Raw genomic sequence first — 60,948 nt, 5'->3', positions numbered from 1 at the left:
CACAACAGAGGATCATCTGGCCCAAAGAGAGGCTGAGAAGCGCTACTGTGGCATCAAAGCTCTGTGGGTGGTTGATTCAGCACAGGCAGGGCAGGCTTCTCTGAAGAACGGAGAACAGAGGATTGTGTTGAGATGGGAACCGAGTGTGGGGGTCAGCCATGCCTGCCCCAGGCAAAGCATCCAGACAACGGGAGTGTGGAGCGAAACTGTGTGAACGAAGTCCTAGAAGTATACCATGCCAGAAGTATACCTGGCATGCTAGGGCAGCCGCAGGGCAGCTGGGAGGGGGCTTAGAAAGACAGAGCATCTGCAGGTAAGGCGCTGAAAGCCCCTGGGCCCTGGGAAAGGACAAGGCTTCTCCTCCAGGTGCTCTGCAAACTGTGGGACAGTTCTGAAGGGGGAAGTGAAATGGGTGCCTGGGGTCTTGTCGCACAGTCTGGGCCCATGTAGCACACAGCCCTCGAGGGCAGGAGGGCAGACGGGACCACTCCAGAAAGCGGCTGCAACAGCTCCAGCGAGATTAGAAGGGGCAGCAGAAAGCCACCATCCTACTCACAAGGAATCTGAGGTTTGCAGGGTGTAGAGACTCCCATAGGCCCCCAAGGATTTAAACCAGAATCATCCAAAGCCTTCCAATTCATCTCAAATGTTACACAAAGGAGTTCACTATCTGAATGGATTTGTTGTGATTTGAGGACACCAAGAGCTTCCAAAATTGTAACCCAGTCATGCCCAACCCTTGACTAAAATTCAGTAGATGGGGGACTTGGGTGGCTCAGTGGTTGTGCATCTGCCTTCAGCTCAGGTTGTGATCCGGGGGTCTTGGGATCGAGTCCCAAATCAGGGTCCCTGCAGGAAGCCTGCCTCTCCCTCTGCCTATGTCTCTGCCTCGCTCTGTCTCTCTCATAAATAAATTAATAAAATCTTTACAAAAAATAAAATACAATAAGATGAAGTAAAATAAAATTCACCCGTAACATGCAGACCCACCATTATAGCTTTTTAGAATTTATGAGATCTAATTCAGGAGCACAGAAAGGTCCATGAAGAAGCCCCAAGTATCTCAAAACCACCTTTCTCACCTGGGGAGGAAAGGAATGCAGAGCAGTGTCTATGTGCTTTTGTCTACTTTCCATTGTTTCTTTTTTTTTTTTTGCCATTGTTTCTATAAAAGGGTAAGTTGACAAATAATCAAGTCAGTGATTTAATCTAGTTTGAGCAAAGCTTTAATCCCAAGATGTTGAAAATAGTAAAAATAAGTTCTAAAAAATTGTGAATATTCCTCATGTATCCATAATTGCTTTTCATTTTTAAATACCTTGGAATTTAATATGTTAGAGTTTTGCTTGAGCCAGATTATTCTTTTCAAAGATTTTGTTTTTATTTTTAAGTAATTTCTATACCTGGTATGGGGCTTGAACTCACCAACCGGAGATCAGGGATCTCAAGCTCCACCAACTGAGCCAGCCAGGAGTCCCTGAGCTAGATTAAATCACTGATTTGATACCAGCCTACCATCTCTCCACGATTTTTTAAAAATATTTTATTTATTAAAAAAAGAGATTTTATTTATTTATTCATGAGAGACACACAAGAGAGAGGCAGAGACATAAGCAGAGGGAGAAGCAGGTTCCATGCAGGGAGCCCGATGAGGGACTCAATCACAGGACTCCAGGATCAGGCCCTGAGCCAAAGACAGACGCCCAGACATCCCTCTCCACAACTTCTTGACTTGATATTTCTGCCTTCGGCATTTAGGAAAAGCATGCCCTGCGAAATTGGTAAGATGTCGTATTTTTCTCTACTTGCATGCAACCCTTGGTTTTCTAAATGCCTATTTCTTATACTTTGCCCGCCAGCTCATTTTAAATAAAATCTTAACCCAAAGTGCTTAAAACTTGCCACTCTACATTCCCCAACTCCTTTAAACACTTTAGGTATATGATAAATAATTCACCAGACCAGGAAAACCAATATTGTTTCCAAGTAGACTTATTTAATAAATGACTCTTTCTCTTAATGGAATTTCAATGGGAAATGTAAGCCGCGTGACCCTCTAAAATGGTTTATTCCATGGCCTTAAACCAATCCTTGGGCTGATGAGGTAACAACAGGAAGTATGGACTTTCTCTAGCTTTATATAAACAGAGACGTTACAGCTCAAGGCAGTTGGAAGAGGCTGGAGGCAGGAAGAGACGAATGAGGTTGGTTACAGGTGGGGAGGTTGGTTACAGGTGGGAACATCTAAGGGTGCTTGAAACCTGGGATAGATGGAGGTTGCTACCAGGAAGATTTGGGTCTATATTCCCTAGGCATTAGCTCTGAGGCCTTGTGAAAGCAAGGGATCTTCTTATACCCCATTATTAACTTTGATCCATTGTGGTGTGATTTCATTCGTGGTATGTGTGGTTTGTACTTTGAACTAGTATTAAACCAGGATTTTTCAACCGCAGATGATATCTTTGGCCAGATAGGGTTTTGTTTTGTTTTGTTTTGTTTTGTTTTGTTTTGTTTTGTGTAGGGGAGGGGGCTTGGAAGGCTGTCCTGTGCATTGTAGGATATTTAGCGGCATCCTCCTCCACCCTCGGGTTATGACAACCAAAAGTGTCTCCAGACATTGCCTAATATCCCGAAGTTTGAGAAGAGTAGGGACAAAAGTCACCCTTGGTTGAGAACCATAGCCCTGAATGTTAGTTCCTCCATCTGGTAAAGATGTGCATGTCCTTGGCACCCTCTTATTTTATCCTCAATGTAAGAGGTAGGTTTTATGGTCCTCCATAAAGAAGGATTATGGTCTCCCAAGAGCTGATTGACTTGCCTAACAGCTGATTAAACCTAAACCATGGGATTAAAACACTGCTGAAGGAGGCTTCCTCAATCATCTGAAATAGTACAACAAAAGTCGACTCTTAGGGATTTTAGGCAAATGTATTAGCTTTACATTTTTTCTGGCATGTGGTTCTCTTGATTTCTAAACTTGCTGTACTGTTGCTTAAAAGCACATAGCTGGTTTTTTGCTATCCGTGAGTATAATCAAACCTTGAATTAAAGACCTCAACCGACTAGCCCAGCCAGAATAAGAGCCCCTTTCTCTAGGGGCTCTCACTGGTGTGCTGAGGCACCCCAGTCTTCCATCCCTTCCTCAGGTTGACCCCTGACCTCTCACTAGAAGGAAAATGTGGGTTGCATTCTTTCTGTAACTGTTCTTGGGATAAAATGGGTATCTAGAGTATCAGGGTGGTTCTTGCCTTTGGACTGGACGGTAGGTTGAAAACCTCCTAAAAGCTCTTCTTAAAATCTTGTTTCTTTGAAAATTTTGAAAAGCATTGGATTTTAAATCAGTTTTCTGGGATGAGATTAAGTATGTAACCCCTAGAGACTGAGACAAGATTAATGGATTACCAGGGGCTGAGGGTGGGGTGGGCGGGGAAGGGGCAGTGCCTGCTCATGGGGACAAGGTTTCTTTTGGGATGGGATGAGTAAGTTCTGGAGCTGGACAGTGGGAAATGGTTGCACAGCATTGCAAATGTAGTAGTGCCACAAAGTTGTGCACTTTAAAAGAGTTAAGTGGTGAATTTTATGTGTATTTTACCACTGTAACAAATTATCTCTTAATCCTGTTAGGATCCTTTAAAGTCCTCCTTTTCCTGGAACAAAGCTGTATCCTGGGCTCAACAAGGAAATGTGTTGGGGAACAATCTTAGATTAATATTTCCAATGTTGCTACACCACATGAAATTCTCCGGTTGTAAATATTTTTCTGTTAATTCTGCAGAGTTTTTAACTAAGGCAGTTTTGCCTTGTATCTTGTCCTGATGGGAAGTTTTATAAAGACCAAGATCATTAAATTTGAATTTAGGAGCTTCACACTTAGTTTATAGTAAAGAATTATGTTGTCCCAACTTACAGATGAGAAAACTGAGCCCACTTCTGTGCATTTAGTGCTCAGAATCAAGGGGACCATTCAGACATTTAAACCACCTTTTAGGGATGCCTGGATGGCTTAGCAGTTGGGTGTGATCCTGGAGACCTGGAATCGGGTCCCACATTGGGCTCCCTGCATGGAGCCTGCTTCTCCCTCTGCCTCTCTCTGTGTCTCTCATGAAGAAATAAAATTTAAAAATAAAAAAATAAACCACCTTTTAATATAAAGGTGAACATTGGAAAAATAATAGGGTTACTTTCCACAATATTAAATACAGGACAGGTTGGGGATGGTGTCTAGTATTTGGGTGAGGAGTTTGGAAGGGAGAGGGTGGTAAGAAGTTAAACTAAGCTGGTTCATTCTTTCCCCCCCCCCCCCCAGATTTCTGAAAAAACAGGGTCTGTTGCTAAGGAAAACCAGAGTAAATCCGTTTAGGTAGGTCTTAGTTAGGCACCAGCTTCTGGAGAGTTTGCAGAGTCAAACTGGAAAATTCTGCAGTAAATATGTCTACAGACCAGGCATTTTCAGAGGGTCAGGGTCATGAGAAATCCCCAGGCAACCCTAGGTCAGAGCAAGACTGCAACTCTGAGATGTGGCATGTGAGCTTCAGAGCGTTCACCAGCTCGGAGAAGTCAGACCCCGTGGAGGAACTGAGGAGGCTCTGTGAGCTCTGCTACCTGTGGCTGAGGCCAGATATCCACACCAAGGAGCAGATTCTGGACACGCTAGTGATGGAGCAGTTTATGATCTCCATGCCACAGGAGCTTCAGGCCCTAGTCAAGGAAAGTGGTGTGCGGAGCTGCAAAGACCTGCAGGACCTGCTGAGAAGCAATCAGACCCCCAAGAAATGGGTGAGCAGGCCCTTCCTGATGGGAACAGAGCTGGTATGGGGGCTGCACAGTGCCCTTGGACGGGAAAGTTCATGAGGGGGTTGTTCTGGGTCAGTGGTTTTCATGTGGGAGATGGTTTGCCCTGCAGGAGACGCTTGGCAATGTCTAGAGACATTTCTGGCTGTCACAATGGGGAGGAGAGGGGAGGTTCTTGACATCTGGGAGGTTTCACAAGTCTAGGCACTTTACCATCATTCATCTTGCCCTACCTTTTGTGGGGACAGTTGTGTAAGGGACAGTCCAGAGATTCCAGGAGAAAGGAGCCTAAAACCACTCCATAACATTACATTTATAATTCTTGATATCACCAGAGACCCTCTTAAAAGTGGTCCTATTTGAGTAAAGTAGCTACAGGTTACAGAGAGGTATGATGAACATGTTGCCATGGTAATGAGAGTCCTGGGATGATGCTGAGGAAAGGAATAGGATTGTAGGCTTTCAACTCAATCCGGGTCTCAAATCAACTGGTGATACTGGAATGGACCATCCCTTGCTTGGACGCCTTCCTGGGCATCATAATGTTTAGTAACATCCTCGATGTCAATGGTAACCTTCCTGAGTTGTGAAAGTCAATAACAAAACAAAAGGAAATCTCTGGTTGCCAAATGTCCCTCCAATAGGGTCCAAATAGCTTGCAGGTAAGAATAACCAAGTAAGACCTTACGTGGGGGCATTTTCTTCCATCATGGCAGCTGGAGTGTGGCTGTGTGCTTTGTAGAAAAAGCAAAGGTCTGAAGGATCTAGGAAGGGATGGGACCTGGTTAGCACTGGTCATGGAGATTTAGGAGATGGGTAAGATAAAGAAGTAATTTTGTAAGGGGACAGGAGGGAACTAGTTCCAAAGTCAATCCTCCTTTCCCTGAGCACTCTTGGTAAGGTGATGAAATTCTCTGGGGTTAAGTGGAGAATGGGAGTTATAAGCTTCAACAACACTGCGGAAAAATAGCTACAGGAACTATAAAATGTTATTCTGGAATGATAAAGGAATTCTTAAGATCAGCTGAGTGAGATGTAAGTCAAACATCTGAATTCTCACATGAGCAGGGTTTTGGATTTTTCACCACACCATACCTCACATGCCTAGGTCAGGGGTGGTTAGGATGACAGTTTGAGGGCTGAGTATTAGTTGGGGTGGTGGGAAAAATGGGGAGGTATTGAGGCTGATTAGATAATGTGGGTAGGCCAATAGATGTCCAACACAAAGGGGTGGGGAAAGTACGTCTTCACCGCCTAGGGTGCATTTGACAATGTTTGGAGACATTATTGGTTGTCACAACTTGGGAGGTTGCCATTTTACACAAGTAATTCCAACAAAATCTAAGTGTTTAGTAGGTTCATACAGGGAATGTCAGAGCTTCATTCTGGTTTCAGTGAGGCTGATCTTGTTTAATTTTTTAAGATCTTGGGATCCCTGGGTGGCGCAGCGGTTTGGTGCCTGCCTTTGGCCCAGGGCGCGATCCTGGAGACCCGGGATCGAATCCCACGTCGGGCTCCCGGTGCATGGAGCCTGCTTCTCCCTCTGCCTGTGTCTCTGCCTCTCTCTCTCTCACTGTGTGCCTATCATAAATAAATAAAAATTTAAAAAAAATTTTTTTAAGATCTTGTTTATTTTAGAGAAGAGAGGGAGCATGTGCAAGTGAGTGAGTGGGGGAGGGGCAGAGGAGAGAATCTCAAGCAGACTCCTCACTAAGCAAGAGCCCAGTGGATGCCTAAATCCCACAAACCTGAGATCATGACCTGAGCCAAAGTTAAGAGTTGGTCGCTTAACTGATTAAGCCACCCAAGCACCCCTTATCTTGTTTGGTTCTTGCCCTCACAGACCATAGTCACCTTACAAGGACAGGAATTTCTTGTGCAAAATTCAGATGCTCAGATGGCTGAAGCTGAGGCCAGTGACAGTGACACAGACCTTGTGACAGATTTGTCCAAGAAGCCCCAATCCTCTGTAAGTGAGATACATCCAGAGGACAGCCAGAAAGTCAGAGAGCTGCAGACTCTGCCTGGAATCAGTGAACTTTCAAGACAGCAGGTGAGTGATTTTTGATTGTCAGAAAGGAGGTATGGTTGGAGGATGGAATTGACATCTAGTGGGTAGAAACCAGGGAAGCTGATAATCATCCCACAATACACAGGACAGCCCCACAACAAGGAATCCATCATCCAACCAAAATATCAGTAGTAATGGGTAGGGACACCTGGACCTTGAGCCACCTTGCTTGCAGAGTTGGGCAGGGGAAGCTGGATAACTTGAGGAGGTACACTTAGATAATTAAGTATAAACACTGCCATGTGTGGATGTTATTTAAAGGTGAGGTGGGTACTGACTGACAGGGAGTCACGAGTGGCCCAAGGGAAGTCTGGGCACATATGCAGCACAGCATTATTGAGAAAATTAATGTCCTAGATTTAGGAGATGGGTAAGATAAAGAAGAGACAAGAGCTTTCCACATCCCAAATTAGACACGTTGGTAACTACACTTGGCTGTCTGTCCATTATCAGGGACAGAACGTTCTCCTGCCCGAGACCATTCCTGGAAAAGGTGTACTGGAGGGTCTGAGACCCAAGGAGAACTTGGAGAAGAATCTGGAAGATCTGGAAGAGACAATACTGAAATCCCAAGAGCCTCAGCTTCTGAAGGGTCATGGTGAGCATGGGAACTGGGGATTCAGAGGAGCTAGTGACTCTTTGTATGCTGGGTCAGGGGAGGGGGTTGGGAATCAAGCATTGACATCTCTTAGGGGGAGGGGGCTCTGAAAGACCAAGCCTTCTCCATCACTGACTTTCCACAGTGTCCTATATACGATCCTATCCCAGGTTTGTTGGATGATGGGAAGTTCTCAGCCCACAGCAGTGTTTGGTTCAGTGGTATCATTGAAAATACTCTTAAAAAAAAAAAGAAAAGAAAAGAAAATACTCTTCATTAAGTGTTGTGTGTTAACCCTTCCTTCAACAGATTCCATGAGGGCAGAGGATGAGAAGAATCTCCAGGAAGGAATCTGTGTTACAAATATGGATGCTGACATACCTTCCACCCACATTTCAGAGAGAGTAATTTCTACTCAGAGTAGGAAAAGAAGAGATTCTCAGAAAAGTCCAAGAAATCCCAAAAGAAGAAAACAGAAGAAAACCTCCGTTCCCCAAAATGTGTCTCAAGAAGGGACCACATATTTGGACAAAGGAGAATCCTCGGGACAACCAGCATCAAACTCAGTTCATCCTGTGGTGGAAAAAGCCACAGAATCAACGCCAACTGCATGCAGCATATGTAAGAAAAGATTTCGTTATAAATCTCAGTTTTACATTCACTGGAGGACACACACAGGAGAGAGGCCTTTTAAATGTGATATCTGTTCTGGGGGTTTCATGCAGCCTTCAGACCTCCGAGTCCACCAGCGAATCCACACAGGTGAGAAGCCATACTCTTGTGACCTCTGCCTCAAGACGTTCACTCATGACTCCACCCTGCGGAGTCACAGGAGAGTCCACACTAAGGAGAGGCCTTACCCATGTGAAGACTGTGGGAAAGCTTTTAGCCACAAAGGAAACCTCAACGTTCACCGACGTACCCACTCCGGAATAAAACCCTATATGTGCCAGGAGTGCAACTGTGCCTTTCGTCAGCTGGGAACTTTTAAACGCCACCAAAAAACACATGCAAAAGTGAATTCCTGATTGATGATTCCGCTATCAGGTCCAAGTCCCTTCTGCCCCAAGAAGGAAGTTAATAATGGTGATTCATCAGACTTTGTAAAAATGACATGTGGACATCTTGAGCACTTATAGGGTTTCTGGAACACAATAAATGATCCCATAAATGTTACTGAGGATCTTGGAATGATAATATCTTCCCTAGTGACTTTCATTTTCGGTTTAATTATGTTCCATTGTGTCCTTAGGCTTTTTGGTTTATGTTGCTATTCTTCTAATGAAGACAAGCCTTATTTTTCAATATCTCCTTATAAAACTGTGGCTGCTGATTGTCTTCCTATAATCCATTATTTCCTTGTAAAATAGGATCCAGGGGCACCTAGGTGGCTCAGTCTGTTAGGCATCTGCCTTCAGGCCAGTCATAATCTTGGGGTCCTGGAACTGAGTCCTGCATCAGGCTCCCTGATTAGTGGGGAATCTGCTTCTCCCTCTCCCTCTGCCCCTCCCCCTGCTTGTACTCGCTCTCTTTCAAATAAATTATTTTTTTAAAAGTTCCCAAGTGATACGCATGCTTCCACTCTTGGGAAATTTTGAAAAACAAGTTTAGCTCACCATTGGTTCCAGGAACCTTCAAAGCTCTAAGTCTGTCACTCCCCACAGGGGACAGTCTATTTACAAAAGTCCTGTTTTTTGTTTGTTCCATTTTTGGTTTTGGTTTTAAAGATTTGTGATGGTGGTTTCCTCAAGGTGAAGAGGCTGAGAAAAAAAAAAGAGGCTGAGAGATGTGTTCTCAGGAGAGCATCTACATAGATGTGTGTTATTGTCAATATTCTATTTCTTGGAGATGATAGGGGTTCCTGAATACTTTTTTTTTTTTTTACAAAAGTAAAATAAGTATATAATTAAAGAGAAACCGGGGCACCTGGGTGGCTCATCCCAGTAAACACTATTATAACAGCATTATATCCCAGATTATTAATCTGGAGAACCCATTCCTACTGGGGATGGGTCTGTTGAGCTGTCCCTAGTGTGAAAGTCAAAACTGCTGGGTGAGGACCAATGAGACATTTAGAATCTAAGCAGAGGTATGGCCAGATTTGCTGAAAATAATGTAGAAGCCAGTGGGAGGTGTTTGCTACAACTTTGTGGAAAAGAATTATGGGGTGTTTGGCTGTCTTGGTAGGTGGAACATGAGGCTCTTGATCTCAGGATCATGACCTCAAGCCCCATGCTGGACATAGAAATTACTTAAAAATAAAATCTTAAAAAAAGAGGAATTCGAATCATGAAGTTGATGTGCATGTCTGTGCATGTGCTTTTCTCTTTATTCAACAACAAATACATTTTGTGTACACTGCATGGGCTGGATTTAGTGTTAACTGCTGGAGATACAATGATGAGCTAAATTCACATATTTCCTATCATTTAGTTACTTTGGTTATCTTCAACATGGCCTACATAGATTTTCAGATCTACCCATATGTTAAAATTCCTGATGAGCCATTTCTTCAAATTGCTAAAATACCAACTTTATCTTCATTTTAAACTATCATGGGAAGATGTTATCTCAGAATTTGGAAAATGCTAATTATCTCAGAATAACACCTGACAGTTTTTAACCCGTGACTACCAGATCTCTAAAAAGTGTCTGACAAGGATGCCTGGGTGGCTCAGCAATTAAACGTCTGCCTTCAGCTCAGGGCCTGATCCCAGGGTTGGAGACTGAGTCCTCCATCGGGCTCCCTGTGAGGAGCCTGCTTCTCTACCTCTCTGTGTGTCTCTCAGGAATAAATAGATAAAATCTTCCAAAAAAAGTGTCTGATGGTCATTTAGTTTCCCATTCTATTGTACATATATGATGTAACATCCATATCTTAAAAAAATTAAGGGGACGCCTGGGTGGCTCAGTGGTTGAGCATCTGCCTTTGGCTCAGGGCATGATCCCCAGGGTCCTGGGATCGAGTTCCACATTGGGCTCCCTGCGAGGAACCTGCTTCTCCCTCTGCCTGTGTCTCTGCCTTTCTGTGTGTCTCTTATGAATAAATAATAAAATCTTTTTTTTAAAATTAAGGCTTCATATCTAAGATTAATTCAGTTACTTGAAGGATGTGTCAGAATCAATCGGATATAAATTATCAGTCACCAATCCTTCGCCCTGCTTCCAAGTAAGAAAAAATTAAATGTTCACAAAGATACCAGGTACTACTTAAAAAAATCCTTTACTCTTAAGACCATAATCATCAAACCTCATGTCAACAAGAAAGGTAGCAATATGTTTTAAAAAGCAATTTTTAAAATTTTAATTCCAGGGGCACGTGGGTAGCTCAGTGGTTGAGCATCTGTCTGCCTTTGACTCAGGTCGTGATTCTGGAGTCCTGGGATTGAGTCCCACATCGGGCTCCCCTCAGGGATCCTGCTTCTCCCTCTGCCTATGTCTCTGCTTCTTTCTGTGTCTCTCATGAATAAATAAAGTATTTGGGAAAAAAATGTCCGAAGAACATAGCTCCCTCAGAAAAGTTGCAATATCTCGGGTAGGAATGGCAGCATGGTGCTTTCATGTCCATAGGATCATAGGAGAACTCATGAGAGAATCCTGGGCACCAAATTAGTCCCAGAACTAACAGGAATATTCCAGAAAGATTTCTCAGTGGCAATCTATGTCCACCAGTGGACGCAATAAGGTTGCCTCCACCCAATGGTGCATTGGCAAGACACAAACTGGGTGGAGGTTTATGACACTGAGTAAGGCAAAATTTTTAAATGTTGGAAGGTTAGCAAAGTGAGATGGTGTGATGAGAGATTATCTCCTGTCACTGACATTAAAGAAAACAAGATTTCTTCCTCAAGGGGGTCCCAGGTCTGAGAAGAGGATCCCGATTTTTATTCACTCCTTTTTTTTTTTAAGTTTTTATTTTATTTTTATTTATTTATGATAGTCACACAGAGAGAGAGAGAGGCAGAGACACACACAGGCAGAGGGAGAAGCAGGCCCCATGCACCGGCAGCCGACGTGGGATTTGATCCCAGGTCTCCAGGACCGCGCCCTGGGCCAACGGCAGGCGCTAAACCGCTGCGCCACCCAGGGATCCTCTGTTCACTCCTTATAACAGGCAGCAGCACCAACAGCCACCAAGAGGATGGCTCCGTTGTGACATATTTGTATGGCATGAACAGAACATAAGGCAGCATCCCTTTGCTGGTCCCGGTTTTCCATAGAGCAAAGTGACTTAAGTCCAAGCTGGTAGCACCTTTACCAAACACGTCTTGGTTATTGTTATTTTGAACGTTTTAAATCGATTTTAGGGTCAATTTGTATATTAATTATGGCAATGCCCAGGAGATGGCAGCAAAGACCGTCTAACAGGTGCTCATTCATTTCTCTACAATATTTAAAATAACCAGGGCTTCAACAAAGAAATGTTTTTCTGATTACCAACAAATGAATATCTCTTTAAAAAAATTTTTTTTCAAAAAAAAATAATTTTTTCTGCTGTTAGTGTGGAGCTAAATATGACCCCTCATCTGGTAGTTCACATAATCCTGAGCTTTTTTCCCTTACTAGAATTGTATACTAGATTTCATCCTGATGATGGAGGGAGGGAGATGGGCTAAATGGGGGATGGGCATTGAGGATGGGCACTTGTGATGAGCCCTGGGTATTAAACATAAGTGATAAATCACTAAATTCTACTTCTAAAACCAATATTACACTATGAGCTATCTAGAATTTAAATAAAAATTTTGGGGGAAAATTTCATCATGAAATATTTTGTTATACAAGTTGTTTTTATTAACCCCAACGTATTACAGTGATAAAATTGTGATTACTAATAATGATCTTCTAATTAGATTATAACTTGTTTTACTTATTTATGCGATTTTATCAGACTGAAATTATCGTTATTCTCCATATTTTTAATTGCAACACATTCTAGGATAAACTGCTAAGCTATTTTCTCATCTCTCCTAATGTCAGAAAAAAAAAATTGTAAGACTTTATTTATTTCACAGAATGAGAGAGAGAGCAAACGCAGAGGGAAAGGTAGGCAGAGGGAGAGAGGGAAGCCAGCATTCCGCTGAGCAGGGAGTCCAATGTGGGGCTCCATCCCAGGACCCCAGGATCATGAACCCAGCGGAAGGCAGATGCTCAACAGAGTGAGCCACCAGGCACCACTCAGAAAGAATTTCTTAAAGGTTCAGAGACAACAGATGATAAAGAGGAAAAATGAAAAAAAAATATTTATCTTGATCATATTCAAGTGTTCAATAAAATAGGTGGAAAAAAAATGGGTGGAATGCTATAGAGGAAAAGATTCTGAGCTTACTAATTTTGGCCAAAGATAGCAGGGATACAACACTGAGAGGCAGGAATGTTCCCAGACCATCTTCTACCTCCATGTTAATTATTCCACACACACACACACAAACAAAACCAAACAAAAAAACTAACAGAAAAATGAAATTTTGGTTCAAACGAATGTATATTTTTTTCAAAAAATTTTATTGTAGTAAAACACAACATAAAATTGACCATCTTAACCACGTTTCAGGGTCCAGTTCAGTAGCATTCTAAGTACACTCACATTGTTATGCAACCATCCTCCAGAATTATTCTCATCTTGCAAACCAGAAATTCTGTATCCGTTAGACAACAGCTTTACAGTTTGGCTCACATCACTGAGCAGAACATCCTCAGCGTTCATCTGTGTTGGGCCATGAGGCTGAAAAATATTACATTGTATAGATAACCCACATTTTTTTTTTAATTCCTTTGTCCACAGATGGTCACGTGGGTTGTTTCTACTTTCCCGCCGCTAGGAATAACACTTGTTATAAATATGGTGGTACTGACAGCCCAGCTTAGAGGTTTAGGGCGGCCTTCAGCCCAGGGCATGATCCTGGAGTCCCGGGATCGAGTCCCACGTCCGGCTCCCTGCATGGAGCCTGCTTCTCCCTCTGCCTGTGTCTCTGCCTCTCATTCTCTCTGTGTGTCTCTATGAATAAATAAATAAAATCTTTAAATAAATAAATAAATAAATAAATAAATAAATAAATAAATAAATAAATAAAATCTTAAAGATAAAATACAAATGAAAAATCCATTATAAAAAAATAAAATAAAAATAAATATGGGGCCCTTTCACGAAGATGGCGCCGAAGGCGAAGAAGGAAGCCCCTGCTCCTCCCAAAGCCGAAGCCAAAGCAAATGGGCTTTGAAAGCTAAGAAAGCGGTGCTGAAAGGCGTGCACAGTCACAAAAAAAAAAAAGAAGATCCGCACGTCACCTACATTCCGACGACCCAAGACCCTGCTTCTCCGAAGGCAGCCCAAATATCCTTGAAAGAGCGCCCCCAGGAGAAACAAGCTTGATCACTATGCCATCATCAAGTTCCCCTTAACTACTGAGTCAGCCATGAAGAAAATAGAAGACAACAACACACTTGTGTTCATTGTGGATGTCAAGGTCAATAAGCACCAGATCAAACAGGCTGTGAAGCTCTATGACATTGATGTGGCCAAGGTCAACACCTTGATCAGGCCTGATGGAGAGAAGAAAGCATATGTTCGACTGGCTCCTGACTATGATGCTTTGGATGTTGCCAACAAAATTGGGATCATCTAAACTGAGTCCAGCCGGCTATAAATCTAAGTATAAATTTTTTCACCATAAAAATAAATAAATAAATAAATAAATAAATAGGTACAAATATCTGTTTGAGTCCCTGCTTTCAATTCTTTTTTTTTTTTTTTTTAAGATTTTATTTATTTATTCATGAGAGACAGAGAGAGAGAGAGAGGCAGAGACAGGGGCAGAGGGAGAAACAGGCTCCATGCTGGGAGCCTGACATGGGACTCGATCTGGTGTCTCCAGGATCATGCCCTGGGCTAAAGGCAGCACTAAACCACTGAGCCACCCGGGCTGCCCCCGGCTTTCAATTCTTTAAGGTACATACCTGAAGCAAAATTACTGGATTGTATGTAATCTTTTCCATATCGTTCAATGTTATGTTCCTTGCGCACTGACAGGGCACCAGGGTTCTAAATTTAACCTTTTGGTCAATACCTGTTATTTTCTGTTTTGTTTGGGTTCTTAAAATTTTTTTCTAGTGATGGTGTGAGGTGGTATCTTGCTGTGGTGATGGATTACACTTCCCTAATGATTCGTGACACTGAACATCTTTTCATGTGCTTACTAGCTATTTTTATCTTCTTTGGAGAAAAGTCTGTTGAGGTCCTTTGTCCAGGGTATTCTTTTTTTTAAGATTTAAAAAAAATTATTTATTCATGAGAATAAATACAGAGACATAGGCAGAGGAAGAAGGAGAAGCAGAGGGAACAGATGCGGGACTGGATCCCAGGACACCAAGATCACGACCCAAGCCAAAGGCAGACTCTCAGCCACTGAGCCACCCAGGTGCCCTTCCTTGCCCAGTTTGTAATTTGGTTATCAGGTCTTTTGTCATTTAGTGTTGAAATTTTTATATATTCTGGATATCAAGCCCCTTATCAAATATATGATTTGCAAATATTTTGTCCCATCCCATAGCTTGCCTTTTCATGCTGTTAATGGTGTCTTTTTGATACAAAAAAAAAAAGAAAAAAAAGGTGACTTTTAAAAAATATATTTGGGGGGCCAGGTGCCTGGGTGGCTCCATTGGTTAAGCATCTGACTCTTGATTTCAGCTCAGGTCATGACCTCAGGGTTGTGGGATCCAGCCCCACATAAGGCTCCTTGCTCAGCGAGAAGTATGCTTGTCCCTCTCCCCCTACCCCTCCTCTGCTTGTGCTCTCATTCTCTCTCAAATAAATCACCAAAATCTATTTATTTATTTATTTATTTATTTATTTATTTATTTATTTATTGCAGGGGACTGGGTGGCTAAGTTGGTGAAGCATCGAACTCTTGATTTGGGCTAGGTAATGATCTTGAGGTTGTGAGATCAGCTGCACGCAGAGCATGCATAAGATTCTCTCTCCCTCTTCCTCCCCCCAACCTCTAATATCTACGTGTGTGTGTATGTGTGTGTATGTGTGTGTGTATTTACAATTTTATTTAGGTATAATTGAGTTATGAAAACAGGGCTACGGTGGGGAGGGAATAGCAGGGGTAATGGGCAGGGAGATTTGAGCTTCTTCTGCGTTTTTAAAGCTGCTGCCTTTGGAAACAGCAAAGATATTTTTCTTTTGTTTAAAAGCTTTTGATGACTATTTAACTAGTGAAAAAAATACACAAACATGTACGTAAATGTGAGTGTGATCAAGATCACCTCAGGAAACTGGGGTGGGAAACAGGGAAGGGAAGCTGACCAGAGGGAGAGATCACTGTGACCTCTGGCCTCAGAGAATCAGAAACTCCAGCCAGCAGCCCGGTCAGCAGCAAACACAAACGGAGCAAAACAAAAACAGCCTCAGCATTCACAGGTGCGAACTGCCTAACTGCAGCCCGAGGTAATTCTCTTTGCTATTTCAAAGTTTTAATCCCGCGATGAGTTCAAATTTATTTATTCCCAACGCTCTCTTGCCTGTGGCCCAAGAGGTTTTCCCTTTGGCATCTCAACACTGCTCTCCTATCCCTAAAAAGATTTTAAAAAAAGAAGAAGAAGCTGTTTTCCTGCCAGCCTCTGGATGCGTTGAATGAGCCATCGTAATTACACAGCTGCCCCAAAGGTGAAGAACTCAGCTTCCTCTACTTTCAGGGTCCCCATGAGGGTTGTTAAGGCGATTTTAATGAGTCCCAGGGCGTGAGGCTCACTTTCTGCCAGTTGTGGTGCTAAATTGGCATCAGAAAGTACATTCTGAAGGTCTGGAAAACATTGTCAATTGCTAGCCTCCAGGGTGGCCTGTTTTCTTTCAAATGCTTATTTAAAAAACAATGATCATTGTTAGCTTCTGATTATGAAAATAATAAATATATGTTTATTGAAATATTTGAAAAAGGAGTAATGAAGAATAAGCCACCCATAATCCCACCATGTAGAAGCAAACTTTTTTTTTTTTTTTTTAAGATTTTATTTATTTATTCATGATAGAGAGAGAGAAACAGAGACAAAGGCAGAGGGAGAAGCAGGCTCCATGCTGGGAGCCCGACACGGGACTCGATCCCAGGACTCCAGGATTGTGCCCTGGGCCAAAGGCAGGCACTAAACCGCTGAGCCACCCAGGGATCCCCTAGACAAGCGGTTTTAATATTTAGAGTGTCCTCCCGATATTTTTTTCCTATGTGTTTGTGTGTATGTATAACGGGCGTGTTTATAGATACATACATACATCATACATAAATATATGTGTGCACATGTCTGCATGGAGATATATAGATATAAATGCACGATGCAAATATGAGCAGGTGTCCCGATGGCTCATCTGTAGCAGATGGTAGAGGAAAGCAAACTGGCTGCTTTGGGGTTCCTCCCAAAGGAGACACAAGATGAGCAATGGGTATGGGGGGAAGTTAAGTGCTCATTGTTAGGGGTCAGTAGGTCTGCGGGGTGTCCAGGGAGAGGCTTGGGGTCTGAAGGATACCTATGTGTAGGGCATGCACACCAGACTCGGCCCTCATCTCTGGAGGCATTAATGGGCCCAAATAACCAAGAATGTGGTGGGATCGCCTGGTACTGGGGTCAGGGACCAGAGCAGAATAAAGGGAGGAGAAGCGGGGACCAGGGAAACTGAGGTGGTGGCCCAAGTCATGACAGATGACCTGCATGGAGACCGCGGCAGAGTTCTGAGGGATATTGAGACCTGACAACTCCTGGAAGCAAGTGACTCCCTGGGGGCATTGGAGATGAACCCAAGGGCTGATCTCCATGTTCCCAGAAGTTGTGAGGAGGACAGGGAACACTTGTTTCTGGGACATGGGCTGCAGTCCCTTCTGTACCGACAGCTCACTGCTATGCACAAACTAGACGCCCACTGTCCTCACCTGATGGGCAAGCGGGCTGCCTTTGCCTTCTGCCCCTGTCCCTCCCTTACTGACAGCCTGATCTTCCTGGACACAGGCCCCGGAGACCCTGCAAGCCTCTGGCAGGCTTCCAGAGCTTTGCCCCCATCTGCCCCTTGGTGCCTTCCCTAGGGTGTGACAGGTTCCCCGTTGGGCCACCTAACTAGCCTTCAATACATACAAGCACCTGCCTACCATGTTCTAGACCCGTGTGGACACTGGGGAGACTGGTAGAAATCAGAGAGTGCCTACCTGTGAAGACCTCACCGTTGGTTGAATGGAAGTGACAGACAGACCAACACATGTGCTTTGGTTTTCAAAGACGGTCATGGCACTCTCTCCCACCTCGTGTGTTCTAAACTAGCCAGTTCCTGGTGGAGAAGTGGATCTGATTTCCCTCTTCTTGTGTCTGGCAGGGAGGTGATTTGCTTGCATCCAACACAACGTGGCAGCTAGGATAATACATCCTCTTCCTAACTTGAACTGAAGGGCTGAGCTGACCTCAGGACAACAGAACAAATGTGAGGAGGTCCCAACCAGCCCATTCCACATGGACATGCCCTAAGATGGCATGGAGAGAGAGGTGGTGGCCAGCCCCAGCTGTTCCAGCCACTGTGTGAAAGACCATGAGCCAGAACCATGAGGGGGGTCCTCCCCATACTCCTGATCCTCAGAAACCACAACAGATACTCAACTATTGTTGTTTTGAGTCACTGAGTTTTGGGGGTGACATGTTACTTGGTAATAGGTAACTGGAGCAACATCAGATCTCCCCACCCCGTACTTTTTTAAAGATTTTATTATTTATTTATTTATTTATTTATTTATTTATTTATTTATTTATTCATGAGCGACACAAAGAGAGAGGCAGAGACACAAGCAGAAGTGGGCTCCCTGCAGGGAGCCCAATGCGGGACTCAATCCCAGGACTCTGGGATCACAACCTGAGCCAAAGGCAGATGCTCAACCACTGAGCCACCCATGTGCCCCTCCACCCTGCACTTCTGTCTCTGCCCTCTCCCTCCTGCTTCGTTCTCAGATAGTTCCCCTGGGGTCTTCATCCTCACAGTTCAGCTAACATTCTCTTTCAGATCTGGTGTCTGGTTATCACAGGCCTCTCCTCCATCCATCTTCAGATTTACCCTCTGCACTTCCTGTCTGTGAGAAGAACGTGTGAAATTCATGAGGACATATACATTCAAACTTTTAGTGCCTGAAAATTCACATGTTCGGGGCCTAAGAACATTTTTATAAGGATTTTCTTTTTTGGGATTTGGGTGTGTCAAGCAGTTGCTCTGAAACTAGAGTGCAGGTTCGAATCCTACCTCTTCCACCGACTGGTTTGGTGACTTTGGGTCACAAAATATCATAAATAAATATGAATATTAATAAATATTTAAAATGATATCTTAGGGCTTTTTAACATATTTAAGAATCCTGTGTCCTCCTACCTACTGTGGAGGTGCACATGTGTGTTGGTTGTTCAAGGAGAACATTCTGTGAACCACATTCAGTGAAGGTACTCCATTTGATTGAGATCATTGTTCATCTGGAAGAAAGTTTTGTTTTTTTTTTTAAGATTTTATTTATTTATTCACAAGAGACACACAGAGAGAGGAAGAGACACATGCAGAGGGAGAAGCAGGCTCCCTATGGGGAGTCTGATGCAGGACTCAATCCCAGGACCCCGGGATCATGACCTGATCTAAAGGCAGATGCTCAATCACTGAGCCACCCAGGTGCCCCTGGAAGAAAGTTTTTAAATTAAGGCCTCAAAAACTCATGGACTGTTTTAAAATTCAGTCATTTCTGTCAGCAGTGAAGCAAACAAATAAGTAAACAAAAATAAATCTTTAGAACATTTTCTACTAGCCTTTGGCTCTTGATTTAGTTCATTTTTGGTTTGCAGAAGCAAGCAATACCATAAGGAATTTTGCCCCTTCTAATTTGCCGAGGGCAATTTTTTCTAAAATGCATCATTTGGACATAGCGTCCTGCAGAAGAGACACCAGAGGCTAATGAAAAAGTGTGGGTTTCCAGGTCTTGCCTGTGCTTTAAATTCTTTCCACTCTTTTCTGCCTCTGAGGCTTTGCACAAGCTGTATCCAAGAGAGTCCTGCCCCCGATCATCACCCATTCAGACCTAAACCCGAGGCACCACATTGGTGAGGTCTTCTAGGACAATCCCAGGCTAAAGCATTATCCCAACACCCTCACTCTCTGCCACATGACCCTATTTTATTTACCTTCTTGCAACAATGACAGCAGCTGAAGTCTTCCTACATTAGAATATAAACTCTTCAGAGCTAAACATGGTGCATTCTCAACACTGGACTACTTGGTACAAACAGGATACCTTACTTACATGGTTCTGTCTTCAGGTTCACAACAACTCACAGGACAGATAGTCTGACAAGACTGAGAGGCAGCTTAGGGTCATGGTTTAGAGCAGGGCCATCCAAAATGGTAGTCACTAACATATGAAGTTATTTAAATTAAACGAGTTAAAATGAAAGCAAAGTAAAAGCACATTTTTCTTCTTGCATTGGCCGTCATTTCAGGTGTTAGAGTGTGCAATACATATTCAAATGCTCTGTTTCAAAACCCAGTCCTGCCAATTACCAGTATGTGATTTTGTGTTGAACTTTCACTTTCTGGGTCTTAGTTTACTCATCTTAAAACGGGGCTCATATGGTTTCTATTTTGTAGGGTTGTAGGAGTTACTAGATGCCAAGGCATTTAGAAGGGCATTGTGTTTATAGCCAGTGCTCTATAAAGTATTAGCTATTCTTGTCATGTCTCCATTTCTACTTCTCCAAAAATCAAGGACCAAAAAGGAGAAATAATTTTTCCAACTTCACAGAGCCAGGAGGTGGAGGAGATGACGTTTGATTCCATAGTCTGGCTCATTCCCATTTCATGTTGTAAGTCCCTTCTGGGCAAATCTCTTAAACTCATTGTCCTCTCACATGTTCAGTGGGGTAAAAGAGACTCCACTAGACCCTCCATCCGGGTCAGCTGTGCAAAAACTGAGCAGAGAACCAGCCAGAGCCCAGGAAGTGGACTGTCATTCCAGGGCCTAATCTTTGGCTTGCGATTCTTTGGAGGTTGGGAGAAGGAAGCCAGACCGCCCTGGTGAGATAACCGTGAATGTGGCCAAGCAGGTCACACCAGCTCAGGCTGCGACCACCTGTGTGGGTGCTGCTCCGTGGGAGTGATGGCCTCTGTGCTGGGGACACGATGTTCATCTCTCCCACTGTGATCAAGCCCTGGGATGGCTCCAGGAACTACATGGAAGGATTGGACTGGTTTTTCATTAATTTCTCTGCAGAGAGCTGGGAGGGGCGGGTGGTCCCGGGGCTGGTTTAATTTTTAAATTGGGTTAGTTTTAATATGAGCTGTTACTGTGCTTGTACTTCTTCTTATAATACAGGAGTATATTTGATTGTTATTTTGAGAAGCCTTTAATGTATTTTTCCATGTTTAAAATGTTTTTTAGTTGGGATAAAATTTACCTAACAAAAAGTCAATTATTCTTTTTAAGATATAATTTATTTATTAGAGAGAGAGAGAACATGAGTGGAGGGAGAGGCAGAAGGAGAAGCAGACTCCCCACTGAGCAAGGAGCCTGACATGGGACTCTATCCCAGGACCCTGAGATCTTGAGCCAAACTGTAAAGTCAATTATTTTAAGTATACAATACAGTGACATTTAGCACATTCACAATGTGCTAAAATTTCATCATCCCAAAGGAGATCCCATTATCATTAAGAACTTATGCCCCACCCCTGGTGATGACCACCATATTTTCTGTCCCTGGATTTACCCATTCCAGATGTTTATATGAATGGAGTCATAGAATGTGTGGTCTCCTATGCTGGCTGCTTTCACTGAGCATGATGTTTTCAAGGTGTATTCATGTTGTATATGTGTTGGTACTCCATTACCTTCATAGTTAAATAACATCCCAGGATTTGGACAGACCATATTTGCTTATCCATTCATCCATTAGTGGACATTTGGGTTGGTTCTACTCTTTGGTGATGGCAAACAATCCTGCTCTGAATATTTGTATGTGCTATGGACCAAGTGTACCCTCCCCAAATTCATGCATTGAAATCCTAATCCTCAGTGGAATGGCATTAGGAGGTTAGGACTTTGGGAGATGATTAGGTCATGAGGGCAGAGCCCTCATGTATGGAATCGGTGCATTCATAAGAAGAGACAGGAAGGCTCTGCTCCCTGCCAGGTGAGGACATAATAAGGCAGCCATCTGCAAGCAAAAAAGGGGCCCTCCCCAAATTGCTGTCACCTCCATCTCTGACACATAGTTTCTTCTATTATTATTTTTTTAAGATTTTATTTATTTATTCATGAGAGACACACAGAGAGAGGTAGAGACACAGGCAGAGAGAGCCCAAAATGCAGGACTAGATCCTAGGAACCCAGGATCATGACCTGAGCCAAAGGCAGATGCTCAACCACTGAGCCATCCAGGCTTCCCAAGTTTCCCCTATTATTAATATCTTACATTAATTTGGCACATTTGTTACAATTGATGATTGAATAGCAATACTTTACGATTAACTAAACTCTATGGTTACGTTAAGGTTCAGTCCTTGTACAGTTCCATGGATTTTGACAAATGTGTCATGTATCCACCACTACAGTATATTACTGAATAGTTTCACTGCCTTAAAACCCCCTCTGTCCCATCTATTTATAATATGCTTTATTTTTATGATGAAAAAAATTTAAAGCTTTGCTTATAACACCTTATGGTTAATGAATATTTGAAGTCTTGGAGAAATGTTCAGTATACATTGTGCATAAAGAATAAAGCACTTTAGGGATCCCTGGGTGGCGCAGCGGTTTGGCGCCTGCCTTTGGCCCAGGGCGCGATCCTGGAGACCCGGGATCAAATCCCACGTCGGGCTCCCGGTGCATGGAGCCTGCTTCTCCCTCTGCCTATGTCTCTGCCTCTCTCTCTCTCTGTGTGTGACTATCATAAATAAATAAAAAATTAAAAAAAAAAAAAAGAATAAAGCACTTTAAATTCTGTACCCATGAAATGATCACTTAAGATATGCATGTATCGGGCAAATGGGTGGCTCAGTTGGGTGTCAGACTCTTGGTTTCAGCCCAAGTTATGATCTTGGGGTCGTGAGATCCAGCCCCCATTGGGCTCTGTGTCCAGCACAGGGTCTGCTTGGGATTCTCTCTCTCTTTGCCTCTCCTTCTGCCCCTCCCCTGGTTCACATGCTCTCTCTAAAATAAATAAATTCTTTTAAAAAATGCATGCATGAGATATCACATATCATGTATTAAGTGTATGTATAATCATATGTACATATATTTATTCTTGATATACATATATATAGAGTATCTGCACTGTTCCATGTGCTTTATAGATATATATACCCAACTGATCTTTTCAACAACTGATGAGGTTGAAAATACCATTATCCCCATTTTACAGATGAAGAAGCTGAGGCACGAGGTGGTTGAGTAACTTTTTCAGGGCACAGAACCAGTCAGTGTTAGGGACACATAAATGCACAAGAAAGTGAAAATATTTATCTCCAAGCAGAAATATGACAGGTGTTTTTATTTGCTTTGTTGTTTTCAGAACTTACAATTTGCCCAGGATGCAGTAGACAAACTGGTAGAATCCAATTGTGAATATTTTAGGTTTTGTGGGTCAGATGATCGCTATCACAGCTACTCAGCTCTCCTGTTGGAGCAGAAAGCTCCTGCAGCACTACAAAAACCAATGGGCTGCGTTCCAATAAAATGTTCTTTGTAGACGCTAGAATTCCACTTGCCATGAAATATTCTTTTGTCTTCCCTCCACCAACTGTTTAAAACTATAAGAAAACACTCTTAGCTCATGGGCCCTACAATAACAGGAGATGGGCAGGATTTGGCCTACTGGTCATAGGATAGCAAGTATCATGCTCAGCATTTTATCTATGATGTTTCTTTAAGATAAATAAGCAATGTCGGTGGCAGGAAGAGTGGCTCCTGCATCAGCAGCTCAGCGGCAGGGGCACAGGGCTGGGTGCCTGCCAACCTCCAGGCCAACTAGAGGGCATGCGTGGGCAGTTAGGTTGGCTCTGGGAGTCTGGGAGGACAGCGGGTGACCAGAGTCCTGTTTCTCTTGGAGGGAGAACGTCCATCTCAGATCCTGCCCCGCTATGCGCAGATGCGAGCTGTTTCTGAGGATGCCTCTGCTAATTCTGCTTTTCCTGGGACTGGCGGAAGCCTGTATTCCCCGTGAAGGTGATGTCGGCCCCCACTCTCCATCCCCCCTTCCTTTCTGCTTACAACAGGCAGGACCCCATGGCTGGCTCCAGATAGCCTCCCAAAGCCCAAAGCCCGAGCATACTCCTCCTGCTTGTGTCAGGTGTAGACATGCTCGGCTCTCTCTTCCCAGGTGGAGATGGGGAATGGGTGAGTCCTGTAGCCCTACAGCTTTATCACAGCCCCTGCCTTGAAGACTGACTTCAGTCTGAGCCCTGGCTTTGTCACGGGCTCTTTGTGACTTTGGCAGGGAGACACTGTTTTTTTTTTTTTTTTTTTTTTTTTTGAGACACTGTTTGAATAAGCCTGACTGTCCTCATTGGACCAATGGGCATCATAAGAATCTTCAGTCCCTCGGATTTCTATGTATCACCGATGTGGCTATGTTTGCTTAGTGCCTGGGAATTTACTTTATTATGGTCACAGACTTCTTTTTTTAAATATTTTATTTATTTATTCATGATAGACACACAGAGAGAGGCAGAGGCACAGGCAGAGGGAGAAGAAGGCTCCATGCAAGGGGCCCGATGTGGGACTTGATCCTGGGTCTCCAACATCATACCTGGGCCAAAGGCAGATGCTCAACCGCTGAGCCACCCAGGAATCCCCTGGTCACAGACTTCTAGCACTACCCCAGATCTTTATGATGTAAGGACACAACATATTGGAAAGAATCCTTGAGTTTCATCACAAAGCTGAATTCCTCTTGCCTCATTTGCTCCACAAATATTCATTGAGTTCCTGGTCTGTTTCCTATGCTCGATGCTGGAAATGCAGTGGATGAAAAAGATAAACATACTCTCATCTTCACAGAATTCTCATGTTACACAAATAAGCACATTCCAGTGTGGCCATTGAGAGAAGGCCTCTCTGGATAAGTGACATTTGAAGGGAGATGGGTAGGAGCTAGCCAGCCAGAGTTAGGGAGATGGTTCAGGTGGGGGGAATGATACATGCAAAGGCCCTGGGGCAGAAAGACACTGGGTCCTTTCATAGATCTGAGAGAAGCCTGTGTGTCTGGAGCATGGTAAGTGGGGACTGTTACAAGTACAGAAACCAACACACAGGAGCTCTTGGGGGTCAGATTAGGATGTGGATATTCAAAGTACCAAAGGAAACTGTCAGAAAGGGAATGTCATATTTAGGTGTGTGTGTGTGCGTGTGTGCGTGTGTGTGTGTGCGTGTGTGTGGTTAAATGATCAATCTTGCTCCTAATGAAGACTAGACTGGGCGGGAACCAGGGTTAGGGCTAAAGAGAGAAGTGAAGAAAGACTCCTATAGTTTTATTTTATTTTTTCATTTCATTTCATTTAATATTTTTGTAGCTGGATGATTGAGGCTGCTCTTAACCAAGATGGGAGATTTCTGTAGAGCAACTAATTGATTTTTTAAACTTTATTTTGAAATAATTTTAGACGTAAAGAAAAGTCACAGGGACACCTGGGTGGCTCAGTGGTTGAGCATCTGCCTTCGACTCGGCGTGATCCCAGAGTCCTGGGATCGAGTCCCACGTCAGGCTCCCTGCATGGAGTCTGCTTCTCCCTCTGCCTGTGTCTCTGCCTGTCTCTCTGTCTCTCATGAATAAATAAAATCTTAAAAAAAAAAAAAACAAAGAAAAGAAAAGTCACAAACTAGAGTTCCCAAATACCCTTCTGCCAACTTCCCTTAATGTTACCATCTTACCCAACCATAGCACAGAGATCAAAGCCAGGACCTTAACACCATTACAAAACTACTACCTAAATTACAGGCCCTATTCCTTTTTTTCCCCCAATATTTTATTTATTCATTCATGAGTGACACAAAGAGAGAGACAGAGACATAGACAGAGGGAGAAGCAGGCTCCCTGTGGGGAGCCTGATGTGGGACTTGATCCCAGGACCCCAGGATCATGACCACTGAGCTACTCAGGTACCCCCAGGCCCTATTCCAATTTCACTGGTTTCCCCACAAATGTCCCTTTTCTATTTGAGGATCCAATCCAGGATCCCACATTGTCCTAAGTCATCACATCTCCGCACTCTTGCCATTAGTCCTTAGAACTCATGGCTGAGTTAGTCAATCTTTCATGACATTGACCCTTTTGAAGAAGAGCCCTGATCAGATATTCTGAAGGATATCTCTCGATCAAAGCTTGTCTGAAGATGTCTCACGATTATGCTGAGGTTATGTATTTTGGGTAGGAACTCCACAGAAGTGGTGCTATGCCCTTCTCTGCACATGTTGTCAGGGATATTGATGTGTTTCATTATTCAAGATGTTAACTTTGATCATTTGGTTAAGGTGGTGTCTGCCAGGATTCTCCACAGTCCAGTAACTATTTCCTCTTTGTAATTAATGAATGTCCTGGGGGAGATAGTTGGAGATTATGCAAATGTCCTATTTCTCCTCAAACATTTGCCCTCCAATTACAGCATCCACCACCAGTGGATCTTGCCTGCAAATATGATCACTGTCATATTTCCTCCATGGTGGTTTTCTATTTCCCTTATTCCTTTTACACATATTAATTGGAATTCTACAAGGAAGAGCTGACCTGTGTGCTCTACTTATTTATTCAAGTACTTATTTATGTCAATATGAAGGCATGGATATTTATTTTATTAACAAGAAATAACAGATTACTTTTTGATGGTGGATGGGTGATGACCACGAATTCTCTTTGGGACATGCTATGTTTGAAGAGCCTGTAAGAAGTTCAGGACATCCACAGGTTGCACATTCCATGCTAGCAGGGCTTGAGATGTCTTGTTAGCTCTGTACCAGCATCTGTCTTCCCAACCAGTCTTGCAAATGCCTACAGAGCAGAGGCTCTGATTCATCTGCATCCCCAGCACCAAGCATAAGACAGTGGCCAGAGTCTGTGCCAAATGAATGTTGGTTGGGTGAATGAAGGATGGACAATGGGTGGACCTGAGTAGATGTACTGACACACACAGTGGGTGGGTTATCTGTCTCCTTGATCATCACAGTGATCTAACGCTGAATTCTCTCCTTACTTCCTGCTCCTGTTGGAACTTGGATGGCTAACACTTTTGCTTCCAGTCGCCATTGAAGAAAAAAGTAAGAACTGTGTAAACCCCCAAGTTTGTATTCCCATAGATAGCTCGTCTCAGATTCCTTCTGATGTCAATACCCCTCAGGGAATGCTGGGAAAAAGTGGGACTGGGGTCTGGCACACAGGTTTTGTCTTGGGGGAAGGGAATAACTGTAAGTAGTGAAGACATAAATGCTCCAAGAAGGAATAAAAAGAAATGAACTGAGATGGAAAATGTTAGCATTAATCCTACTCTCTCCCTTGCTTTTATTTTCCATGTTCATTCACTGATTCCTGGTTCTGTTGCCCTGCCAGTCAAATGTAAGTAAGTCCTATCTCCTTCCCCCTACCTATCCCTACCTAACTAGGGAGCCCTTCAACCCAGAGAAGGGATGTGAGGAAGAGGCAAGAATGCTGACTACCATGTTCAACAAGGGTACATTCTAAGAGATGGTCTCAGTGCCAACTCAGGCTTCAAACCCAGAATCTGCAGATCCCAGGGGGCAAATAGATGGACTTTAGGGAGGTCAACAAGCTTTTGCAATCTTGTGGAAAACTAAGTGTGCAAGAGCGAGAAAAAGGACTGAGAACTGGTGTGGTTTTTTGGGAATATGGACTTTATAACTGGTGATCAGATTTTCAGTAGAACCCCTGAACTTCTGCTCTACAAAGTATAATTGAATTGGATTGGATTGGATGTCTTCATTTGGTGGATTTTAGATGAGAAAAATACAGTGCAGAGTGGATAGGCTTCCCTCTTTTCCAAGTATCAACCTTCCTGGTCTCCAGTTGAGGAGTGGAGATGACAGTTGGTTGTTATGGAGACAGACCCTCCTTCTGGAAACCTCCAAAAACCCAGGTGGAAGGGGAGAACTGGTATCCCTGGGGTTTTTTGACTTTGGAATAAATGTATCTTCAAAGGGGTCCAGGGCTCTTAGAATGGGTAAAAGCTTCTCATTATCATTCCCTATCCTATCTCGGGACCTATGGGATACAATGAGGTATGAAGGATGACTTGATTGATTTCATATTCTTTCTGAACCCTTATTGGGAAAATGATCCCCACTGGCCGCCATTGGTCCTCTCCTTCCTGGGACTTGCACGTCAACAGTGCTGAAAGGTAAGACTTTTGTTCCACCTATCTCCCTTTGGTTTGATTATCCAGGTCCAACAAGGATAATTTCTGCTGACCTTCATTTTTTTTTTTTTTTTTTAACCCTAACCCTAACCCTGCCCGTACTCTGCTGACCTTCAATGGGTCTTTCTTCTCCTGGCTGTCTACAGCCCATCTTCTAATCTAGAAACATACAAAATTGAGTACTAGATTATCCTGAAGAAAACAAAGCACTGCACCCCTTCCTCCCTTCCCCCAGCCAATCAATCAAACAATCAATCAATAAAACCCAGTTGCCCAGAAATTAAGCACCTTTTCATGGTTTCCATATGACTAAAGGAAAGCCATCAGGCCATGGAGCTAAATTTGAGTCCACCTGACATCTAATATTTGGACAGATTGATTTCCATCTCTACTTTCTGAGTAAGATAGAAAAAGCTACATCATCACTATGTACCGATAATCCCCACAGACAATGCCTAAGGCAGTCCAGGTAACTATAACAGAATACCAGAGACTGGGTGGTTTATTTATCTTTTTAAGATTTTATTTATTATTCGTGAGACACAGAGAGAGAGGCAGAGACATAGGCAGAGGAAGAAGCTGGCTCCCTTTGGAGAGCCTGATGCGGGACTCGATCCCAGGACCCCAGGATCATGACCTGAGCCGAAGGCAGTTGCTCAACCACTGAGCCACCCAGGTGCCCTGGGACTGTAGTTTAAACAACAGTTATGTCTCCCAGTTGGAGGCTGGAAGTCCAAAATCAAGGTGCCAGTGATTCAGTTCCTGGTGAGAGCCTGCTCTTTGGCATGCAGACAGCTGCCTCCCACTGGGTCCTCACAGGGTAGAGAGGGGAGCCATCGTGGGATTCCAACCCTCCAGGCCTCATCTAAACCCAATTACCTCCCAAACGACCCCCCTCTAGATACCATCACATTAGTGGTTAGGGCTTCAATGTATGAATTTGGATGGAACACACGCATTCATTTGATAATAGATGGTGATCTAGAACCAGCTCAGGGAAATGAGACCATAGATTTACGACTGAGTCTGCCAGCTGGGAGGCAGGAGGCTAAGTCAGGAAGTGAGGTGATGACCAGCAGAAAGAGCACCGGCTCAGCACCAGGCACCTCTGTGTTCAGAGCCTGAGTCTGCCCCTTCCTCTTCGCTGGACCTGGAGAAGTCACTTCACCTCTCTGTGCCCATTTCATGTGGCTAAATGCAGTCACAGATGTTAAGCACTTTTTAATGCAACCTGAGAGAACCAGTTCAATAGTTCTTTCTGCTTCTATCCACCCATACACACGCACACACACACATACGCTAGCATAATTATCTCTAAGTAAGAATGCAATTATTATTACTACTACTACTTATATAATATTACTATTTATTTGTTTTTTTAAAAAGATTTTATTTATTTATTTGAGAAAGAGAAAGCATAAGTGGGAGGACGACAGAGGGAGAGGCTGAGCAGGGAGCCTGACGCGGGATTCAATCCCAGGATCCCAAGATCACGACCTGACCAAAGGCAGACACTTAACTGACTGAGCCACTCAGGTGCCCCCAGATTACTATTTCTAACATTTATAGAATGTTTACCTTGAGCCAGGAATTAGGCTAAGTCCCCGTCCCCAAACTCATTCTCTTCCTTCATTATTGCCACAGTTCCAAATGGGATATAATATCTGCATTTTTCAGAGGCATTGTGAGTTCACTGACCAGCTCACGATCACCCAGTTAGTAAAATATAGCCAGGATATCACATGTAACCTGATATTCCTGACAAGTTATCACCTGATTAAGTGATATGGAGAATGGTTTTGTGAGCTTCTCAAAAACAGGATTCTCCATTAGCAAACATAGTAGAAGTCCTCGGTATGGAGGAAACCTTACCACAACCCCACGACCAGTATCAATATTCCCATTTTGTGGGTGAGGACATGGAAGGTTTACGGAGGACATTGGAGAGATCTGAGCTTGAGTTCCTGCACCCACTCATCAGCTACATGAGGTCTCGAAAATTACATGCTTTCTCTTGTGTGATCTTCACAGACAACACAGGGACACTTTTCTGATCTGAGAGGGCTAGTGTGAAGTCACTAGGGCTAAAGACTCGACACCTCTTTTTAGAGTCAGGAACGGGTAGTCTCCCCCTCTCTTCCTAGCATGGCCGAGGAATGGCTCGTGACCCTTCCCCGGCTCACTTAAGCTCCGTCCAAAATCAAATGCAGAGACTCCAGCATGTCACAGAGTTCTGGATCTCAGTCCCTAACTGCCCACCACCACCCACAGTGGACTCTACTGCCCAGCCTGTTCCTGACCCCCAGCATCTCATTTTGTGTTTGGTTTTCTACCTGTGGCTCCATCTCCACGATCCCACCATTCTGTACCACGTCTGTAACCTTGGCCGCCACCACGCTGACTCTTCTTCTGGATGAGCTGCTGTCAGGAATCCTAGGTAAATATCTTGCCACACTCTGATGGCTTTGGACTAGGAACTTTGGTGCGGAAACTTTGAGCATGAATTTCTGAGCATCTCCAAAGATGGATCAGATATGCTCACCCCTCAGGAACTCAGGCACTGACAGAGAAGAGAGACAAATAGAACTTATATTAGAGATAAGGGATGCCTCATAGTGATGATGGGGGAAGGGGACAGTGGGGATATTGAGAGAAACCCTAAATCATGCCTGCAGCACCACAGCCATACTTCCCAAAGAAGACAGGTTGTTAAATGTGTTGAGCTGGGGAAATCCATTAATTAGGACTATGTCTTTGTGTCGTATTTGCATATCATGTGGTATATCTTCTTTCTCAGGTATGATGACCAGGTTGTCAACGGATGGTAAGTGAGAGGATTCTGGTGTTTCTCTTCTCTTACCTACATGGTCATGCAGATTTAGAGAGTCATTTACATTGTTACTTATCTACTTAAAATAAAATAAGTATTTTATTTACTCATTTATTTAGTGTCCTATTGATTTAGGAAAAGCCATTCAGACAGCATCCAGTTCCATTGTGTTTCTCTGAGTTTTTTTTTTTTAATTTTTTATTTATTTATGATAGTCACACAGAGAGAGAGAGGCGCAGAGACGCAGGCAGAGGGAGAAGCAGGCTCCATGCACCCGGAGCCTGATGTGGGATTCGATCCCGGGTCTCCAGGATCGCGCCCTGGGCCAAAGACAGGCGCCAAACCGCTGCGCCACCCAGGGATCCCTTCTCTGAGTTTTAAGGTGATAGAAAGCTTTTATTACCGCATGGCAGAGCTGGAACTCTACCCAGTAGTTATTATGCTGTAGATTAGATTTTTTAAAAGATTTTATTTATTCATTCATGAGAGACACAAAGAGAGAGAGAGAGGCAGAGACACAGGCAGAGGGAGAAGCAGGCTTCATTCAGGGAGCCCGACATGAGACTCGATCCCCAGTCTCCAGGATCACACCCGGGGCTACAGGCGGCGCCAACCACTGCGCCACCGGGGCTGCCCTTATGCTGTAGATTTTTGAAGACATAAAAATAGTAGGTGCACATTGGAAAAGTTAAGAGGACATACCATTAACGTCAGCATCTCCTCCTCATCCCATCCCAGGTATGTCTAGTCTCTGGTGCATTCGTACCAGAACTCTTCACACATACATATGGTTACCCTCAACGTTTTGAGTTAAAAACGTTACGCATTTCAGAATTTGCCTCTTCTTTCAAACACCTGAACAATATTTCACTCACTCTCGTGTAATTGAATGAGTCTCCTCTTCACAGAACTTTTGCTTTCCTCTTATTTTCATTTTGCATCTGCTTCAGTTTGTGTCTATGCTGCTGCGAGCAATGCCACATTCCTGCACTCTTTCCTTTTTCTTGTTTTTCTCGTTGTTTGCATTGACTTACGTTTGAGAGAAACTCCTAACAGGGAAATGGCTGGGTCAAAGGGCATAGGCAATCAAAATTTGGACAGAGGTTTAATACATTGACACTCCCACTAACAGCCAACAAGAATGCTTATTCCCCCACATGTTTGGCAACATGGGGAATTATGGAACTTCTTGATCGTCAGTGATGGGATGGCTGAAAAAACCGGGTCCCCATTTTGTACACCAGAATGAGATCCTGCCATATCCATGTACTACCCACACTACTGCTTATATTTTTCTTTAAATGGACTCAGTTTTTTTTTTTTACCTGCAAATAAACTCAAAAAGGAAACAAGACACCACATGAGTCAGTAGAAAGCCAGTATCTTTTGTTATAAGCAGACACTGTAAAAATAAATATAGTGAAAATAAAATGTTAGTAAATTATAATGCGATACTGGTTTCTACCGAGACTCTCCCTCTGAAGCCTGTTCTCCCCACTTTGGTAGAAAGAGTGTTGGAGAGGGAGTAACAGACAAGCCAACATCATTTTTGAGACTTCTTGTGGGCTCACAGGGGAATTGTAAAGGGAACCACCCCCCACTCTCCCTCTGTGTGGGAGTTAAAAGCTGTATTGGGCTCCCCTGAGATCTCCTTGGCCATCACCGAGGGCTCATGAACCACTTCCCAGGGGATGCATTTGGCCCCAGACGCCCAGGCAGAGTGGGTGTGAGCTGGCCTTCTAGAAGCATATCTGCCTGGAGCTCCAACCTTTACCAGCCGAGTAACCAGGGACAAGTCTATCTTCTTCCCACAAACCAGGGCTAGTGCTTATGATGTTAAGGCAAAATATATGAAAAACTCAGGTGCTAGGGAGCCAGCTAGAGCTGGCCCAACTCTGCCCACCCCATACTCTGTGGGTTCTGAAGTCCAGATCTCTCTTCACCAGTTTTGCCCCTTGAAGAAAACAGCTCTCATTAGTCAACAAGAATGCTTATTCCGCCACATGTTTGGCAACATGGGGGATTATGGAACTTCTTGATCATCAATGACAGGATGGCTGAAAAAAAAAAAAAAAAGGGGTTCCCATTTTGTACACCAGTAAGAGATCCTGCCATATCCATGCAGAACTCTCCTCCATTGGTTCCCACGAGAAATCCGAGAAATTGCTTGTATCTGCAAGTAATGAGATCTGAAGAGGATTAGAGAAGCAATAGAGGTCAGGACCCTGAGTAGATGGCATTCTCCCATTTCAAGGGTTCTATTCTGCTCCTTCTTCTTTCCTTCCTCCCTAACTCCTACTCTAAGGCAATCCACTTCATCCATAAACATCAGCCCCCTGTGGACCAGACCCATCCTCCTTGGAAGGCAGCTGCACTCTAAAAAAAAACTAAAATGTGCTACTTATTCTATACACCAAGTACCTGCTGGAAAGCCAAAGATCAATGTAATAAAGCTATTATTGGGCATGATAACTTAATACCTTCAACCTGAGCCATAGGCTCATGGAGGTGAAGATCATGTGACCACATATACAGATGGGAAAACTGAGGTCCAGAAGGAAGCAGAGCATCAGGGGCAAAGTGGCAACTAACAAAAGTTTCATTAAGCACCTTTAAAAAGCCAATGTGTGTTCAGGGCTCTGCTTGCATTGTTTCTTTAATTCCCTAACAGAGGTAGATGCCATCATAACCCAAAGTGACCCTATTTGCCCAGGACATTCCCAGTTTTAGCATTAAAACTCTCTCTCCTGGGAATCCCTTAGGTCCTGGACAAGCCTCAATGGCTGTTCATCCTGTTATAATTCCATTTTTATGACGAGGACACTGAAGCACAGAGCAGTGGGGTAAGTTGCTGATGGTCCAAAAGCTAGTATGTGTAGAGCCGAGATCTGGACAAGGATCCAAATCTTTCAATGCTGTGTCACTGTTCTTGGGATGAAGTCTGAGGGCTTTGCATCATCTAGCTCCAGATACTCTTGGGTCACGGTCATCTGATACCATTGTGTCCCCATGGAGGGGGTGAGCTCTTAATCCTTCCAAAGCCCCAGGCTCCTTCCCACTCAGGACCATGCCTACCCTGTTCCCTCTGCCTGGGATGCTTTTTTCTTTCCGCTTCCCAACATCCTCACACAATTAACCCTACTCATGTTTCAGGTTTCAGACACAGCGACAAAGCCTCCAAGATGCCCTCCCTGGCATCCCCAAAAGGTCAGCAACCATCAGCACCTTACAGGCTCCCACTGTAGTCTGCAGGTTTATCCAAACACACTCCCCTTGCTCATGCTCAGTAGATGACCTTCATCACTGCTTCTGTGACTAGACTCCCTGAGCAGAAGGACCTTGCCTACTTTGCTATCCAGGTGTCCTCACCCCTTGTACATGTAGATACTCCATTAGGTTTCATGGGAGAAGAAGACTGCATGATGGAGTCTGAGTCTTCTCCTGCCTCATATCCAGTAGTCCTTTTTTTTTTTTTTTAACTTAAAGATTTTACTTATTTATTCATGAGAAACACAGAGAGAGAAAGAGGCAGAGACACAGAGGGAGAAGCAGGCTCCATGCAGGGAACTCGATGTGGGACTTGATCCCGGGACTCCAGGATCACACCCTGTGCTGAAGGCAGACGCTAAACCACTGAGCCACTCAGGTGTCCCTATCCAGTAGTCCTTCTATCTCTGCTCTCTGCTAACTGGTCAGGGACACTTACTTGCTGGTATCTGGACTCCTAGTCTTAATGCCAATTTCTTTCTCTACTCTGCACCTCCATCGGAACCTGGCTGCCTGCACTCTCCCCTCCAGACAGATCAGAAGAAGAAAGTGAGTACTGTGTCCTTGAGATTATATTACTGTGACCCCCTCTGGGCCTTGGAATTTCTTAAAGATTCTGGGAAAGGGTTGGCCCAGACACTCACATTTAGACATTGGCCTGGGGTCAGGAGCACAGTCGATACAGATAGACTCCACCAAAGGATCTAAGCTGTGGTGTGCTGGCAGATGTTTAACAACTGTCTCTGTGAGGGATGGGGTGGGAAAGAGAGCTTCTCTACTTCTCCTCCAAGGCAAAGATTTGTCCGTCTTTTAAACCCACAGCCTAGAAAAAGGTCTGGGAACACAGCTGGACTATACAAATCTATCTATCTATCTTTTTCTTTCTTTCTTTCTTTCTTTCTTTCTTTCTTTCTTTCTTTCTTTCTCTCTTTTTCTTTGTTTCAAGATTTTATTTATTTATTCATGAGAGACACAGAAAGAGAGGCAGAGACATAGGCAGAAGGAGAAGTTGGCTCCCCACCACAAGCCTGATGTAGGACTCAATCCCAGGACCCTGGAATCAAGACCAGAGCCAAAGGCAGATGGTCAACCACTGAGCCATCCAGGTGTCCCTACACAAATGTTTCTTAAAGGAAATGAATGTTCTCTACTACTAGGAGAACATAGTAATGTACTGCTAATGCATGGTATTTTTGTTAATTGGAAGGAGTCGAAGAGAAATAATATTGGAACATCTACCTCTGTTATATTAGTGAATTTTTACAACACTATGAGCCAGATGGAGCCCAAGTTAGAAGTCATGGTTCCCTAACTGGCTGATCATCAAGAAAATGAAAAACAAAACAAAACAAAACAAAACGAAACATGATTTTCTGTGTTCTACCCACAATTTTTGCATGAGAATACCAAGGGGTGGGATCTAGGAATCTGTTCTTCAAAAGGATTTGATTCAGATGGTTTGAGAACCACTGAGCTAGAGCGTGAGTTGGCAAACTACAGCTTGGCCCACTTCCTTTTTTTTTTTTTTTTTTTTTTAAGTAAGGTTTTATTACACCTAATCACACACATTCATTTATGCATCCTCTATGGCTGGTTTCTTGCTGCCAGGGCAATTGAGTAGTCACGACTATGACTGCTGACCTGCAAAGCCTAAAATAGCTACTATCTGGCCCTTTATAGAGATATTTGTTGGGACACCTAGGTGGCTCAGTCGGTTTAGTGTCCGACTCTTGATCTCAGCTCAGGTCTTGATCTCAAGGTTGTGAGTTTAAGCCTTGCGCTGGGCTCCACAGTGGGTGTGAAGCCTACTTTTAAAAAAAGATAGAAGGTGATGTTTGTTGACCTCTGAACCAGAGCAATGCCTCTCAGGATCTTTGTTTAGAATTAAGATCCCAGCTTTGCACAGTGACAGTATTGTAGCCAATGAGGTTTATCCAAGGCAATAATTAAAATTAAGATCCATCTCAAATCTACCTAAAGAGTCAAAGCATCTGGGGTGGAGCATCACATAACCAGATTGTTTAAGTGGGGTCCATCATAATTTATGGGGGTGAAGTGAACTAATAAAGAAGTGGTGCTTTCCCCTCCATCTTCATTCTTTTTTTTTTTCCATCTTCATTCTTTTTTTTTTTTTTTTTTTAATTTTTATTTATGATAGTCACAGAGAGAGAGAGAGAGAGAGAGAGAGAGGCAGAGACATAGGCAGAGGGAGAAGCAGGCTCCATGCACCGGGAGCCCGATGTGGGATTCGATCCTGGGTCTCCAGGATCACGCCCTGGGCCAAAGGCAGGCGCTAAACCGCTGCGCCACCCAGGGATCCCCTCCATCTTCATTCTTAAGTCCCACTTCTACTCTCCCCTTGAGAAGGAGAGGCAGTGATTCACTGGTACCCATCTGCTTTGCGTCATTGTGTGGCTCTTCTAAACACCCTCAGTGACTGTATGAATCTTCTTTCACTTATAAAGCAAGGTAATGATGTCCATGCTATTTTAGGGTAGCTTCCCTATGACTATGAGGTAGATAAATATTTATCTAAAATTTAAAATAATTTTTTTTTAAAAAGTGCACAAGAAAACTGGTGAAAACCAAGTACATTCTATTGTCTGGGTACTGGTATGGTGCCAATGTCCATTTACTGGTTTTGATAATATACTATGGTTTTTTAAGATGTTGCCATTGGGAAAAGCTAAATGACAGTTACATGTGACCCCTTTGTACTATTTTTGCAATATTTTACGAGTTTATAATTAATACACAATAAAAAATTGAAGTTTTAAAATTATTTAATGAAGGAATAATGGAGTGTCCTTGGAGCAGTGTTAATGTTATTTTACTCTCTTGCCTACTCTTTTCCATACTGAATCCCTGACCTCTGGTTCCACTGTACCCTCCAGTGAAAAGTAAGTTATTTCTCCTTTTCTAGGGGTAACTGGGATGTGTTTGGGTGTTATGAAGTATATAGGAAGCAAGAAGGGGAAGGGCGTCTTTGAATTGTCCAATTCAGGGCCCAGGTTGAGAGAGACCCTCTGAGATCTCATTATACTGCCCACTGACCCCACCTCTGAAGGAGGCTCAGGATGAGCTGTAGGAGTCCACATGCCCCTTGAGGCTGTGGGGAAAATTGAGAGAGGGTGTCTGAGACTCAGGTGGGTCCGAGGCTGCAGGTATGACTGGGTATGTGAGCACATACACATCCAAGGTTCCCAGATTTTATCAGATTCTGAAAAGCCAAAGACCACTGCCCCAGAATTCAAGGATGTATTTTTTTTGGGTAAGGTGCAGCCTACTCTTTCCTGACCCTCAGGAGAGAAATGAGATAAAAATGAGTCAAGGGGATCCTTTGTTGATAATCTTTCTAATCTCTGGGGGACAAATCCCTAAGGAAAATGGGTACCTAGAGATTCTGACAGCCTGGATAAATGTCTCCAAAGGGGACAAGTATAGTAGAAGTAACCCGCCCTGGCCTCCAGCACCTCATGAAATCTGGTGGATACCCTCCTTTCCCTCCTATGGGAGGGTCTCTTTTGAGAACCATCAGGTTGGAGTGAGCTAAGAAGGGGCCATTAACACTTTGCTGGTCCTCTCCTCTCTGTTTTTGTTGATGCCCAACGACCTGCCTGTACTGGATGTTCTCCTCCTTGCTGCTCACATCTCAACAGTATTGAAAAGTAAGATTCTTATTTCATGTTGCCCCCCACCCCTACCCCTGCTTTGTTCCCTTTCTTATCTCTGCTAAGGGGTCCACTCCCAGCCATGGATCATCTCTCAGAGAACTTTTTTTAAAACCCAGGGACTTGGGGGGTGGGGGTGAATGGATGACAGGCACTGAGGGGGGCACTTGACGGGATGAGCACTGGGTGTTATTCTGTATGTTGGCAAAGTGAACACCAATAAAAAATAAATTTATTATTAAAAAAATAATAAATAAATAAAACCCAGGGACTTGAAAAAATAGCTGTACTACTTTGACTTTTAAAAAGGTGGGGTGGTCCTATGGGAAATAAGCCCCCTCCTCAAATCAGGAATATAGGCAATGATATGGCAATGATGGTGATTACAGCTAGCATCCCTTAAGAATTTCTTAAGTGCCAGGCACTGGAAGCAGCACCTCTAAGGTGTCATGCCCGTATTCTCCCACAAGTTCTTCACAAAGTAGACATTATTTGTCCAAAGTCTGTAGGGGTGCTGACAACACTGGGACACTCTACACAAGGAGAAGGATGGATGGCTGCTTCCCAGCCTAACCTTGCTCCCATACAAGTTCCTCAAGCCATTCAATTTCCCCTCCAACCCAGACAACAAGGATTTTTTTTTTTTTAAGATTTGATTTATTCATTCATGAGAGACACAGAGAGAAAGAGGCAGAGACACAGGCAGAGGGAGAAGCAGGCTCCATGCAGGGAGCCCGACATGGGACTCAATCCCGGGACTCCAAGATCACGCCCTAGGCTGCAGGTGGCTCTAAACCGCTGAGCCACCCGGGCTGCCCACAACAAGGATTTTGATGGTCTCCCCAGTTCACTGTCAAGTCCTACCACACCGCACCTGGGCTCTGCTCTCATGTGCTCCCAGTCTCCCCACCTTCTAATCTGATTTGTTTCCTCCTTATGGTCTCATCTTTCATGACCCTTTGGACTCAACACTCTGGACTTTGTCTGCGCCCATCATCTTGCTTCCTCAACCACCCTTTTTTCTGGATGGGCAACATCAGAAATCCTAGGTAAGAATCTCACTCTGGGCATGCCCTGGGATTTTAGTGGGAAGCTTGTCTGGCAAGAATATTTTTCAATAATCAGTATGGGCAGGGACCATGCAGGGTAGTAGAAACCCCAAAGATGAATCTGCCATGCTTCTGCATGTACTATGTAAACTTATAGTCTGGTGCAGGAGATGGATGGTTATAATGCAATATAGATCACGGTCCTGAGGGAGGTGCCAATGAAAAAAGGTGCCTGGAATCTAGCAGGGTTTCTCAGAGGAGAGGTAACTTATGGTGAGCTTGTCAAACTCATGGACCCAAGAGCAATTTCCATGCTGCCTTTTGTAATTCTGTTTGTGCATTGTCTTCTTTAGGTTTGCTGAGCCTCCAGGTGTTGAGTGGTGAGTAGTGATCGTGCTGTATGGGCCTTTTATTTGTTTTTACTTCTGTGCACAGAAACACAGAGTTGCTTCCTTTCTCGATGTTGGAAGAGTCTTTAGAAATCACTGAACCTCACACTCTCTCTCATCATCATCACAAACAGCATAAGTGGCTGATCAATACTAACTAGCTCCTCTGTGCTAAGTCCAGTTCTAGGTGTCAGGGAAGAGTAGGGAACCAGGCAGAAAGAAATTGGTGCCTGTGTGAACTTGCATTCAAGTGAGAGGAGAAAAAAGACAAAATAAGTAAAGAAGTAGATTAAGTGTCTGTTGGGTGTGGATGGGTCCTGTGAACACAGTGGAGAAAGAGAGATGGAAAGACAGTGTGGGAGCAGTTGACAGGTTTTTAGTGGGCGGTGAGGGAAAGTAACATTTTAGCAAAGACCTGAATGAGGTGAGGGAGCCAGTTGATTGCACAGCTGGGCCAAGGGTGCCAATGCCACCAAGCAGGAGAGTGCCTGGGGACCAAGGGGCAGCAAGGCCACCGCATCCCCTCCACTTCACATCAGAGGCCCCCAGAGGCCCTGCCTCCACCCCTTCCCTGCTTCCTTAGTGATTTCCTCTCCTCCTCCTTCTCCATGTTCATCTTTAGAAGAAACAAGTGGTTGCAGGGAAGAAGGTAAGTCATGGATCTGCACGTTTTCCTGCCTAAAGGACAGCGAACTCCTTCAGCCCGGTTTATGAAAAAGCTGCCAGAAGAGGAGAAGCCTCCAGGTAATCATGGGCAGAGCTTTAATACCCGGGAAGGTGTCCTTGTGAAGGGCATCCAGAGTCCTCAAGCTACCCTGTTCCTTCGTGCTGCCCATTGGTGCCAAGGAAACCCAATACACTGAGGTAAATGAGGGACACATTCCTGTTACCCCTGGAAATTACACATCAATCCCAAGAGTCAGAGCCAAAAGCCAAGAGAGGAAACCAGGCAATAAAAGTGAGCCTCCAGGTGGCACAGATAGTGGCCATAAGCACTTTAAAAAGCTTATGTTTATTAAGTTCACAAAAATAGATGGAGAATTTCACTGGAGAATTATAATTTGTTAGAAAAAATAGTCAAATGGCAAGTCCAGATTTGAAAATATGTAACTGAAATGAAGAATTTGATGGTTGGGCTTAACAGCAGAAAACAAGATTAGTGAGCTAGAAAACAGGTCAAGAGGAATTACTCAAAGTGAAGTGCAGTGGATAAAAGAATAGAAAAAGCACAGAAAGCATACTGGTAAAAATAACCATCAAGCAACAGATTTTTAAATTTCTGAGGAGCGCCTGCCTGGCTCAGTCAGTCAGAAGAACATGCAACTCTTGATCTCGGGATCATGAGTTCAAGTCCCATGTAGAGGTTAGAGATTACTTAAAAAAATAAAATCTTTTAAAAAAATTTATTTATTTATTCATCACACACACACACACACACACACAGGCAGAGGCAGAGATAAAGGCAGAGGGAGAAGCAGGCTCCTCGCAGGAGCCTAATGTGGGACTCAATCCCAGATCCCAGGATCAAGACCTGAGCCAAAGGCAGCTGCCCAACCGCTGAGCCACCCAGGTGTCCCAAAAAAATTTTTTTTAATTTTATTTATTTATTCATGAGAGACACACACAGAGAGGTAGAGATATAGGCAGGGGGAGAAGCAGGCTCCCCGTGGGGAGCCCGATGCAGGACTCCATCCCAGGACTCTAGAATCATGACCTGAGCCAAAGGCAGATATGCATCCACTGAGCCACCCAGATATCTTCAAAAAATAAAATATATTTTTTAAAAAGTTCTGAGAACCCCAAGGGAGTGAGTATAAAGAAAACCACTTCTAGGGATCCCTGGGTGGCGAAGTGGTTCGGCGCCTGCCTTTGGCCCAGGGCGCGATCCTGGATACCCGGGATCGAATCCCACGTCGGGCTCCCGGTGCATGGAGCCTGCTTCTCCCTCTGCCTGTGTCCTTGCCCCTCTCTCTCTCTCTCTCTCTGTGACTATCATAAATAAATAAATAAATAAAAATTAAAAAAAAAACACTTCTAGGAACATCATCACAGAACAGTTTATTTTTTTTTTATTTTTTTATTTTTTTAAAGATTTTATTTATTTATTCATGATAGTCACAGAGAGAGAGAGAGGCAGAGACACAGGCAGAGGGAGAAGCAGGCTCCATGCACCGGGAGCCCGACGTGGGATTCGATCCCGGGTCTCCAGGATCGCGCCCTGGGCCAAAGGCAGGCGCCAAACCGCTGCGCCACCCAGGGATCCCACAGAACAGTTTAAAACCACAGACAAAGAGAATATTTTTGAACCACCCTCCTATAAGAGATCTGTAAGAGAGAGACAGAAAATTTGAAAGAAAAATAGGGAGAATTCTATCATAATAAGTATATCCCTGAGCTGCTAACCTAAAGGAAGCCAGCATAACTATTCTGACACCAGACATTGCAGGTTCTGAGTCAAGAAGTATTTCTAGAGATGAAGAGGAGCATTGAAATCGATAAAAGGATTAATCCACCAGGAAAATATGTCAGTTCTCAACCTATTTTCACCCAGTGGCTGGTTTTTACATAAAACAAAAACAGGCCAAACTACAAGAAGAAATAGATGTATCCATGATCATAATGGAGAACTTTAACACCTCGCTCAATAGATGGTGGAATAGGTAGATAAAACAATATCAAAGGTCTAAAGAAAAAAAAGGTCTAAAGAGCAACAAACAAATGTGACATAATTGATGCAGAAAGAACTCTGAACCTGACACTGAGGGAATGCACAGCCTTTTATTTATTTTTATTTATTATTATTATTTTTTTATGCACAGCCTTTTAAAGTGAACATGGGATTGTTTTTTTTTTTTTTTTCTTACCAAAACTGGCTGCATTTTGGTTCATAAAACAAGCCTTGGTCAACTTCGGATTGAAGTCATTTAGAGTATGCTCTGTAAGTGCAGTGGAGTTAGGCTGTAAATCAATGAAGTATTAGGAAATCTAAACTTATAAATTAATAAGTAAATAACCCATTGGCCAAAGGAGAAATCACAAAATAATCAGAATTTTGAATTTAATGACAGTAAGGATATTGCTATCAACACTTGGAGGGTACAGCCAAAGCTTTTTATTTTTTTGAAGATTCATTTATTTGTTTTAGGGGGAGGGAAGGGGCAGAGGGAGATGGAGAAAGAAAATATCAAGCAGACTCCCAGCTGAGCGTGGAGCTGGACACAGCCCCAAGACCCTGAGATCATAGCCTCAGCCCAAATCGAGGTGTCCCAAAGCTTTTATTTTAAAGATTTTATTTATTTGTAGGAGAGGGAAAGAGAAAGCGCGTGGATGAGTGAGAGGAGGGGCAAAGAGAGAAACAGAGGGACAAGTAGACTACCCGCTGAGCACAGAGCCCAGCTCCACATGGGGCTGGACGCAGGCTGGATATTGGGCTCAATCCCCGGACCCTGAGATCATGACCTGAGCTGAAGGCAGATGCTTAACCAACTGAGCTGCCCAGGTGCTCTGCCAAAGCTTTTTAGAGAGAAATTTATCATCTTAAATGTGGACATTAAGAGAAAGGAGGGAAGAAAGGTGAAAATGCAGGAAACCAATGGTTTGACTACCTAGCTAAAGGATTTTGAAAACGAGAAACAGATTAAACCCAAGGAGGAGGAAGGAAATGATAAAAAGCCTGTGAAAAAAAAATATGATAGAAATCAACAGTGCTAATAGCTAGTCTTTTGGAAAAAAACTAATACAAATGTATTTCTCTAGCACTGCTGATAAGAAACCAAAAAAACACAGGAGAAACAAATCACCAAAATCAGGAGGGAGGGGATGCTGCAGGTATTAAAAGAACGATAAAGAGGATAGTTTGAAACACCTTATGCCGATAAAATGGCAAGTGTAGACAAAATGGACAAAATCCTAAGAAAACTCAAATGACCAAAAGTAAAACAAAAGAAGGTGAAATATCTGAATAATCCTTTATCAAAGACATTTAATCTTTAATCAAGGAAATTTATTTTTTTAATAATTTTTTTAGACTTTATTTGACAGAGGGAGCGTGACTTCACACACAAGCAGGGGGAGCAGTAGGCAGAGGGAGAAGCAGACTCCTCACTGAGCAGAGAGCCCAACGTAGGGCTTGATCCTAGGACCCTGAGATCGTGATCTGAGCCAAAGGCAGATGATTAATCGACTGAACCACCCAGACACCCCTAATCTAAGAAATTTAACCAAACAGACTTCCCACAAAAACACACAGGGACACCTGGGTAGCTCAGTGGTTAAGCATCTGCCTTTAGCTCAGGTCGAGATCCCAGGGTCCTGGGATCGAATTCTGCATCAGGCTCCCCGCAGGGAGCCTGCTTCTCCCTCTGCCTCTGTCTCTGCCTCTCTCTCTGTGTCTCTCATGAATAAATAAATAAAATCTTTAAAAACAAGCAAACAAACAAACATACTCCCAGGGTGGATGCCTTTAATGGTAAACTCATCCAAACACTTAAAGAGGAAATCACTGATCTTCTATAAAATCTTCCATAAAATTAAAAACAGGCATCTTCCAACTTAGTTTGAGGCCAGGATAACCTTGAAAGATTTGACAGACACCCTTTAAGAAAGGAGAATTTCAGGTTAATCTTCCCCACAAACATAGATGGCAAAATCCTAGATTCAATATTAGCAAATTCAATTTGGCAAGGTTCTTTAACAAACAAGCAAAAACCATGACCAAATTGAGTTGATGCCAACAATGCAAAGGTGATATATGGAATCCTACCCTATTAACATAAAGAGGGGAAAAATCATTATCATCTCAACAGATACAGAAAAAATATAATAAAATCCCACGTCATTCATAGTTACAAAATAAAATCTCAGCACACCAGGAATGGAGGGAGCATCTTCATAGGACAAGGAGGAGCTCCCAAAAATGTAACGGGAATAGCCAGTTTAATGTTAAAATATTGGAAGCAGGCACCTGGGTGGCTCAGTTGGTGAAGTGTCTGTCTTTGGCTCAAGTCGTGATCCCGGACTCCTGGGATCTAGTCCCACATCTGGCTCCCTGCTCAGCAGGAGTCTGCTTCTCCCTCTCCCCTTGCTCATGCTCTCTCTCTTTCTCTCAAATAAATAAATAAACAAAATCTTTAAAAAATAAAAAAGAAATATTGGAAGCTTTTCCCACCTGGAGCTTGCAAATGGTTCTTGCAGTTAGCATTTCCATTGTACATTACACTGGATGGTCCATCCTGTGCAAGTCCTTCCCAGATGAGAGATATGAACTAAAAGTCACAAAGACTGCAAAGAAAGAAAGCAAACTCATCTTACACAGACATGACTGCACACACATGCAATCGTAACATGGTTATCATAAGAATTTGAGGTTTTCTGCATATTTTGCTAAAATATTTAGAATGAAAAAAGCAGGAAAGAATGTTGGGGGAGGTGAGAAGGACATTTGTACACCACGTTAGGTCAGAAGCAGGGAGGTGACAGGGTCCAATCTGGGTGTGAGGAAGATCCTCCTGGCACACCCTCCTGGCTGATGGCTTCAGGGACAGAAGTGTGGAGCAGGAGGCCAACTGGCAAGGCTGGTGCCTGGGGGTGGAGAGGAGGGAGGGGGAACCTACAGCTGTAGGCCAAAAATTGCAGGGGCAAGCGGAAATGGGGTGTGAGGTTCAAGAAGGGCATGGGTTTCCAGGCAGGAAGGGCATGCCTTCAGCATGCATTCTTTCCACCGGGTTCTCCCAGAGAAGCTTTCCCCAGCCACCACCCCCAAGAAACCACCAAGCAAGCGGACCAGATGGAACATGTTGAAATGCACCTACATGATGGTCACCTTCTTGTTCGTGTCCTACAACAAAGGAGACTGGGTAAGAAGGAGCTTCTCATCTAAGGGGGGATGGGGAGGGAGGGGGATGGGCAGAGAGAGAAGAAGGTACAGAGAAGGAAGGGAGTGAGGGGTAGGAGAGAAGACCTCTCTCAGTAAATTGAACGCCCCTCCCTCCTTCCCTCACTCCCTCCCTGTCTCCACCGCCCCCCTCCTCCCTGCCTCCATCCTCAGGCTTGGCTACAAGCCACTCCCTTCTATACTAACACAGCCCCAGAGAGTACTATGAAATACTATCATTCATTGATTCATTCATTCATTCATTCATTCTCTTTGTCTCTGACTCTGCCTCTCTCTCTCTCTCCACATAAGGTAGGTTCTTAAGGACCAAGTAATTTGCTAAACAGTAAAAAGAGGTATAGGGGTATCCGTAAGGGGCCAGAGGCATGGAATAATGACTACTGGGAAGAAATGGCCAGTAGTCATTCATTTCATCCATACATTCAAATATTTATATATGCAGCAGGTCCCTCACTGGATGCTGGGGAGCATAAGACCCACAAGGTCCCTGGACCCACAGAGCTCACATGATAGGAGGACAGGCATGAAATGAGTGATGAGCTCCAGAAAAGGAAGCAAATCAGGGGACCTCTCACAGCATGTAGGGGAGTAGGCTGCTTTACCTGAGAAAGCAGGATGAGGTTGTAGATGCAGCCTGCCTTGAGGATTTTAGGGATAGCTGTTGTGAGTGAAGGGAAAATACAATGCAAAGACCCTGAGGCCAAAATGCATGGTTGTGCCTTTGAGGAACCAAAGGAAAATCTGCACGAGTTGAGAGGGGCAGAGGGATCTGTGTCCAGATCACAAAGCGGCCTCCTAGATCATGGCAAGAAGGAAGGTGGAGAGCCATTTGCAAGCTCTGATTTGAAGTCAAAAAGGTCACTCTGGATGTTGTGTGTGGACAGTAACATGGCATCAGGGCAAGAGTGAGAGCAGAGAAACAGAGAAGGCCTGGGTGATCCCAGCAGGATACATGGTTATGGTAGTGGGCGTGAGGAGGACCTTTTGTAGAGGTCCTTGTAGAGCAGTTTTACAAGGAAAAATGCTAGTGGGTTGGGTGTGATGGGTGAGGAAGATGGGACCAACAAGATGAGCTTTGGGCTTGGACTTGGGTCCTTGGTTAGACCAGTGGTTCTCCAATGGGAGGGTGACCTTGCCACCAGAGGATGCAGCAGCATCTGGTGATACTGTTGGTTGTCACGCCTGGGGATCCAGGAGATGCTACTGGCCTTTAGTGGGTGGAGGGCCAGGGATGCTAAACATCCTACATGGCATAGGACAGCCCCCACAACAAACAGTGATCTGGGTCAAAATGTCAGTAGGGATGAGCTTGAGGAACCCCACTTCTGGGGATGGGGAGAATCTAGGTGGAAGATGGGACAGAACATGGGTCACAACAAGAGCAAAGGAGAAGAGAGAGCAGGGAAGAGGACAGAAGGGAGGGAAGGAACGTGACCTGCCTCACCCCTACTGTGTCTTTCTCTGTTTCCGGTTCACTTCTTGGTCAATCCCCCAAGTGTTACTGCCACCACTGTAACACAGAAATGGACATCAGGTATGTCATGGCCGGGAAGGGCATTGTGTCCACTGCTGGGCTGGGAGGGCTTGCTCCTGGTTGCCTCAAGTTTGAGAAGGGAACCCCTGGTGGGTTAGAAAACTCCAATTGTAGAATTCCAGAGTTTTATGAAAAGTCCTGAGTTCATTGATTGTCCTGAACCTCAAGCCGATGCTTGACGTGGCCAGTAAAGAGCACACAGGTAGCGGGCCTTGGAGAGCTGGGGGAACTCAGTTATGAATCTGCTCAATGAATTTTATGTTGGATTTGTTTACCTTGTGGCAAAACAGACCTAACATAAAATCTACCAAGAGTTAACATTTAGTTAATTCACAATGTTGCACAACCTTCACCACTGTGGAGCTACAAAACGTTTTCATCAACCACTAGTGAGCTCTCCGTGTCTCTGTGGATTTGCCTCCTCTGGACACGTGCTGGAAATGGAATCACACACCACGTGGCCTTTGTGTCAGGCTTCACTCACCCGAGCACCGGGATTTCAAGGTCTTCCAGGCAGTAGCAGGGGTCAGTGCTTTGTTCTTTCTTATGGCTGAGTAGCATTTCCAGGGATGAACAGAGCACATTTTGTTTATCCACCCAACAGCTGAAGGACATTTGAGTTGTTTTCACCTTTTGACTATTGTGACTGGTGCTTCTACCAACATCTGTGTACACTTTTTTGTTGCAACACTTGTTTTCAGTTTTTTCGGGAATATACCAAGTGGCAGAAATGCTGGGTCACGGGGTAATTCTGTTTAACTTATGAAGGAACTACTGCTGGATGGATCCTTGATCAGTTAAAACGGTTAAATAGTGAATTTTATGTGATGCAGATTTTACATGATTTTAAAAACTACAAAAAGTGGGGGAGGCTAGAGTTACCCTTAGGCTGTAGCTTGCGGCCCCCTGCTCTATATTGTGAGACCCTCTGGAGCAAGTAGTCGAACTGATCCATCCCAGGAACTCCAGGACACAGGGCAGACCTTATGTATCTACTCCTTGCTCCAACCCTGCATGGCTCCAGTGTGCCAGGCTGGGGGTACAGTGGAGCACGGGGTGCAGCGGGGCTGGGGGTGGGAGAAGCAGGGGAGGTCCCGGTGGTCACTGAGTGTGCTCTCTAGCAGGAGGGTAACTGGCAAGCAGCGGAGGAGCCTGGAAGGCCTGGTGGTGGGAGGACATATGTAACTAGAGGGGCAGCCCTCTCCCAACTGGTGGCTGCAAGAACCCCTGGGAGGGGAAAGTACCTACTAGGGGTGACAGGGAGGGACCCCCCATCTCCTTGGGCCGGGGGATGTGCATTCTACGTGATGGAACAGCCCAGTGAGTAGGACGCGTAGGACCCAAAGCCAGGCGCACCCGCATTTCTCTGCTCTTTCATCCCTTCCTTAGGACGGACCCCTGCTGCTCCTTCTAGCAGACCCTGCTCATCTCAGCTCAGCAGTCGCCAGTCCCTCATCTGCCAGGTAGTCTGGCCTCCTCCGGGTCCCAAGAAGCTGGTCTGATCCAGATGACCAGTGTGGAGGGTAACAACATGGGTCCTCTGAGGATGACACTGCGGGAACGTGTCCCTGGGTCTGAGGGTCCGGACAGACCCAGGGGTGTGAGCATCTGCAGGGGTCTCCCCACAACTGCTCTCCATGGCCTTTCTCAACCTCCCCCCATTGTTTCTCTAATTAAACCTACACTAGTTGAAGCAGCTGAGGGCTCAGTTCTTCCATTCATGGGGGGGCAAGGGTGCCAAGAATCATAAATGCCACTTAATTCTAGCGACAACCCTGTAAGGAGCTTCTGTTATGCTGCCCACTTTGTAGGTGAAGAAACTACAGCCTAGAGAGATTGACAGTTTGCCCAAGGTCACACAAATGACAGTGCTGAGGTTTGACTCATTCCAAAGTCTGTTTTGTGTGTGTACAAAGATTCAGGTCTCCTGGGACACCTGGGTAGCTCAGTGGTTCAGCATCTGCCTTTGGCTCAGGTCCTGATCCTGGGGTCCTGGGATCGCATCAGACTCCCTGCAGGGAGCCCGCTTCTCTCTCTGCTTATGTCTGCCTCTTTCTGTGTGTCTCTCATGAATAAATAAATGAAATCTTAAAAATTAAGTCAGCTCCTACTCATAACCCAAGCAAAGTCATGAGCAAGCATGGAAGGACATTTTACAGAACACCTGGCTAGTACCCTTCAAAACTATCGAGATCATGGAAACAAGGAAAGTCTGAGAAATCAGTTAGCTGGGGAGACAGGGCAACTCCTTGCAACATGGCTCCTGCTGGACTCCCGGAATAGAAAAGGACTCCGGATGAGTGGGACAACGTGAATGGCCTGGAGTCCAGTTAATAGCATTGTTCCAACTTGAAGGATTTGTCACAGATGTGCTGAGGTCATAAGAGGTTAACAGTAGGGGAAGCTGGAAGAGGCAGGTGGGCACTCTCCACCTGCAACTTTTCTCCAAACATAAAATTATCGCCTATTTAAAAAGTTCAGAATTAAAACATCCAATTTTTCGGTGGCACTTCCTTGGATGAGCACCTGCCATAACCTCATCCACATCCCCCTCGCTCCTCCCACAAGCCAACCTCACACCTTCCACCCCCTGCTCCGGCGCCTGCTGCCTTCTCGTCCGGCTCGGAGAGTGACGTCACCACGCAAGAGGCGAATCGCGAGCCCGAGGTGTTACCATAGTGACCGCGGACCCGCTCAGCGACGCCCACAGTGAGGACCGAGCCCTGCCACAACTGACCGCCAGGTCGGCGAACAGGTCGACCCCTGTGGCAGGACTTGGCGAGTGAGGGGCCAGGGGAAGGAATCAGGAACGCCTGAGTCGGAGACTTTTCTCATTCCCAGGGGCCCTCTCGTTTCTCTGCCCCTCAGAGACTACAACACCCAGAAATCCCTGGACCTCTTAGGCCGTCCGTCTGGCGGTTGCCCTGGAGACAGCGAGACGCCGGAAGACCGACGCATGAGGCGGGACCAGGCTGGAAGGAGGGTTCCGATTGGCAGAGCCGCCGCACCGGCGGCTTTAAACGACCCGTAGGGCGGTGCGCATTGAGTTGGCCCTGCTCCCAACCTCGGTCCGTGGTGCCCGGAGGTCCGTAGGCCTCGGTCATCCGGAGGGGCGCCGGGTCTGCTCAGGCGGGGCGCTCCCGGCCTGGCTCCTGAGGCCGGAAGTCCGGGCTCGGAAGAAGAGCCTCGGGAGGTGAGTGCGAGCCGCGTTTCCCACACCCCGATTTCCCTTGGGATTCCAAAGCTTCTGGTCACGATCCGCGTGTGATGTCATGGTTCCCCACGGCGAGGAGAGGACAAAGTTGAAGAGGTCGTGGATTCTGACCCGCGCGCCCTCCCATCTAGCCGTTCCCCCCACCCCCCACGCGGGAAGTTTGGCCCCAAACTGTTTCATCCTCTGTGGGCCTCAGTTTCCCCTGTTGTGACATGACCTTTGGAGCCTCTCTACCCCTTACTAGCTCCAACCCCGGAGGAGGTGCGCACTCTGTGCCTCAGTTTCCCCATCTGAATTAGGGATGATGATAGAATTTGAGTTTCTAATGAACCTTTAGACGGTGCCCCGCTCACAGTGACCCCTTAATGTTAGTGTCTGATTGTCATCATCATCATCATCATCTTTTGTTCAGGAATTTGGACAAGTTCTATTCCTCACCCAGGAGACTCAGTATGTTGACCTGAGAAGTGAATGCGGTGGGTTATGAGCGCTAATCTTGCCTCTCAGCACACAACCCATGAGTGTGCTCCCTGAGGGATGCTCTAGGGTTTGGTGGTGAGACGCTGGAATTCCAGAGACCTGCCCTTGTCACGTCCACTGCTCATTGGCCCTGGTCAGTTCTTGTCCTCGATGAGCTCTGAGTTTCCTCCAGTGGAACCTGCCGGGATGGACCTGCAGTTCTAGCTTCTTGTCCAGGCACTACTCTACCTTTGCTGGACCAGCTGTCTGGCAAGACTGCATCATCTGTAGGATAACCAGGGCACCGGTGCTTGGTTGACTTGGAGGTCACTTTCTTTTTTTTTTTTTTTTTTTTATTTATGATAGTCACACAGAGAGAGAGAGAGAGGCAGAGACACAGGCAGAGGGAGAAGCAGGCTCCATGCACCGGGAGCCCGACGTGGGATTCGATCCCGGGTCTCCAGTATCGCGCCCTGGGCCAAAGGCAGGCGCCAAACCGCTGCGCCACCCAGGGATCCCTGGAGGTCACTTTCATTGCAGTCAGAAGATGTGGTGCTCCTGCCTTCACCCCACCTTACCCTCCCTGTAGTATCAAGCATCTTTTTCTTCTTAGTCTCAGATATGCCTTCATTGCTTATTAGTATTAGGTTTTTTAAAGGTATCTAGCGAAATTGGGCCAACCCATGTTTCCCTCACCTTGTCTCTGAAATCAGGGTGTAACCTCATGATCCCTGGAGGGGTAAAGCCTGGCAACTCTGAATCCTGTGGTCAGGAAGTTGGTGGGTTTTTTTGTTTGTTTTCGTTTTCAGGCTTTCGTTTTTCAGTGAAGGAGTAAGTTTATCTGTAGCAGTTCTCATGCTTACCAATCCCTTTATTTCAGGTGGTATCTTTTTTTTTTCACAGTAGTCACTGTTAGGACTATCTTTATGGCAAGTGATATGGAATTTCCATCTGGGACAGTGCAATGAAGTTTCATTTTATTTATTTTTAAATTTTTTTTTATTTTTAAAAGATTTTTAAAATTTATTTATTCATGAGACACAGAGAGAGAGGCAGAGACATAAGCAGAGGGAGAAACAAGCTCCCTGTGGGGATCCTGATTTGGTACTGGATCCTAGGACCCCAGGATCATGCCCTGAGCCAAAGGTAGATGCTCAACCACTGAGCCACCCAGGTGTTTCATTTGAAAAATAAGCTTTGTACAGGGTCACCTGGCTAGCTCAGTGGGTGGAGCATGCCACTGTTGATCTCAGGGTTGTGAGTTTGAGCCTCACATTGGGTGTACAGATTACTTAAGAAAAAAATAAAATCCTTAAAAGAGCCGCAAACTTTATAGATTCATTGGTCCTCAATCTTGTTTGTGTATCACAATCACTTGGGAGCTGTCAAAAAATACTACTGCCCACAGCTTCACCTCTGGAGATCAACTCAAATTGTTGTGGTCATAACGCATTATATTCTGAAACTCCTCAGAAGATTCTAATGTGTAGTAGGATCGAGAAACATTGACTAGACCATCTATAAAATCTGCTGTGCTCTAACATTCATGAATGTTTCCATTCCTAAGTCCTAAAGAAGTCTTTGGCCCACTTTGGCATGTGGACTATTTGGGGCTGAATGCTATTGAGACCCTGCAGGCTGAAGAGAAATTTTTGGCCCTCCCCTAACTCTCTAGAAGATTCTACACTGGGGGGTCTTTTCCAGAATTAGAGCTATTACCAGAGAGGTAAGTTTTATCTGAGTGCCTGTCAGACTTCTGAAACCTGTGTTCTCCTTGCCCTGCTCCCCTCTGAAGCCCCAGCCCCCATCACTGCTTAGCTCAGGCTGGCACAGGTGCCTTGTCTTACCTTTCTGTCTAGGACCCTTTCGTGTCTGTGGGGATCCTGTATGTACAAAATTTGATTTTCTCCTGTGAATCTGTCTTGTTGTCAGTTTGATTTGTAGACCAGCCAGAAAACCCTCTGAAGGGTAGAGGAGAATTTTTTCCTCCCAGTTGATAAGTCACCCCTTGTCCCAAACTAAGCTCCTGGGGAAGACTCTCTTTCTCTGCTTCTTCCGGGCTTGTAGAAGCTGTTGTGTCCATTATCACTCCCACCCATTCATATGTTGAATCCCTAGTTGTTAATATCTGGGTGCTCACCGGTGGGGCCTTTGAGAGGCTATTGGGTTTGGCTGAAGTGATGGAGCCCCTGTGATGGATTGGTGTCCTTATAAGGGGATGAAGGGGGCAGCCCAGGTGGCTCAGTGGTTTAGCACTGCTTTGGCCCAGGGCGTGATCTTGGAGACCCGGGATTGAGTTCCACGTCAGGCTCCCTGCATGGAGCCTGCTTCTCTCTCTGCCTGTGTCTCTGCCTCTGTGTGTGTGTGTGTGTTTCTCATGAATGAATAAAACAAAATCTTAAAAAAAAAGGGGGGGGGGGGGATGAAGGGACCAGACCTTTCTCTCTCTCTGATCCATTGCTTAATCTGAATCACATGGCCACCTGGAGGCAGGAATTCCAGTCCATTTTATAGATGAGAGCTAAGCTACCAGGTCTTAGAGTTGTTGGAGGTGGAGCTGGGATAAACTGGTTTGGAGGTAGGCCCCAGAATGGGGACCCTTCCTGCACATCACTCTGCTAAGCTAAGCTGTGGAGGGGGTAGGAACACTTATCTAAGAACTGAACTTCATTTTCCTTTTTGGATACCCCCTGGATGACATGTGCATGTTCAGACTCTTTCAGCTGTATTGACTGATGGGAGGCAGCAGAACAAGGATGTCTGGGGAGGGAACTCCTGCAGATAAGATGGAGGCTGAGGATGGAGGCCACTCAGCCGCTGAGCCCGGAGGCCTGGAGGAAGGAGCTGCTGGGGGGATGGGGGAGGAAGCAACCATCGTGGAGGATGAAGGCCACCAGTGTTATGAGTTTGGTAGGGACACTGGCCCCACTATGTACCAGCCTAGGAAAGATCCCTCTGAAGAGAGGTGTCAGGTTTAATCAGATCGGTAGTGAAATGGAATAGAGAGGCCAGGCAAAAGTTGGTTGAAACAGGCTTTTAATGGGACGCGCTCTCGGGCAAGGTTCTGCAGCCCGCAGGGGAGGGAGAGAGCGAGCGGAGCGGGGGAAGTCTCAGGCTGGGGTAGTCGCACCCTGGCAAACCGCAGGGGGGTCTATAGAGGTTTCCTATAGAGGTTTCCGGTGGGGAAGATGGGGGCAGGGCGGCATTCCGATTAGGGCAAGGGTTACAGGTCTTTGTGTGCTAAGTTAGGGTAGGGCGGTAAGGCGCCCTTATTGGGAGGTTGCTGGCCTGGGGTCGGCCATTTTGAGGTCCCCAGTCTTACCAGCCCAACAAGAGGCATCAGTATGTAGTCTGCAGAAAGAACTTGAGCGGCATTCAGACCTGCTTAACTACCAAAGGATCTACTCAGGGAAGAGGCCATTCCAGTACAGCAAGTGTGGGAAAGCTTTCAGCTATCTGTTGTCACTCTTGGCCCTGACCATGCACCAGAGCACACACCCTGCGGTAAGGCCTTCAGCCGCAGCTCCCTGTTGCACCTGCCTGGATGCACACACTCCCGGGCAAGGCCGTTCCCGTGCAAGTGGTATGGCAAGGCCTTCGGTCGCAGCTTGGCGCTGCACCTGCCGGGGCACACACACATACTGGGATGAGGTCTTTGGTGTGCACAGTGCGCCAAGGCCTTGGGCAAGAGCTCTCACCTGGCATGGTGTTGTGCCCAAGATATGGGGCTTTCAAAGGTGTTAAGCTGCTTTTTTCCTGTAACTGAAGTAAGGTAAAGTTCAGCTCTTATTCACGGGGGCCTGGGATGGCTGTACTTGTGCTAATGCTGAACTTAAAGTGGAATGGCCTTAATTTTTCTCAGCCTCCACACCCTCTCAAGCACCAGAATAGTGTGTGAGATACACACAGACACACACACAGACACACACACGACATGACTTTGGACAGATAGAAGGCTATTTACCCATATACATGTAAAGGCCGAATGCCCCCAGGCCCCTCTAGAAGAACATTCTGAAGCACCCTGACCTCCCTGACACTCCTGCCCTCATGGAGAGGAGCAACCAAAGGCCTGGTGACCTCTCACCCCTATACTCTCAAGTTCAGCTCCAAAGTAAGAGGTTTAGGACCCCAAAGTTAACAAAATAAGGCTTCCCAATATCTTTCCAAATAGAGGATATAATGAAGCTTCTAAAGTTGGCTCTGCTGTCGACTGACTCCCTGCCTTAAATCTCTCTCTTCGTTTCTGCGAGATACTGAACCTGGTGGGCCCTGTTCCAGGATGTGGGACAGTGAGTGAGCAGTCACCTGGTGCCATTGTGGAGGCCCAGAAAATTAAGGCCATTCCACCTTAAGTTCAGCATTAGCACAAGTACAGCCATTTCAGGCCCTCCTGAATAAGAGCTGAACTTTACCTTACTTCAGTTACAGGAAAAAAGCAGCTTAACGCCTTTGAAAGCCCCGTATCAGAATGCAAACAGAACTCGAGAAATTCCTCCACCCCTTCTGGAGGTCCCCTAGACCAGCCCATAAAAACCCAGCTGGAACCCACCTCGGGGTCCAAGTCCCTGCTCCACTGTGTTGGGTATACTTGGACCCAAGCTTGAGCTTGTTAATAAATCCTCATGTACTTGCATCGGTGTTGGCTCCTTGGTGGTTTCTTGGATTTGCAATTTTGGGCACAACAAGGGGATGCACTGAATCCTTGCACCACTCCTGTAGTGATGCTACAGTCACCTCCGTGTTACAGAAGACCAGGCGCTAGGATGACCCAGGCTGGTGGCCCTGCCAGATGGGCCCAAGAAGTTCTTAACCACTTGGCAACTAGAAATCAGGATGAGACCCCTTCAGCCCTTGTCAAATACCCATGCACATCCTGTCATTTCATTTTTCTGGCAGCCTCCTGGAGCTTGGTCTCCCTATCCAACAGATGGATTGGGGTTTATTTATTTATTTAAGATTTTTTTTTTTTTAAGATTTTATTTATTCATGAGAGAGAGAGAGAGAGGGAGGGAGGGAGGGAGGGAGGGAGAGAGGTGACACACAGAGAAGAAGCAGGCTCCATGCAGGAAGCCTGATGTGGGACTTGATCCCGGGACTCCAGGATCATGCCCTGGGCCGAAGGCAGGCACTGAACCGCTGAGCCACCCAGGGATCCCCGGACTGGGGTTTAAAGAGCTCAGCCAAGGCTGCTGGCCCTGCAGGGCTCTTCCCTATGTGCTGTCTCCCAGGGGCCCAGAGCCACTGGCAAATTGAAGTCAACCTTAGCAGTTCTCCAAGATTGTGTTTGGGGAATGGATGGGTGTTGGCCCATGCCTCCTCTGGGATGTCCAGTCTGCCCAGCCCTATGGAGGCTTCTAAGTGATGGTGGCTACTGTTCCAGTTTACTTTCCTGAGAATGGTTATTCTTTGCCTTTTAAAACCTCTCCATTGTTCATCATAGTAACTAGTTTTTGGTCTTGCAGATTGCAGGATGAAAATAATTTGGTAGGCTTTTGTTCCCAGGCTCCTGGGATGGAACCCTGGAACCTTTGGAATCATTTAGTGGTAAGAGTGGCTTTGTTATTCCAGGGTGGGTCCCTCAGGCCACACCTGAGTTTATGCTAAGAAGGTCCTAGATGGGGCTGGTCATGTGGGAAAGACCCACCCAACAGTGTGATTAGAGGTTTGGGGCTTTAGGCTACCAGATAAACTCAATCTCCAGATAGAGGGGAGAAGCTGGACATTGAATGGATTACTTATGCCTACTTAATGAAACCCCAGTAAGATCCCTGGGGCCCCAAGGCTTGGGTGAGCTTGCAGGTTGGTGATACGTATTAATATGCTGGGAGGGCAACTCATTCTGAGGACACAGAAGCTTTGCATTTGGGACTCTCCCAGACATCCAAGTGGCTGGTCCTGATTTGTATATGAAGGGGTTCAGGGCCAAGGCAGAATTCTTGAGAGGTCTTTGGTGCAAAAAGGTGGTTTTATTAAAGCATAGGGAAGGACCCTGGGTCAGAAAGTTGACCTGGCGTCTTGAGGAGTGGCCCATTATATACTTTCAAGTTGGGAGGGCGTTAGAGATAGTGTAATAGGGCAGCCGGGGGTGGCTCAGCGGTTTAGCGTGGTCTTCAGCCAAGGGTGTGATCCTGGAGTCCCAGGATCGAGTCCAAGTCCCACATGGGGCTTCCTGCATGGAGCCTGTTTCTCCCTCTGCCTGTCTCCGCCTCTCTGTCTCTCATGAATAAATAAGTAAAATCTTTTAAAAAAAGTCTTTCCAAAATGTGCCACTTTGGCTTGTGGTCTATTTGGAGCTAAAGGCAATCCAGAGACCCTGCAGGCTCAAGAGAAATTTGAGAAACTTAACTCCAGAGAAGACTCTACATTGGGGGTCTTTTCCAGAATTAGAGTTTACCAGAGAGAAATTTTATCTGAGCGCCCTGTCTGTACAGCGTGTGAAGGCCGAGAAATTGGGGCCATTGGGTTTAACATTATATTTTGTCAGCCATCTCAGACCAAGAACTGAACCCCACCCCGGTTACAGGAAGAAACCACTTCCCCACTCTAAACAAGCCACCGGCTCATAAAGGAATGTGGAACCCCCAACCACCGAAGAATGTAAACCTAGCCCTTTGCCCGCCAAACCCCTGCTCCAGTGCTGACCAGAATAACAGGCTAGTTCAAACGGACCCTGTAGGATGAATTGTAATTCAATTGGCCACCTGCTTGTGGACCGACATGACCCTGTAACTTTCTGTATGTGTTACAATCCCCATTGGCCACTGGCCCCTATAAAACTGCTATGCCTCTTAACCTCGGGGTCCAAGCCCCTAGTCTGTTGTGTCCAGTATACTTGGACCCAAGCTCGAGCTTGTAAATAAACCTTCATGCTTTTGCATTGGTGTTGGCTCCTTGGTGGTTTGTCAGATACTCAATCTTGGGCAAACATCGACTTACCAAACCTGTGTTTTCCTTGCCCTACTCCCCTCTGAAATCCCAGCCCCCGTCCCACTGCTTAGCTCAGGCTGGCATGGGTGCCTCATCTTATCCTTCTGTCTCAGGACCTCTCGTGTCTGGGGATCTTGTATGTACAAAATTAAATTTTATTTTCTCGGGCAGCCCGGTGGTTCAGCGGTTTAGCGCCTTCAGCCCAGGGCGTGATCCTGGAGATCCAGGATCGAGTCCCACGTCGAGGTCCCTGCATGGAGCCTGCTTCTGCCTCTGCCTGTGTCTCTGCCTCTCTCTCTCTGTCTCTCATGAGTAAATAAATAAAATCTTTAAAAAATAATAAGGTAACAATGATCCATATTATCTGTTTTTTTTTTAATCTTTTTTTTTTTTTTAATTTATTTATGATAGTCACAGAGAGAGAGAGAGAGGCAGAGACACTGGCAGAGGGAGAAGCAGGCTCCATGCACCGAGAGCCCGACATGGGATTCGATCCCGGGTCTCCAGGATCGCGCCCTGGGCCAAAGGCAGGCGCCAAACCACTGCGCCACCCAGGGATCCCCATATTATCTGTTTAATACAATTCATATTGCTAATGCTAGTTGCCATGTGCTGAATATTCGTTATGTGCCAAAGCATGTAAAGCATTTATATTACTAAACTTCCACTGTAACCCCACTAATGTAGTTTACCCTCCATAGTGCCCACTTCACCCAATAAGAAAATCAAGCCTGGAGCAGGCTTTCTCAGTGGGCAGGGACACGGAAACGAGTGTATAGCCCAGTACTTCTGCTGAATGCCAGAACCTCAGGCTAGCCATGTTATCTTCCTACCTTGATATTATAATGTTAGTGATCTATAATAACAATTACTTCGTCTTCATCCACATTTCTGGCACAGAGCTCTTAAACCTTGGAATTCCTAAGAATTGACAGTGAGAAAGGTGCCTTTAACATGTTAATGAAGTGACTTTTGGAAAACAGCTGGGAATCAGGCTGGTTGCCAAGGGAACCAACTCCATCTTGGAGGGCTGGAACTTCCTGTCCCATCCATCCCCTCACTTCTTGGGGTGGAGGTTGAATCGAAAACTAATGGCCGGGATCCCTGGGTGGCGCAGCGGTTTGGCGCCTGCCTTTGGCCCAGGGCACGATCCTGGAGACCCGGGATCGAATCCCATGTTGGCTCCCGGTGCATGGAGCCTGCTTCTCCCTCTGCCTGTGTGTCTCTGCCTCTCTCTCTCTGTGTGACTATCATAAATAAATAAAAAAGAAAAAAAAGAAAACTAATGGCCAATGATTTAATCAACCATTCCAATAATGGAGCCACCATAAAAACCCAGAAGGATGGCCTCCCAGGTTGGTGAACAAAAGCAGATGTGGGAAGAGCTCTACACACCCTTTCTCCATGCCTGGCCCTATGCATCTCTTACATCTGGCTGTTCTCGATAAACCAGTAATCTAGCAAGTAAGGGGTCTCTTTCAATCCCATGAGCCGCTCTAGCAAATTAATTGAGTCTGAGGAGGAGGTCATGGGACCCTCTGATTGGTAGCTGGTCATTCAGAAGCACAGGTGACAGCCTAGATTGGTGTTTGAAGGGGGGGTGGGCAATCTCATCGGACTCGGTCCTTCACTTGTGGGATGAAATGCGATGTCTGGGGATCCCTGGGTAGCGTAGCGGTTTGGCGCCTGCCTTTGGCCCAGGGCGCGATCCTGGAGACCCGGGATCAAATCCCACATCAGGCTCCTGGTGCATGGAGCCTGCTTCTCCCTCTGCCTGTGTCTCTGCCTCTCTCTCTCTCTCTCTCTCTCTCTCTGTGACTATCATAAATAAATTAATTAATTAAAAAAAAAAAAAGAAATGCGATGTCTGGTAAACAGTGTTAGAACTGAGCTGAGTCATAGGACTTCCTGCTGATATCAGAGACTCGTTAGCGATCGCCAGTGCAGAAAACCCCCAAACATTGCAGTTGACGTCAGAATCAGAACATGTAGCTCCATCTAGATCCCTGGGGCCCCATTCCCCCAAGAAAGGCCTTTTCTTTCTTTTGACTCTAGCAAGACCATGACAGAATAATTAAGGGTCTGTTCAGCACTCAAAACACTTGCTCTACTTCATGCACTTTTGAATCTCCTGGGGGCGGGGGTGGGAGGACGGGTAGTAAGGGGGAATCCATCCCAAGTGGTGCTGAGGTAGAAAAAATGTTAGGGTTCAAAACTGACAGCCAAGAAAGAATTCTTGAGACATCTTTGGTGCAAAAAGGTGGTTTTATTACAGCACGGGGACAGGACCCATGGGCAGAAGGAGCTGCACTGGGATCAGGAGGAGTGACTCTCAAGTTGGGAGGGGATTAGGGACAGCAAAAGTCTGTCAACCGCTCAGCGGTTGAATGTCTGCCCTCGGCTTGGGGTGTGATCCCAGAGTCCTGGATGGAGTCCCGCATTGGGCTCCCTGCTAGGAGCCTGCTTCTCCCTCTGCCTATGTCTCTGCCTCTCTCTGTGTGTCTCTCATGAATAAATTAAAAAAAAAAAAAAAGTCTAAGGAATTTTGGAAGCAAGGTTTCCAGGATCCTGAGGCAGCTAGCTCTTGTTGGGAAAGGTCATTTATTGTTGTTAGTAAACCCTCAATCATGAGACCTTCAGATGTATATTGGTGGGTCCTATGCTTGGAGGGTGATTGCCAACTTATATTTGGGAGGTAAAGATAAAGCAATTTTTGTTTAAAGATTTTATTTATTTATTCATGATAGAGAGAGAGAGAGGGGCAGAGACACAGGCAGAGGGAGAAGCAGGCTCCATGTCAGAGCCTGACATGGGACTCCATCCCAGGTCCCCAGGATCGGGCCCTGGGCCAAAGGCAGGCGCTAAACCGCTGAGCCACCCAGGGATCCCGAGATAAAGGAATTTTCCAAAGGAATTTTTATATGTTAAAGTAGACACAGGATCCTGGAGGTTGGGCTAAGATTGCCTTTGGCACTTAGCAAAGTGTAAGCATCAGGTCAGCTGAGTCCCTAAAAGAAGGTCACTCTGCCTGTTTCAAGGACTTGTCAGTGGGCTGCAAGTAGTACAGCCTTTGCTTCCCACATCAGTGCCACTCCAGTTTTTTAAAATGGTTGTTGCATGATTGGTTGGATGGAGATGTTAGCTAACAGTGGTGATACTCATTTTGCAATACAAGTGCATCATTTCACATGGTACACCTTAAACTTAGTATTATATGTTGATTATGTCTCAGCTGAACTAGAAAAGAGAAATAGCTCCTCAGGTGCTCAGTGCAGGTTGAGAGCCAGGGCGTCTCAAGAAGCCAAGAAGAACCTCATTCATTTGTGGAACTCAGAGCCCCCACACTGGGACGAGGGTACCAGTTTGGGATGGGGTGGTGTGGGCAGGGGGCAGGCAGACAATTGTGTGGGCAACCATGAGTGTGGAAAGTGCTAGGATGAAGAAAAGCATGTGATCCCAAGGGACCACAAGCAAGTACTTCCTTCACCTAAGCTGGGGACAGGGGAGGCAGGGCCAGGGTTACCCCAGGAGGATTTCTGGGAAGAAGTGCAGTGCCATCCAAAGGAAGGTTGGGTGAAAGTAGGTAAAGGTGGCACATCACCCTGCCCATGTTTTAATCAACAGTGGCTGCAAAGGAGGCAGAGTAGGGTGGTCTTGACTCAGGGTTCTGTGGGGACCAGCTCAGTGTCAGGGTTCCATTGCTACTGGGAGCAACCAGCAGAACTGGTGGTCAGATACATTTAATAATCATAACTAAGCAACTCCGATAACAAAAACAATTAAATGCCATGTGCTTAGAACATTGTGCAGCAGAAGTTCTGACAAACACAGGA

General features: G+C 45.3%; 2 protein-coding genes and 1 long non-coding RNA gene across 5 annotated transcripts; 2 read left to right on the top strand and 1 right to left on the bottom strand.

Moving 5' to 3' along the window:
* Positions 1 to 4,353: 4,353 nt before the first annotated feature.
* On the top strand, positions 4,354 to 8,677 carry ZSCAN5B (zinc finger and SCAN domain containing 5B). Its single transcript, XM_025421826.3, has 4 exons — positions 4,354 to 4,776; positions 6,635 to 6,844; positions 7,316 to 7,460; positions 7,770 to 8,677. The coding sequence occupies exons 1-4, from the start codon at positions 4,429 to 4,431 to the stop codon at positions 8,486 to 8,488; spliced, it is 1,422 nt and encodes a 473-aa protein (XP_025277611.1). The 5' UTR covers positions 4,354 to 4,428; the 3' UTR covers positions 8,489 to 8,677.
* Positions 8,678 to 29,292: 20,615 nt separating this feature from the next.
* On the top strand, positions 29,293 to 48,208 carry EDDM13 (epididymal protein 13). Of its 3 annotated transcripts, XM_049100395.1 has the most exons (8): positions 29,293 to 30,316; positions 30,677 to 30,703; positions 33,863 to 33,916; positions 34,508 to 34,525; positions 39,770 to 39,829; positions 44,819 to 44,940; positions 46,475 to 46,512; positions 47,902 to 48,208. In XM_049100395.1, exons 1-8 carry the CDS (start codon positions 30,100 to 30,102, stop codon positions 47,924 to 47,926), a joined length of 561 nt encoding a protein of 186 aa, XP_048956352.1. In that variant the 5' UTR covers positions 29,293 to 30,099; the 3' UTR covers positions 47,927 to 48,208. The 3 variants fall into 3 exon arrangements, 2 of the variants coding, with proteins under 2 accessions (XP_048956352.1, XP_048956366.1); XM_049100409.1 differs by lacking the exon at positions 33,863 to 33,916 and having other exon boundaries at positions 29,302 to 30,316; XR_007405533.1 differs by lacking the exons at positions 29,293 to 30,316; positions 30,677 to 30,703; positions 33,863 to 33,916; ... (1 more) ...; positions 39,770 to 39,829; positions 47,902 to 48,208 and adding exons at positions 39,043 to 39,076; positions 39,708 to 39,734 and having other exon boundaries at positions 46,475 to 46,489.
* LOC118353836 (uncharacterized) lies at positions 43,531 to 49,834 on the bottom strand. The gene is made up of 3 exons (XR_004813264.2): positions 49,577 to 49,834; positions 44,253 to 44,365; positions 43,531 to 43,679 (listed from the first exon to the last, which is right to left on the bottom strand). It is a non-coding gene; the product is annotated as an uncharacterized LOC118353836 (long non-coding RNA).
* Between the last annotated feature and the right edge of the window lie 11,114 nt (positions 49,835 to 60,948).

Source organism: Canis lupus, chromosome 1, assembly GCF_003254725.2.
Source record: "Canis lupus dingo isolate Sandy chromosome 1, ASM325472v2, whole genome shotgun sequence".
Lineage (NCBI taxonomy): Eukaryota > Metazoa > Chordata > Mammalia > Carnivora > Canidae > Canis > Canis lupus.
Note: the sequence above shows the minus strand (reverse complement) of the source record. Positions and strands in the feature narration are given on the sequence as shown.

Excerpts from the sequence above, each read along its gene's own strand:
- ZSCAN5B (XM_025421826.3), top strand. The coding sequence starts at position 4,429 with ATGTCTACAGACCAGGCATTTTCAGAGGGTCAGGGTCATGAGAAATCC. Across the intron at positions 6,845-7,315 it reads GTGAACTTTCAAGACAGCAG|GGACAGAACGTTCTCCTGCC; the intron begins GTGAGTGATTTT and ends GTCCATTATCAG. Across the intron at positions 7,461-7,769 it reads TCAGCTTCTGAAGGGTCATG|ATTCCATGAGGGCAGAGGAT; the intron begins GTGAGCATGGGA and ends TTCCTTCAACAG.
- EDDM13 (XM_049100395.1), top strand. The coding sequence starts at position 30,100 with ATGTCACAGAGTTCTGGATCTCAGTCCCTAACTGCCCACCACCACCCA. Across the intron at positions 39,830-44,818 it reads AGAAGAGGAGAAGCCTCCAG|AGAAGCTTTCCCCAGCCACC; the intron begins GTAATCATGGGC and ends GGGTTCTCCCAG. Across the intron at positions 46,513-47,901 it reads AACACAGAAATGGACATCAG|GACGGACCCCTGCTGCTCCT; the intron begins GTATGTCATGGC and ends TCCCTTCCTTAG.